This window comes from Camellia sinensis, chromosome 13 (genome assembly GCF_055761805.1).
Source record: "Camellia sinensis isolate YWXY chromosome 13, ASM5576180v1, whole genome shotgun sequence".
Lineage (NCBI taxonomy): Eukaryota > Viridiplantae > Streptophyta > Magnoliopsida > Ericales > Theaceae > Camellia > Camellia sinensis.
In genome coordinates this window covers 110989151-111061239 of record NC_138973.1, presented here as the reverse complement: position 1 = coordinate 111061239, position 72089 = coordinate 110989151, and the positions used below count along the sequence as shown (strand labels likewise).

The 72089-nt window shown below is 39.1% G+C and overlaps 2 protein-coding genes across 8 annotated transcripts; one reads left to right on the top strand and one right to left on the bottom strand.

Annotated features, from left to right (window-relative positions):
- The first annotated feature begins 9388 nt into the window (after positions 1-9388).
- LOC114259332 (E3 ubiquitin-protein ligase At1g12760) lies at positions 9389-15817 on the top strand. Of its 6 annotated transcripts, none has more exons than XM_082903178.1 (7): positions 9403-9528; positions 9904-10053; positions 10146-10264; positions 10704-11450; positions 13221-13346; positions 13428-13719; positions 15306-15817. In XM_082903178.1, the coding sequence occupies exons 4-7, from the start codon at positions 10774-10776 to the stop codon at positions 15363-15365; spliced, it is 1155 nt and encodes a 384-aa protein (XP_082759304.1). In that variant the 5' UTR covers positions 9403-9528; positions 9904-10053; positions 10146-10264; positions 10704-10773; the 3' UTR covers positions 15366-15817. The 6 variants fall into 6 exon arrangements, with proteins under 6 accessions (XP_082759303.1, XP_082759305.1, XP_082759304.1 ...); XM_082903180.1 differs by having other exon boundaries at positions 9411-9528; positions 10151-10264; XM_082903179.1 differs by lacking the exon at positions 9904-10053 and having other exon boundaries at positions 9397-9528.
- Positions 15818-59848: 44031 nt separating this feature from the next.
- Positions 59849-63673, bottom strand: LOC114293202 (E3 ubiquitin-protein ligase At1g12760-like). 2 transcript variants are annotated; one of them, XM_082903175.1, is made up of 6 exons: positions 63262-63673; positions 62839-62967; positions 62641-62703; positions 62246-62323; positions 61102-61266; positions 59849-60413 (listed from the first exon to the last, which is right to left on the bottom strand). In XM_082903175.1, the coding sequence occupies exons 3-6, from the start codon at positions 62695-62697 to the stop codon at positions 60366-60368; spliced, it is 348 nt and encodes a 115-aa protein (XP_082759301.1). In that variant the 5' UTR covers positions 62698-62703; positions 62839-62967; positions 63262-63673; the 3' UTR covers positions 59849-60365. The 2 variants fall into 2 exon arrangements, with proteins under 2 accessions (XP_082759301.1, XP_082759302.1); XM_082903176.1 differs by having other exon boundaries at positions 62887-62946.
- Between the last annotated feature and the right edge of the window lie 8416 nt (positions 63674-72089).

Here is a 72089-nt window from a genome sequence, read left to right as displayed (position 1 = left end):
CCAAACACATAATTCAAACGCTTTTCAAAACTCAATTCAAATCAATATTTTAAAATTTTTAAATATTTAAAATATTTTAATATTTAAATATGTTACGATTTTTTTAATTTTTGAATATTTTTAAATATTTTAATTTCAAAATATTACGATTTTAATTTTTTAAATTTTAAAATATTTTATAAAAATAAATTCAAACTACATTTTATAAAAATATTTTTAAATATTTTAATTTTTTTGTTATGTATTTGGTGACGATTTGAGTGTAGAGTTGTGAAAGTAGTATGTAGTTTCGAGTTATGTGTTTGGTTATGAGTTTTAAAAATAATTTCCTAATTGAGTTTTGTTTTATGTGTTTGGTTACGATTTAAGTGTAAAGTTGTTTTTAAATTTAAAATATTAACATTTTAAATTATTTAAAATTTTTGAATATTTAAATTATTTAAATTTTTACGATTTAAATTTTTTGAATATTTATTTTAATTTTTTACTTATTAAATTTTTTAGATTATTTAACTTATTTAAATATTTATGATTTAAATTTTTTGAATATTTATTTTGAAAAAAAATTATTTCCTTTGTAGTATTTTCAATTAAAAAATTGATTAATGTTATTTTCAGTTAATAATAAATTTTTTTAATTGAATTTTAAAAAGAGTTTGATTATGAGTGTTGATCAGAATTTTCAATAGTGTGAAAGTAGTGTGTTTTGTAATGAGTTATAATAATTTGAATTAAGGCCTCGTTTGGGAACCCTCCATTTTAGTCAAAAAGTCAAAAAATTACTAAATTAGCCAAAAAGCCAACAACTTATACCAAAAAGTCAAAGATTCTCTTTTCTCTCTACTTTTTGCACATCTTTTCGTAAAAAGCCAAAAAGTTATCCCAAACATACTTGTTTTTTTTAGCTCATATTTTAGCCAAATAGCCAAAAAGTTACTAAATTAACCTGTTCCCAAACGAGGCCTAAATTTTTAAAACTCTTCCCAAAACTCATAACCAAACAAATTTTCTTACTTTATATATCAAATCAAACTTTCAAAACTTAATTCCACACTCAATTTAAAACTCAATTCAACACTCTATTCAAAAAACATAACAAAATAAATTTTCTACACTCAAATCATAACTTCACAACTCACAAACTTAAAATACAACTCATATTCTCTAGTCATATTTACAAAACTCTATCAAACACAACCTAGAGTTTTATAAACGGTATAAGAAGACTTGATTGTTTCGAAAAGTCTCAAGAGCACCTAGTTATAATTAGGGATTTTTATTGATAAATCCCATTTAGAAGTGTTTTAATCCAAGAAATTCATGAAGGAATTTTTTAACCCATTTAGTCCCATGTATGTATAGTTTTATTCCATAAAATCTTTTTTTCTTGATTTACACTATTTTCTTGGACACTTATGCCCTTATATTTAATTTTGATACCCTTATAAATATTTTTTGAACGGTTAGCAATTTTATGATGTGAACATTCATATTTTAAAATTCACATTGGTAGGAATGTAAAATTGGCCCGTGGGCGGCCTGAAACTCGCCCGCGAGCCGGGGCGGGCCCGACCCGTTGACAATGTGAATATTCACATTGACATGTTAACATTTACATTAATAGGAGTGTAAAATTGGCCCGTGTCCCGTGGAGGCGCGAAACCCGCCCGCGGCCATGGACGGCCCGGGCGCGGGCCCGGTCCGGCCCGTTGACAATGTGAATATTCACATTGATTTGTTAACATTCACATTAATAAGAGTATAAAATTGGCCCGCGGCCCCGAGCGGGCCCGGCCCGGCCCATTGACAATGTGAATATTCACATTGATATATTAACATTCACATTCATAGGAGTGTAAAATTAGCCCGCGCCCCGTGGCTGCCCGAAACCCGCCCACGGCCCGTGGGCGGCCTGGGGCGGGCCCGGCCCGGCCTGTTGACAATGTGAATATTCACATTGGCATGTTAACATTCACATTGATAAGAGTATAAATTTGGCTAGTGGCCTAGGGCGGGCCCGACCTGGCCCGTTGACAATGTGAATATTCACATTGACATGTTAACATTCACATTGATAAGAGCGTAAAATTGGCCTGTAGCCCGTGGGCGGCCTGAAGCCCGACTGCAGCCTGAGGCGGGCTTGGCCCGACCGGTGACAATGTGAATATTCACATTGACATGCTAACATTAACATTGATAGGAGTGTAAAATTTGCCCGTTGCCCGAAGCTCGCCCGTGACTCGGGGTAGGCCTGGCCTGACCCGTTGACAATGTGAATATTTACATTGACATGTTAACATGCACATTGATAGGAATGTAGAATTAGCCCGCGGCCCGTGGGCTGCCCGAAGCCTGCCCGAGGCAGGCTCGTTTGGGTCCGGGCCCGAGCATGTCTGAAACCCTAGGCTAGGGCCTAGGCCATCACTTTGAAGCCCCGCCTGGCCTATCGGCCCGCTTACGGCCCATTCAAGGCTCGGTCCGAGGCCCAGCCCGCTTGAGGCATAATGTCTTTTTTTGTGAAAAATAATAAAATTTTGATAGAAAAAAATAAAAAGAATTAAAAAAAATGGCCAAGCCCGCCCAAGACTGAGGCTAGGCCCAGGCCTATCGGCCGACCCACCGGCCTGCCCAAAGTTCAAATACCCCTGTGCTAGGGCTAGGGTCTGGGCTTAATTTTTTGGCTCGTGGGCCGGCCCGGCCAGACCCGAATTTTTTCGGACATCCACGAAACTCGACATGGGCCGGGCCCCTACACATTGACGATATAAACATTCACATTGACGGTGTGAACATTTACATTAGGGGTATTTTGGTAATTATGTCATCCATAGGATTTATTGAAACATAAGAAAATAATGTGGACTACATAGAATATAAGTAGATAAAAAGGGTATTTTGGTCTTCCTACCTCAAATAGGACCTAATGGAATAGTAAAAAAGAACGTGGGCTGCCCGCGGCCCAAGGCAACCTCGTTTGGGCCGGGCACGAGCCCAGTCCGAGACCCTTGGCTAGGGTTTGGGCCATCACTTTGAAGCCCCACCTGGCCCATCGGTCCGCTTAAGGCCTATTCAAGGCTTGGTCCGATGCCCGGCCCGCCCGAGGCCTAGTGTCTTTTTTTTGTGAAAAATAATAAAATTTTGCTAGAAAAAATTAAAAAGAATTAAAAAAAAATGGCCAAGCTCGAGGTTAGGCCCAGGCCCACTGGCCCGACCCAAGGCTCGACCCACCGCCCCGCCCAAAGTCCGAATAACCCTGTGCCAGGGCTAGGGCCTAGGCCTAATTTTTTGGCCCGTGGGCCGGCCCGACCCGACTCGAATTTTTCCGGGCACCCACGAGGATCGACATGGGCCGGGCCCCTACACATTAACGATATGAACATTCACATTGACGGTGTGAACATTCACATTAAGGCTATTTTGGTAATTATGTCACCCATTGGACTTATTGAAACATAAGAAAATAATGTGAACTAAATGAAATATAAGTAGATGAAAAGAGTATTTTGATATTTTTATCTCAAATAAGACCTAATAGAATAGTAAAAAAGAATATGAATTTAATGGAATAAACCTCTTAAAAAGTGAATTTATAAAAAAAAACTCTCTTATAGTAATTATCATTATTATAATATAACGTATATAATTAAAATTTTTTAAAATATGTAAATAGGAATACATTTATGTCCAAGCCAAGTCTTCAGTGGACTGCCATTTCGTCTTCTTGGGAGTAGAAACAAGGCCATTCCGTCTTCTTGGGGGTAGAAATTCTTGTCTCTCGTCTTTTGGTGTGTCAAATTCATATTGGACAAAGACTAATGATAGAATTATCAAATAATTTTAAAAAAAAATAAAAGCTCCATTTGGTAAACCTCTCAAATTATAATTTTACCCACTGATTTGAGTGTGGTGTTTATTTTGAGTTTTTAAATCATAATTCTACACTCATTTCTCAAAACTCAATTCAAAACATAATAATTACTTTTCAAAACTCATAACTAAATATATAATTCAAAATTCAATTCAAATTAATATTTTAATTTTTTAAATATTTTAATATTTAAATATGTTACGATTTTTTTAATTTTTTGAATATTTTTAAATATTTTAACTTTTAAATATTACGATTTTAATTTTTTAAATTTTAAAATATTTTATAAAAATAAATTCAAACTCCATTTTATAAAAATATTTTTAAATATTTTAATTTTTTTGTTATGTATTTGGTTACCATTTGAGTGTAGAGTTGTGAAAGTAGTATAAAATTTCGAGTTATGTGTTTGGTTATGAGTTTTAAAAATAATTTCTTAATTGAGTTTTGTTTTATGTGTTTGGTTACGATTTGAGTGTAGAGTTGCTTTTAAATTTAAAATATTAAAATTTTAAATTATTTAAATTTTTTGAATATTTATTTTAATTTTTTATGTATTAAATTTTTTAGATTATTTAAATTATTTAAATATTTATGATTTAAATTTTTTGAATATTTATTTTGAAAAAAATTATTCCCTTTGTAGCATTTTCAATTAAAAAATTGATTAATGTTATTTTCTGTTAATAATAAATTTTTTTAATTGAATTTTAAAAAGTGTTTAGTTATGAGTGTTGATCAAAATTTTTAATAATGCGAAAGTAGTGTGTTTTGTTATGAGTTATAATAATTTGGATTAAGTTTTTAAAACTTTTTCCAAAATTCATAACCAAATAAATTTTCTTACTTCATATGTCAAATCAAACTTTCAAACCCAATTCCACACTCAATTCAAAACTCAATTCAACACTCTATTCAAAAACTATAACCAAATAAATTTTCTACACTCAAATCATAATTTCACAATTTACAAACATAAAATATAACTCATATTTTCAAATCATATTTACAAAATTTTATCAAACACAACTTAGAGTTTTATAAACGGTATAAGAAGACTTGATTGTTTCGAAAAGTCTCGAATCATCAGCACCTAGTTATAATAATTATTATTATTATAATATAACGTATATAATTAAAAATAATAATAATTATTATTATAATATAACGTATATAATTAAAAATTATTAAAATATGTAAATAAGAATACATTCAAGTCATCAGTGGACTGCCATTTCGTCTTCTTGGGGGTAGAAACAAGGCCATTCCGTCTTCTTGGGGGTAGAAATTCTTGTCTCTTGTCTTTGGTGTGCCAAATTCTTGGGCAAAGACCAATGATAGAATTATCAAATAATTTATAAAAATAAAATAAAAGCTCCGTTTTTCTTAAATTATAATTTTATTCATTGATTTGAGTGTGATATTTATTTTGAGTTTTTGAATCATAATTCTATACTTATTTTTCAAAATTCAATTCAAAACATAATCATTACTTTTCAAAACTCATAACCAAATACATAATTTAAAACTCTTTTCAAAACTCAATTCAAATTAATATTTCAATTTTTTAAATATTTTAATATTTAAATATGTTATGATTTTTTTAATTTTTTGAATATTTTTAAATATTTTAATTTTTAAATATTACGATTTTAATTTTTTAAATTTTAAAATATTTTATAAAAATAAATTCAAACTCTATTTTATAAAAATATTTTTAAATATTTTAATTTTTTTGTTATGTATTTGGTTACGATTTGAGTGTAGAGTTGTGAAAGTAATATGAAATTTCGAGTTATGTGTTTGGTTATGAATTTTAAAAATAATTTTTTAATTGAGTTTTGTTTTATGTGTTTGGTTACGATTTAAGTGTATAGTTGTTTTTAAATTTAAAATATTAAATTATTAAATTATTTAAAATTTTTGAATATTTAAATTATTTAAATTTTTTGAATATTTATTTTAATTTTTTACTTATTAAATTTTTTAGATTTTTTAGATTATTTAAATATTTATGATTTAAATTTTTTGAATATTTATTTTGAAAAAAATTATTTCCTTTGTAGTATTTTCAATTAAAAAATTGATTAATGTTATTTTCTGTTAATAATAAATTTTTTTAATTGAATTTTAAAAAGTGTTTGGTTATGAGTGTTGATCAAAATTTTTAATAATGTGAAAGTAGTGTGTTTTGTTATGAGTTATAATAATTTGAATTAAGTTTTTAAAACTCTTTCCAAAATTCATAACCAAACAAATTTTCTTACTTCATATGTCAAATCAAACTTTCAAAACCCAATTTCACACTCAATTCAACACTCTATTAAAAAATTATAACCAAATAAATTTTCTACACTCAAATCATTATTTTACAATTCATAAACTTAAAATACAACTCATATTCTCAAATTATATTTACAAAACTTTATCAAACACAACCTAGAGTTTTATAAACGGTATAAGAAGACTTGATTGTTTCGAAAAGTCTCGAGTCATCAGCACCTACTTATAATAATTATTATTAATATAATATAACGTATATAATTAAAAATTATTAAAATATGTAAATAAGAATACATTCAAGTCATCAGTGGACTGCCATTTCGTCTTCTTGGGGGTAGAAACAAGGCCATTCCGTCTTTTTGGGGGTAGAAATTCTTGTCTCTAGTCTTTGGTGTGTCAAATTCATATTGACAAAGACCAATGATAGAATTATCAAATAATTTATAAAAATAAAATAAAAGCTCCGTTTTTTTTAAATTATAATTTTATTCATTGATTTGAGTGCGATATTTATTTTGAATTTTTAAATTATAATTCTACACTCAATTTTCAAAACTCAATTCAAAGCATAATCATTACTTTTCAAAATTCATAATCAAATACATAATTTAAAATTTTTTTCAAAACTCAATTCAAATTGATATTTTAATTTTTTAAATATTTTAATATTTAAATATGTTACGATTTTTATAATTTTTTGAATATTTTTAAATATTTTAATTTTTAAATATTACGATTTTAATTTTTTAAATTTTAAAATATTTTATAAAAATAAATTCAAACACTATTTTATAAAAATATTTTTAAATATTTTAATTTTTTTGTTATGTATTTGGCTACGATTTGAGTGTAGAGTTGTGAAAGTAGTATGGAGTTTCGAGTTATGTGTTTGGTTATGAATTTTAAAAATAATTTCTTAATTGAGTTTTGTTTTATGTGTTTGGTTACGATTTAAGTGTATAGTTGTTTTTAAATTTAAAATATTAAATTATTAAATTATTTAAAATTTTTGAATATTTAAATTATTTAAATTTTTTGAATATTTATTTTAATTTTTTACTTATTAAATTTTTTAGATTTTTTAGATTATTTAAATATTTATGATTTAAATTTTTTGAATATTTATTTTGAAAAAAATTATTTCCTTTGTAGTATTTTCAATTAAAAAATTGATTAATGTTATTTTCTGTTAATAATAAATTTTTTTAATTGAATTTTAAAAAGTGTTTGGTTATGAGTGTTGATCAAAATTTTTAATAATGTGAAAGTAGTGTGTTTTGTTATGAGTTATAATAATTTGAATTAAGTTTTTAAAACTCTTTCCAAAATTCATAACCAAACAAATTTGCTTACTCATATGTCAAATCAAACTTTTAAAACCTAATTCCACACTCAATTCAAAACTCAATTCAACACTCTATTAAAAAACCATAAACAAATAAATTTTCTATACTCAAATCATAATTTCACAATTCACAAACTTAAAATACAACTCATATTCTCAAATCATATTTACAAAATTTTATCAAACACAACCTAGAGTTTTATAAACGGTATAAGAAGACTTGATTGTTTCGAAAAGTCTCGAGTCATCAGCACCTACTTATAATAATAATTATTATTATAATATAACGTATATAATTAAAAATTATTAAAATATGTAAATAAGAATACATTTATGTCCAAGTCAAGTCATCAGTGGACTGCCATTTCGTCTTCTTGGGGGTAGAAACAAGGCCATTCTGTCTTCTTGGGGGTAGAAATTCTTGTCTCTAGTCTTTGGTGTGTCATATTCATATTGGACAAAGGGTTGGTTTGAGATGTCTTAAAAAAATACATTTTTTAATTTATTGGTGAGTTTAGATTGAGTTTGATGTGATATGTTAGAGAAGTGATATAATTTAAATAAGATGATGTGACTTAAATAAGATAGTGACTTTTTGACTTATTTAATACATGCCAAACTAGCCCAAAGACTAATGATAGAATTATCAAATAATTTATAAAAATAAAATAAAAGCTCCGTTTGTCCTAAATTATAATTTTATCCATTGATTTGAGTGCGATATTCATTTTGAGTTTTTAAATTATAATTCTACATTCATTTTTCAAAATTTAATTCAAAATATAATTATTACTTTTCAAAATTCATAACCAAATACATAATTCAAAACTCAATTCAAATTAATATTTTAATTTTTTAAATATTTTAATATTTAAATATGTTACGATTTTTTTAATTTTTTAAATATTTTTAAATATTTTAATTTTTAAATATTACGATTTTAATTTTTTAAATTTTAAAATATTTTATAAAAATAAATTCAAACTCTATTTTATAAAAATATTTTTAAATATTTTAATTTTTTTCTTATTTATTTGGTTACGATTTGAGTGTAGAGTTGTGAAAGTAGTATGGAGTTTCGAGTTATGTGTTTGGTTATGAATTTTAAAAATAATTTCTTAATTGAGTTTTGTTTTATGTGTTTGGTTACGATTTAAGTGTATAGTTGTTTTTAATTTTAAAATATTAAATTATTTAAATTTTTTGAATATTTATTTTAATTTTTTACTTATTAAATTTTTAGATTATTTAAATTATTTAAATATTTATGATTTAAAATTTTTGAATATTTATTTTGAAAAAAATTTATTTCTTTTGTAGTATTTTCAATTAAAAAATTAATTAATGTTATTTTCTGTTAATAATAAATTTTTTAATTGAATTTTAAAATGAGTTTGGTTATGAATGTTGATCAGAATTTTCAATAGTACAAAAGTAGTGTGTTTAATTACGAGTTATAATAATTTGAATTAAGTTTTGAAATTTTTTTTAAAATTCATAACCAAACAAATTTTCTTATTTCACATATCAAATCAAACTTTCAAAACTCAATTCCACACTTAATTCAAAACTCTATTCAAAAATTATAACCAAACAAATTTTTTATATTCAAATTATAATTTCAAAACACATAAATTTAAAATATAACTCATATTCTTAAATTAGAATTAGAAAGTCTTACCAAACGGAGTTATAATTTTCCCTTGTAATTCTCGCATTTTCTCGGTCGTTCCCGGCAACCAAACGGGCCCACATTTTGGAAGCATTAGAAATGAAATAATAGAAGAAATATTAATGATGTGACAGTGAATCTCCGCTCACTTTGTATTTTTTTTTTTTTTTCAATATATTAGTGCTGGCGTATTTTTTAGTAGTCTAAATCTTATATATATATATATATATATATATGAACCCTCAATTTCGAACACAAGTCGGTGATAACTGGCCTTATTTTCTCCAGACAAAGACCAAGGCAAGAGGAAACATTGAAGATCGAATCGCACAAAACTTGCCATCGCCAGCTAAATTACTGGTAATTTTCTAAGTTTTAAATTCTACATTCTATTTATTCAAATTACTTTGATTTATCTTCAATTTGTCGACTTTTGGATCATGTTATTCGAATTTCATATGAATTTATAGCATACAGTTGCAGTATTAGTTGATTAATTGGTTTATTCGAGCTCTTTGGGATTAGGTGTACGAATTTTAATGACAATTTTCTAAGATTAGGGTTTTGGATTGTTCTCAGTTTAATTTATTCTCTAACCGGTTGTTTGGTAGCTGAGAAAGTTGCCATGAAAGGAAAAGTTTAAAATGGAAATTAAAGTTTGAAACTTTGATTCATGTATTAATTTAGCTCAGTCCAGTGGTAGTTTTTTTTTTTTTTTTTTTTTGTTTTTCACAGTTTGAAGAGTGAAAAAATAAAGAGAAGAAGATTGCAAGACTTTCCTTTTCACACCTTTTCTCATAGGCCACACACACAGGGCATAAGATGAATGTTCCTTGTTCGTTGGTATTATAATTGTTCTAGACTTGAGATTCAGTCAAAATTAAGGTATTGCTTCTTAGGTTTTGTTGTGCTCCTTTTTGTTTATCCCATACTTTCCTTCGCCTTTAAGCAATTGCTGGTTGAATTTTATCTGCTAGGTCAGTCATCCATTTTGGTTTCTCAATGGATCTGATTTTCGGAATGTCCTGTATATAATCTGTTCCAACTTGGAGGAGTTGATGAATTAGATATGTGGGCTTTTCTTGTCTTAATTCTGGTAAGCAATGATTAAAATTCTAGGGTGAATCTTTTATATAGTAATTAAGTGTGTAAGAGTAAGAGCATCCACTGGTGTGTGTTTTTATCCCGGCAAACATGAGATTGAACTAAAAGTATTGTTCTTTGGATTTTGCAATGAAGCATGGTTTACCATTGTATCTCAAAAACTATCTGAAAAAGATTTTGGTAATATATTTGACTTCAGATGCTATTTATTATCCAATAGAAATTGAATTTTTTCATTATTTTAGTAAGTCATCATACATTTTGCATATCTTATTATTATTATTTGGAAGATCCTAAGGAGCATTTTTTCCCTTCTATTACTAGGTTAGCTTCTTTCTCAAAAAGAATAAGGATAGTGAAATTCTTGAGACTTTGTGCTGGCTCTTGCTGTGTCATTCAATACAACTTATATATTGATGGTCTTGATGCAGAGGCAGGCCATCTCGATGTCTGTAATCATATGAACTTTTCCTATTCAATATTGGTGGAAGTTGGAACAAGATGGCAGTTTCCATGCAAGAACCAAATCGAGAGAACCAAGCTGACAGGTACCCTTTGCTCATGGAGCCGCAGGAAAATAATGAAAATCGGGTTCATTTTATTGACATAGAACGGGGTTGTGATGCTTCCTCATCAGGCTCATCTCATAATGGTTCTCCTTGTGGCTCAACCCTGCCCCGTCTTGTAGATAGACTGTCAAATAGTGTTCGGGTGGTTCCCATCACCCAATCTACTTCATCATCTGAATCAAGCTCTAGGAACTCTTCAGTTACAAGAAGAGGGGAAGGGTCTGTCTGTCTTCATTGGAGACCATTTAACACCGTCGTATGGCTTTCGGTTGAGCTAGTGTTCACTGTAGGCCAAATTATTGCAGCCATTATTGTTTTGTCTGTCTCAGGACATGAGAACCCACGAACTCCATTGTTTGCTTGGATTGTGGGTTACGCAGTTGGGTGTGCCGCAAGCCTTCCCCTCCTTTTTTGGCGTTATCTTCACCGCAACCAGGGTACTGAACAAGGGTCAACTCAATTGCGTCAAGATTCTTCCCAGGGAAACTCTACATCAGAACCTAATTCTTACATTACTATCTCATCAACTCGGGCCTCAGAAGAGGAAGATGGTCAGAATACATCTTCGGGCACTAGGATTGGTCAAATAATGGGACCTCCAAATGCTAGGTAACACTTTTGCCTATATGTTCCTTGTGAAGTTATGGTACATTGGAATTTCAATTCTACCACTCATGAAATGTATCTTTTGTTTCCTAGTTTTTGTGTCAATTTGTTTTTATTTGCATTGGTGACTTGTGTTGTTTTGTTCAGTCCATTTAGCAAAGCTTGTCTGTATTTAGAAATATTATGCATCAACACTAATTATGTTATGTTTGTTCATTAGATGTTATAGCTCTTTTGTAGTTTAATGGAACACCATAATGCTGGTTGGTAATGAGTAACATTATGAGGTTTCTTTTGTATCTTGGATTTTCTATTTGGTTTTTGTTTGTGTGTAACATTAGGTTCTCCGCTGCAGCTTAGGCATTGGCAGACAGACGGGGACCATGGCAGCCTCCAGCACACGAAATTTCTTTTAGTTTCAGTATAAGAACCCGTTCATTCTTAAGATGATGAAGCACTGGCCCCCCAATAACAAAGATAACTGGCCCCTACAAAAAAGTGTACCAATCATTCTTAATAGCTTGGGAAGAGTTTTTTGTGTTGATGTCAAGAATAACACATGCCAATCTAGCCCTTACTACTTAGTGTTTTCTTGCTTCTTTTGTTTGTTTGTTTGTTTGTTATGGTAGTAGTTGAAGTAGAGGATAATGATGAAAGGACTATACCTTCTCATTTGTTTTATGCATATGATGGAGGTAAGTTTGGTATTAACTTGAACTAACCGACTCGTGTTTGTGAGCAGCACTGAGCAAAACAAAATATTTTATTTTTTGGTATGTGTGAAAAATCTTCTATGGCCCGTAGATGGGAACAATAAACTCAACCTCTGATGTTCAAACCTTTACAAATGGCAACAGTGTTATTAGAGGTGCACCTAGGCTCATCAAGGCGCAGTTAGTGCGCTTCGGAATTTCTCAGGCCAGACAATGTAAAATAGGCCCCATAAAGGCGCATGAAGTGTGTGTAGGCTCAAGGCACACGACTTGTACACTTCGTTTAAAATGTTTGTTTGTTTCAATTACAACCTTTGATTTCACTTAATTTCAGCGTTATTATTATTTTGTTTCCAAGCGGCTACAGGGGATCAAACCCTAAACATTCATTGCAACCCAACACTTTTTGAGCCCTAATTATACAAAGGCGTTGGTTGGATAGAGCTTTCTCTTTGACTAGACTAACAATTGTTGATCTTCTTCTTCTTCATCTCCTCTATCTTCTTCTCCTTCTCTATGTTTATCTTGTTTGACACTTTGATTTTGCTGCTATTTTCAAATTTTCATGATTTATGAGTTAGATTTTGTGTTTATGTGAATCTTGAATTATTTATCTATGATAAAATATTTGTGTTTGTTAGTATTTATGTTTTAAAATATTTAATATTTTATTTTACTTATGTTGAATCTTGAATTAGTTGCTTATATTAAATTATCTAGTTTATATCCTCAACATGAGGCTTGCTTCGATGAAGCTCGTGCCTCGCCTTGCGTCTCGGCCCTAGGAAACATTGGCTCTTCAGTGTGCCTATCACTTTTAATAACGCTGAATGACAACAAGCCTGACAACATAGACCAAGCCCACCCCAACCCCAACAAAACAACCACCACCACCAAAAATAATGTAAAGGACACCCCCCATGTAACATGGTAGTTCTTGTTCTTAGATTGGTTTTAAACTGCTGGTTAGCTGTTCAATTAAGTGAGCTTTGCATTAGTTTTATCATGATTTGATATGTCAATTGTATGGTTTACCAGTGAAATGCTTTCTTCTGAGCAGGTTAAGTGCCCTGATGGACCACTTAAAGATGGCCTTGGATTGCTTCTTTGCAGTATGGTTTGTTGTTGGCAATGTATGGATCTTTGGTGGGAATTCATCTTCTTCTGATGCTCCCAATTTGTACAGGTACGTATTAATGACCTGCAAAATCATGTCTTTTGTTCTCACCCTTTTGAGTACCTGATATATTCACTGGTTTCTTTGCAGATTATGTATAGTGTTTCTTACATTTAGCTGCATTGGGTATGCTATGCCCTTCATTTTATGCTCAGTGATTTGCTGCTGTTTGCCTTGTATTATTTCATTCTTGGGTGTCCGTGATGAGATGAATCGACTGAGGGGGGCTTCTGAAGAAACTATTAATGCTCTGCCAACACACAAATTCAAGTTAAAGGATAAAGGTAGTCGCAGCAACAGTGACAGTAATCCAGGAGTTGATGAAGGTGGTTCTGTGGCCGCAGGAATGGAAAGAGAGCATGTAATCTCAGGGGAAGATGCTGTAAGTTCTAGATTTATTCAAGAGGTTTATATTCTTCAATAGTTTGGGAATCCTAACATGGATATAGTACTGCCTTGTTTTATCGTTCCCATAATTTCAGTGGCAGACGCAGAAATTTTACATAGAGGGGGCCAACTTTAATGCAATTGTGACAGTCTAATAACTGACTTTTGCCGATCAAAAATAAAAATAAAAATTAATGCATTCAAAATTGACAACAAATTTTAATTATTTTATTCTTAGCAAAGATGTCATAGTTAAGAAAACGAATGGTCTATTTTTTAAAACACATTGTTAATTTTTTTTTGAGACAATTGCGATAAATTGAATAGACTATGATTATCAAATTGACTTATTAGTTTTTTTTTGTAAATAATATAAACAAAATGTCCAACAAAATAATAAGTTCTAATTATCAAGACGAGGCCCGTGGCCATCCCCAGCCCCCCCTTCTGCCCTCCATTGCATAATTTGTTCTTGTTGATCAAAACATAGAATCGTTTTTGATTTATTCATATCCTATATGTCAAGTAAGGCACACCCTATGTTGGTGTGAAATAAACTGCACACACACAAACAACGGCAAGCAAAAACAATAACAAGCATACAACCACGACAGGTGTGTTAAAAAAAACTGGTGGAATTAGTAAACTGATCCAATCTGGTCCAAACTGCCAGTTTGGTCCAATTTTTATTAGCTTTGGTTTTGGCTCTAATTTCGAAAATGCTAGAACTGTTTGTATCAGTCAGGTTTGTAGTTTTAAGGTTTCGGTCATGGTTCTAACTAAAACGTGATATATTTGTTTAATATTTTTTATTTAAAAACAAAAGGGTAGACGCAGTTAGCAAGGTTCAAAAAATACTAATCTTGATTGTGAAATTGACAACTTTCAACCAACTCACTGTGCTAATTGTTGTTAGTTTGTTTACTATTATAATATATATATATATATATATAATATCTCAAGTTATATAAAATATCTAGAACCATAGAACTGAATTGAACCAAACCAAACCCATTTCTTTAGTTCGGTTCTACTCTGATTACACAGACTCAACAGTTTGATTATGGTTCCAATTTTTTGTGAACTGTAGGAAGCGGTTTGGTTCTTAGCTTACTTTAAAACCGGACCAATCCCATCTGTAAACACTCCTATGATGCGTAAATTTACGTTGTTCAAAAAGATTGCCTATGTCCATGGCTCACACCATTTCACTATACCAAGAGAAGAGAAGAGTTACAATGTGGCTGTTGTAAAGACAATAAAGTCAATAATATATTTGCTAGGATTTATATCAACAAATTGCCGTCATACCCTTGCTTGGATCTGCGCTTGCATGGTGAAGTACTAATCAAGCTCCACAAACCCAACATATGTTAGATGTGAATCGTAGTCATTATGTCAGTTATGCCCCACTTCTTGCGTTAATCTTCACTATTTCATGTTATTATGAGGTAGTGGAAAACATTGAGGTGTTCTTGCTACATTAGGCACCCTACTTCGTTGCTATCTCTACCTATATTGTTTTCGTTTCTTTTTCAGTGGTCTTGTTTTGGCCTATGCTGAGTGCTTTAATACTTTCAGGTGTGTCGCATTTGCTTGGCGAGAGACGCAGATAATGACGAGTTGAGAGAGTTGCCTTGATCTCATTTCTTTAATTGTGTTGCATTTGCTTGGTGTGTTGCATTTGCTTGGCGAGATACGCAGATAATTCGTAGATAAATGGCTGAAGATCAATGCATCCTGTCCCTCTGTAAATTTGAGATTGGTGACAGCAATGGAAATTCATCATCTACAGGAGAACCCAGCCAGCAAGTGTGAAGTATCAGGGGATTGAAGTTACACGGTACACTAAATGTGATCATATCGTGGGATCAACTTGCTCTTTTAGTGGGAACACTTCCTCTTAAATTGAACCTTGCCCCCCTTTTTTGCCAATGAATCCGGGTTGTACAGTTTGAGTCAAATCAATAATCTTGTGAAGCTTGTATAATATTATTTTCAATTTCAATTATTCACATCAAATTTTAAGTTGGAAGGCTGTGCATGAATATTGACTACTATTCTCTGGAATGAATGAATGAATGATTTGAACATGGATTGACCTCTGCTTTGTGGCTTTGGTTTGTTGGGGCTTGAGCACCTGTTAATGACAAACTTCTCAAAGTTCAAATAAATGTCAAAGATCTATCTGATCTTTCCCCATGTCGCATTTTGAAGCGTTAATTACTTTCCTTAGTTCATAAGAATTTCACATAATGGAAAACAAATGTGAGACACTTCCAAAATGTGAGTCACACTGGGGGTTCACGTAGATTTACTCAAACTTATGGAGAATTGTTAATTTGTGCAGTCATGCTTTGGTCCTATTTGGTGAAACTTTTTTTAAGGTAAAAGTTGATAATCATAAAGTAGAAAGTAGAAGTTAAAAGTACTCTTACCCTTTTTAATTTATTTAAGTTATTTTTACCTAATAAGCTATAAGGAGAAGCTGTCCCAAACAGTCTGACATAATCTCTCAAATTAAAATAAGTTATAATCACCTCTCAAAAGCTGTAACAAACAGTTCCTTGCCTATTTGAGATTTACTCAAAACAAACTTATGGGGAATTGTCTGTCTCTGCAGTCATGCTTTGCCTATTTGCTTCACATTCTCTTCCATAACATCCATTTTTAATTCTTGAAGCACTCTTGGTGCAGTGGCACCCATCTAGAGATATTCTTAATTTCAATCTGACATTGTTTAGATTGCTGAATTTTGTTTATAAGGCCATGTTCAATTCTTAATTTCTAACTGGTCTTTGCTTAGGCTGCCAAATTTTCTTTATGATTGTTTTTCACACCATGTTATCATATTTTCTGGCTAACTTTCTGGAAAGCTTATTTCTTGCTTTTGAGACCCTTGTTTGACAGGGGTCTGGTTGGTTATGTTTCCATTTTCTGTTTTCTATTTTCATTTTCATTTTTTTTTTTGGAAACACAGAAAATTTGTTTGGCTAACTGATACTGAAAACGGCTTTTGGGAATTGCGTTGTAGCTTATGAAAGCTTATAATACAGTAACGAAAATTCATTACAAGACAGGTGCTCTTGATCTTATTTTTGTTATTATGCTAGTGAAAAGGGAAACAAACTGGTAAAGAAAAAAGAAAAACTCGGAAACAAACTGCTAAATTTCTCTGCACCATTTTCTGCTCATACATGAGCTGAGGAGCTGTTTGCAGCTCAAATAAACATCCATGTTACTGAAACCAGACTGATCATCGGCAACAAGCTTCCACTCAACTCTGCTACATCATTGCTGCTTGGAGTGGCTTTTGAGTCCAAACTCGAACCAGTCCCAGAAGAAGAAGATGATGATGAACCAGATGAAGTAGAAGCAGAAGTTGGCAGTGAATCTGTCGTTGATGAGCTCATGCTGCTCGAATCTACACCTGCTTCTTTGAAGATCTTTGCATCAGGTGAATCTGGTGAGAGATTGAGTAAAGCTGTAAATATTAAACAAACGATTAGTGAATTTTGTCGTTAGTGAATTTTTCCTTTTCAACTTTTTTAATTAGTGAAATTTTTAAGATTTCTGTCATTTTTTTTAAAGTTTTCAATCTTGTTTAGTCTAGAAAATTCTAAACCAAATCAAGACAACACTCGCTCTCTGCACTCAAAAAAAGATACACTTTTTGAGCTTTATTTATTTATTTTTTTGAGTAAATTTTTTTCAACAAAATATTAATTATTATTTTTTGTTTCAGATCGATCTAGCCTAGTGAAGTATAAAAATTTTTGAAAAAATTCCGTAAAACAGAAAATAAGCCAACTAAAAATTTGCTAAACAAGCAATTGTCACCCCACTAGAAATTACACTTCAAAGCGACACATATTGAGATTGACACACGAAAATTCTAGACACAGGAATAAACGAGACGCATCCTTGCATCTGTGGTTGGTTCTTTGATTTATTTCTATGTCGATACACAGATCAAAAACCTAATCCCAAAGCATAAAACCATTTATTTTTGGTTTGGTATAGTTGGAGAAATTACAGGGGCAATTGGAGACTTTGGCATCAATGTTGCAAGCAGAAGGCATTTGAAGTGCCAGAGTGGTATTGACATTGAGGCCCATAGAAGGATCAGTGCTCTCCTTGATAAGAACACACAAACATTTGGGCTTGGCACTCTTCACTTTCTGGGTGTCGTTGCAGCACTGCTGTGTTGGCTTCTTGGCAGCCCCACTCACGAATGGAATGCAGGCCACCAGGTTGGCAAGCTGGTTGGCGCATTCCTTCTCATCTTCCTCCTTTGTCGCCACTGCTGCCACCACCAACATCAATGCTAAAATGGACAACATTGTGAGTTTCTTGGTCCTCCCATTTTCTCTTAGTGAGTGCTAATGTGGCGAGTGCAAGAGTTTTTATACGGTTTTGGGGGCCTCTTTGTCTGTTGTTCCTATGTGTTCTTTGTTTTAGGAGGAGAAGGGGTGCTTGTAAGGGTTATATATAGAGAGTTAGGTAAGTTAGGTATTTATCATATGATGATACAGTTTGTTCCAGTGAATGGATCGGACAGGTCCAAGCTCCTCAAGCCCACGTCCAAACGATCAAGCCCACCGGATAACCTGCAAACAAGTCCAACGGGGAATGGGATAGTCCCCCAGTGAACCCTCCGACGAGCAAGTTAGAAGGAGAAAATAGGGTGTAGAGAGAGAGATTAGAGATAAAAAGCTTAACCTTCTTCTTGTCTTCAACGTTTGCTTATATCCTTTGGTAATCATTTCGCTGTCCCTTCCGACCTGCCCTCTTCGCCGAAAGTCTATGCTGTAGCTTACCTTGTTCAGGGTAAGGGGATCCTGTTCCGACGGAGAGGTGTTGTCGTAATAAATGCTGTGATGGGCTGCATTAATAGTGATGTGCAGTGGCAATAACTTTGCAGATCTTTATCTGCTGATGTGGCTCGTCCTTCACCTGCCATGTGTCTGAATGTCATTGGCTCTTTATGCCATGTTGGATTCCAGCTGTTCTGGACCTCACCAGCTGGGTTATGTATTGGGCTCCAAGTGATGGGCTTGGGTTGTTCATAGTGGTTCATGGCCTTTATGGGCTTATACACGTCAGTAGTCCCCCATTCCCGAGTGCAGCTTTAGTTCAACGAAGGGAATATTAATGAAGAAAATGAGGGTGTTAGGGCTTGGCAGGATGGAAGTCGACCGGCAGGGGTGACCGAGAGGGTGAACCGACCGAGAGGTGGTCCGACTGTGCAGGGTGACCGAGTGGAAGGGCCGACCACGAGGAGGGCCGACCGCGAAAGGGGCCGACCACGAAGGTTGGTCGAGTGGGAGGGTCGACCACGAGGAGGGCCGACCACGAGGGGTGACCGAGTGGGACGGCCGACCACGAGAAAGGTGGCAAAGGGGGGCCGACCGCGAAGGTTGGCCGAGTGGGAGGGCCGACCGCGAAGGGGGCCGACCGTGAAGGTTGGCCGAGTGGGAGGGTCGACCACGAGGAGGGTCGACTGCGAAGGGTGAGGCGGAGGGGCGTGGGGCTCGAGAGGCGGCGTGTCACGTGGTGATTTGAAGTGGAAAAGACAAGGTAAGGGGAGGAGACAGTGGATCGTGGTCGTACACGTGGCAACATCCCGCCGGGGGGGGAGATTAGGCGTTGGATCAGAAATGAAACGATAGGTTATTATGGGTGTTGAAAAGACAGTTTTGGCGGATGATTTGAAAAGTTTTCAAACTGGCGAAAATTAATTGGGATCCTTGGAATACGGGCAAACCGTGGGCTTTTGGCATTATTCGATTCACCTACTTGTTTATGAAAAATCAAAATATTCCAAGTGTGAATTCCTTTGTTGCTCACGATACACCTCTGCAACACTTTTTCAATTTCCTTACACCTGCATCCGAAGTAGGGGTGCAACTCGGGCGGGCTCAACCCGAGCAACCCGAGCCCAGCCCGAGTTTTTTTAGGGCTTGGGCAACTATATCTTGTAATCTGGACGGGCTTGGGCAGATTTTTGATGCCCGAATTGCAATTCGGGCCGGGCTTGGGCAGAACCAATGGCCAACCCGAGCAACCCGAACCCGAATTCAATTTAATATATTATATAAATTATATAATATATAATATATAATATATATATAATTTAATAAATTATGTAATATATATAAATTAAGTAAAAGAGTTAGTCTTAATTTTTATCTTTATTTTTTTTTTTGGTTAGTCTTCTATTAAGTAAAAGAGTTAGTCTTAATTTTTATTTTTTATTTTTTTTTGGTTAGTTTTCTACCATTAGATTAGCATCTTTTATGTCTACCCTTAGATCTACCTACAGGTTTCTGAACTCGGGCAATTCGGGCAACCCGAGTTCAAAATACAAAGCTTGGGCCGGGCTTGGGCAACAATGTTCGGGTTCATGGTCGGGCTTGGGCGGGCTTGGGCAGTGCCAAATACAATTCGGGTCGGGCTTGGGCAGACCCCCAACCCGACCGAACCTGCCCGAGTTGCACCCCTAATCCGAAGCGATTCGCAGACATACCATAGAAATGGCCCAAGAAGAAGTTGCGAATGTCAGGGTGGATCCACTTGGTGATGATGATATAGTGGAGTTAGCATAGCAATAGAGGATGGAGAGGGTGGGGGAGTCGGTGGTACGATCCCATGGTTCCACCATGATAGCAGCTCCAAAGCCAATCAGCCAGGCAGAACCATATCACTGGCATACAAAGGCAGATAGATCAACGGTTACTGCAGTGGATTTGGAGGCTATGCACGAAAAATACCAGGTGCCTACTGAAGTAGAGTTATTATTGCCGATGTCGACGGAGAGGCCATCCGACGCCAAGCTAGGGGAGTTTGCCCTTTATGAGGAAGTATTGAAGGGAGGACTGAGGCTATCCCTGCCGCAAGTGGTGGTAGATGTCCTGAATCGTTTGGAGGTAGCGCCGGGCCAACTAATGCCCAATGCGTGGAAGATCTTACTGGCCTGTGCAAGTGCGTGGCCAAAGGCGAACAAAGGGGCGGCCATGACAGTAGACGAATTCTTCACATGTTACAAGGCCACAAGGCAGCAAGAGACTTGGGTCACTCTGCAGGCAGTAGCAGGGAAAGGGCTGGTGGCGGGGCTGCCGTCGTCGATCAAGGGGTGGAGACCACGGTGGTTCTATGTGTCTGCCAGTGGAGGGGTTGGAGTGCGCACCATTTGGAAAGTGCCCACCAAGTCTGTGGAGCCAAAGCTGGGAGCAGTAACAGAGGAGAGGGTGAAGAGGGTAAAGGAATGGAGGGAGAAGGAAGGGGCCAGATGGGACGAGCTCGTTCAGCCATCGGCTTTGTTTGAGGCAGGGTTGGGTCCACAGCCGAGTGGTAGGAACCTCGACCGAACGGAGTTGGAGGCAAGGAGGAAGGCTCAAGAGGCGGAGGACCAGGCCATCTTGGCCAAAGTCCAAAAATTCAAAGAGTCGCAGGCAGACCGACCGCCAAAGCCGGTTGCGAGGGAGAGGATCCGACCTCGCCCCAAACCCTTGGGAGAAAAAGACTTAAATGGATTTGTGCCACGACTGCCCCCAACAGATCCCTTGAAGGAGAGGGCTTTGAAGGAGAGGGCTTTGAAGGAGATGGAGGTGGGGGGCGTAGTGAAGAAGAAGAGGAGAGTGAGGAGAAGTGAAGAAGAGCCTGCCTTGAAGAGAAGGAGGGAAGTGAGGGCAGAAGAGACCAGTGGGGCCAAGGAGGCAAAGAGGGGGGCAGTGGAGAAGACCCCAGGAAGGGTGGTCGTCCCAGAAGTGGTGGACATCGTGTCGGAGGGGATGTAAGTCATCCCAGTAGTGGTGGGGATTGCCACAGAGGTAGCGAGGGCCGCCCCCGAAGTGTAAGTAGAAGATGGAGTAACTGGCCCTGAGCCAAGGAGAGGAGAACAGCTCCAGGGGGGTCCTGCACCCCAAGGAGGGGGAGTCAGTCTGACTACTGCGATCTACCACGCTCGTGCAGTGGCTGGGCGGCTGGAGGGAGAAGAAGGCCTAGCCAGGGCAGGGGCAGACCGCCTTGTGGGGATTGTGGAAGAGGCAGCCTTGCTCTCAGTAGCCAGATTCAATGAGGTTGAATTGCTGAGGGGGTTATGCTCCGCTCAAATGGAGGTAACCACCATAGTTCTAAATCGCGGTATCGGGTAATGTAACGGTATCGATCGCGGAGTATCGGTATCGGTAGTATCGACCGGTACGTATCGGGTATCGGGCGTTGCGGCTGTGAAATTTCAAAAGTCATTAGCAATCCATCTAAAACTCAATTCTATGTATTTTTTTTAACTCTTTTAACCTTAATTTATCACATTTTAATCAAAATGTCTATATTTTAAAATCACAAAATGTCAAAATCTGCTTATGATATATCCTTTTTAAATATATATTTTAAGGGTACCTAATATTTGGTTACATTTACCAAAACTTCTGTATAAATTTTTCTTAAAAGTTGATGTTGAAAAGAAGTCTTACTCCCGAAATGAAATTCTTTCCTATTGCACAGAAATAGTGGTAAAACTTAATGAGCTGTAGAGAAGACGATTGAATAATAATATTTAAAACAGCATCTAAAAACTTAAATTTACTTTGAATTTTCTGTTGGCCATTTTTGTAGGTCGTTATGTGGCACTGCACAGAGCTGCAATCGAAGGTGACTTCTTCACAGAGCATCACATATACTTCTTATATATATCCCCTTTGTAAAAAAACAGAGCATCACATATATATGACTTCTTCAGCCAAAATAAAAAAACAGAGCATCACATATATATGACTTCTTCAGCCAAAATAAAAAAACAGAGCTTCACATTCACATATACAAACAGAGCATCAGAGAACAAACCTTCAACAGAGCATCAGCCGTATCGGACTGTATCAGAAACAAATCGCTTACGTATCGGATTCAGGCCGATACATATCGGGAATTGGCTGCTACGGACGCGAAATTCATTCTCGCCGGTATACCGGTGAGTATCCGACTCGGTCCTCCCACTTTCCGGTACGAACCGGCCGGTACGGCACGTACCGGCCGATATTTAGAACCTTGGTAACCACCTTAGCAGGGGCTCTGCTGAAGAAGGTGGGGGCTGCAAAACTCAAGGCAGATGAGGCCAAGGCTCAACTTGCAAGGTTAAAGAAGGAGAGTGTAAACTGGGAGAGGGCCCATGCCGAGCTGCAAGTGGTCAAGTTGGAATTGGAGAACGAACGCCGCCAGGTTGTGTCGCTCGAGTTCCAGCTGGCTGGCGAGCAGAGGAAGCTGGAGAAGGCCCAAAAGCCTGCGCGGTCGTGCTCGAATGACATGAAGAGGCGATGTCCAGTAATGAAGAGCTGGTCAGACAGAAGGATGAAGCAGGCGTGAAGATTAATGGTCTGCAGAAGGAACTGGGGGGCGAGCGTGCAAGGCAGTGGAGGAGAGAGAGAGCCTTCAGAAAGAGTTGGAGGCAGAGAGAGCTAAGGTGACTACTGAAAGGGAGACCCTAAAGGAGGAGTTGGAGGCAAAGAAGGCCAAGGCAACTGCTGAAAGGGAGACCCTGAAGAAGGAGTTGGAGGAAGAGAGGGCTAAGGCAGCCTCTAAAAGGGCGACCCTGAAGAAGGATCTGGACGAAGAGAGGGCGAAGGCAGCCTCTAAAAGGGCGGCTTACCCCGATCTGTATGTTGCAGCAGTGGATCAGTTCAAGGGGTCTGCTAAATTTCAGATGGTAGTGGATGCCGCGGTCGCCAGCAGCTTGGCGAGGGAGGAGTCTGGAGGGTGCGGGCCCGTCGAAGGCGACCGCTGGGGGTAGAACTGAAGCAGAAGTTATTGAGAGCTTCCAGCAGTCAGACTTCTACAAACACGAAATGGCTGAGTTCTGGGACAGTGGCTGGAAGATGTTCAAACGTAGAGCTGAAGAACTGTTCCCAGACTTAGACCTCAGTAGTGTAACAATTGGTGAAGACGATGTGGCCCAAACCTCCCTGGATGAGGGTATGGAAGAAGAAGACCTCGTCTCTAGTGAGGAGGAATAAGTGAATTGTTTTTGTTTTGTGTTGTTTTTTTTTCTCTCTTTTTTTTTTTTTTTTTTTTTTTTTTGAATTGCTGTAATGAACTTATGTACAAAGTTGTGAATAAATAAATTTCGGTTGTGTTTTGCATTTGATTGTTTTTGCTTGTGCATCTGAAATGGATGAGAATGGTGGCTTGTGTGTGGAGCTTGTGCAGGAATCATTATGAAGTGCAAAGTGGCGTTAAACTTGTAATAAAAACTGAATTTAGGAATTCCTCAAGACGGAGTGGGATTGGAGTTGTAATAAAAACTCAATGCAGAGTAAAGTTAGGAACTCCTCAATGCATAGTGAAATTTAAAATGTAATAAAATTATAAGTTTGTGTTGGTTACACTAATTTGACTAAGCAAAGAGAGGTGTAAAGACTTGGACATGGAATTGTGACTAAGTGTGTCCACTAATTCCACAAGCATGAAGTTTGCATGGATGGCCTTGACCGAGCCCTGCACTCGTGCTCAGTTGGGGCTAAGCTATGATTCACTGACGTTGTAAGTAACTCAGTCTGAACCTGAAATTGTGGCGCTCGGTCTGGCTGAGACTTGTTATGCTTAGGCTAGCTGAGGCTTGGTCTGGCCGAGTGCTTCATGCTCAGTCTGGATGAGACTTTTAGTGCTCAGTCTGGCTGAGACTTTTAATACTCAGTCTGGCTGAGGCTTTTAGTGCTCAGTCTGGATGAGGCTTTTCATGCTCAGTCTGGCTGAGGCTTTTCATGCTCAGTCTGGCTGAGGCTTTTGACGGTCGGACTGGCCGAGGCTTCTGGTGTTTAGTCTGGCTGAGACTTTTAATGCTCAGTCTGGCTGAGGCTTTTAGTGCTCAGTCTGGCTGAGGCTTTTGACGGTCAGACTGGCCGAGGCTTCTGGTGCTCAGTCTGGCTGAGGCTTTTAGTGCTCAGTCTGGCTGAGGCTTTTGACGGTCGGACTGGCCGAGGTTTCTAGTGCTCAGTCTGGCTGAGGCTTTTAATGCTCAGTCTGGCTGAGGCTGTTAATAAGTGCTGCAAATGAGAATGTTATTGAGATAACACACAGATAGCTAAGATATAGAATTGTTGTCCTGGACAGTGTAGTCCAGTCGATCAAAGTTTACATTATGCATCAAAAAGAAAATACAACAACTGAGCAACACAACAGTAGGAACTTATTGAAAGTAGCGCTTCAAGTGTTCAGCGTTCCAGGGGTGGAGGAGGTCTCGACCTTCCATGTCTTGAAGTCGGTAGGTGCCCGGATGTGGTCGGGCTTTCACAACATAAGGTCCCTCCTATTTGGCTGCCAATTTACCCTCAATCGGATTTTTGGTGGCAAGAGTTACTTCTCTCAAGACAAGGTCCCCTACAGCGAACTCCCTTGGTCGGACTGTGCGGTTGTAGTGTGTTCTCATTTTTTGTTGGTATGAGGCCAGTCTGACAGCGGTGGTCTCTCTAAGTTCTTCAATTAGGTCCAAGTCTGCCCGACGGAGCTCTTCGGTTAGTGCTGGATCCGGATGTAAAACTCTGAGAGTAGGCAGACCGACTTCTACTGGAATAACTGCCTTAGCGCCGTATGTTAAGCGAAAAGGGGTTTCCCCAGTGGGAGTCCGAGCTGTAGTTCGGTAAGCCCAGAGTACATTCGGTAGTTCCTCAGCCCAAAGTCCCTTAGCAGCTTCTAGCTTAGTTTTGATGATCTTAAGGAGAGAATGGTTGGTGACCTCAACTTGGCCATTGGCTTGGGGATGACCGGGGGAAGAGAAACATGGTTGAATCTGGAGGTCAGCACAGAACTTCCTGTACTTGGCATTGTCAAATTGTTTGCCGTTGTCGGAGACGATGGCCTGAGGGATGCCAAACCTGCAAACGATCGACTGCCAGATGAACTTGGTTGTGTTCCGTTCGGTAATGGTGGCAAGGGGTTCTGCCTCTACCCACTTGGTGAAGTAATCAATGGCGACAATCGCGAACTTGGTCTGGCCTCGGCCGGTGGGAAGTGGACCGACCAAGTCGATCCCTCATTTGGCGAACGGATAAGGGCTGCAAAGTGTGATCAACTCTGTAGGAGGAGCATGGGCGATGTTGGCAAAACGTTGACACTTATCACATTTGAGCACGAAATCAGTCGCATCTTGATTGAGAGTTGGCCAGAAATAACCAGTATGGAGTATTTTGTGGGCTAGAGACCGGCCGCCCGAATGATTACCACAAATTCCCTCATGGATTTCCCGCATTACATAGGTTGCTTGAGCCGAATTGAGGCATCGCAGGTATGGTCGTGAAAAACCACGTTTGTACAAGACGCCACTAACCAGGATGTAATTGGACGACCGGGCCCTGACTTTGGCGGCCTGCTGTTGGTCATCTGGGAGTTCCCCCGTTGTTAAAAATAGGAAGATGTCGGACGCCCAAGGGATGGGTTCATTTTGGAGGAACTGCACTTCTTGTAGGTCGGGTGAGATGGCCGGGTGGGCTAGGTATTCGAGGCGGACCCCGTGGCTGAGGTCGGACTGGTCTGCAGAGGCCAACTGAGCCATCTCATCTGCCTTGGAGTTTTCCGCCCGAGGTATGTGCTTGATGTAGAAGGTATTGAAGAGGCGAACAAGGGGGAGTGCCATATCCCTGTAAGCCCGCATTGTGTCCTCTTTGGCATTGAATTCCCCCGTAATCTGGCCGACAATGAGCTGGGAGTCGCTGAACACCCGGATGTGGCTGACTCCAATGTCCTTGGCAAGGCGGAGTCCTGCTATCAATGCCTCATATTCGGCCTCATTGTTACTGGCATTAAACAAGAAACGAAGAGCACATTTGAAATAGCCACCCTCAGGGGTGGTGAGAATGAGGCCAGCCCCACTACCTTCCCTGCGGGATGATCCGTTGACGTTGAGAGTCCAAGAATGCGGGTCTTCTGGCTCGGTAGGGGGTGGAGGGGCAGTGGTTGGGGTAGGATTAGTGAATTCCAGGATTAAATCCGCGACAGCCTGTCCCTTAATTGCTGTTCAAGGCCGGTAGGAGATGCCAAACTGATTGAGTTCCACTGACCACTGCATGAGTCTGCCAGAAAGTTCTAGTTGTTGCATGACCTTCTTCAAGGGTTGGTCAGTGAGAACCACTATGGAATGGGCTTGGAAGTAAGGACGGAGCCGTCTCGAGGCGGTGACCAAGGCCAAGGACAATTTTTCTAACAGTGGGTAATTCTGCTCTGCTCCCCTAAGAGCCCGACTGATGTAGTAGATCGGCCGTTGGACAGAGTCGTCTTTCCTGATAAGAGCTGCACTGACTGCGGTGCTTGAGACAGCTAGGGATGGCAATTTAAACCCGGCCCGACGGGGACCCGACCCCCCGTCCTTGATAAAAGCGGGTTTTCCCCAAAAAATACCCCCGGCGGGCCGGGGATGGTATTTGAAATTAAATCCCCGAATAGTTTCGGGCTAGGGACGCGGATCACTTTCATAGCCCCGGACCTGGCCCGTCCCCGGCCCCATCCCCGGCCCCGTTTTTCCCCTGAGAACAAATTACTTTTGTACCCCTCTGTATATATATGTGTGCCTGTGTGTCTCTCAAATTGTTGCCCTCATTTTAGGGTTATAAACACACAAGACAGATACGGTGCCTCCCTCCACCGTGCTCAATCCCTCTTCTTCACAGGCACAGTGCTCTTTTCACAGAGCTGATCTGCACCGTTTCTTCGTGCTCTTCACAGTCCCCGTTTCTCTACCGCTGTCGCTCTTCCCTTTACTCTCTCTCTTACTCAATCTCTGATATCTCACCGATTTCAATCCAAATCGTGCTCTGATCTCCATTTTTCCCGACGAGAGAGAGAGAGCTTCGCGTCGTGAGAAAAATGAGGAGAGGGGAGAGAGAGAAAGAGAAGACATCCGCCATGGAGAGAAAGAGAAGAGAAGAGCTTCTGTGTGTTATATATTTAGATTTTAGCTCAGATCTGTGTGAGGTATATGATGATATGTTGTTGGATTTGTTGCTTTTGTTGATCTGTTTGTTTGATGTTGCTTGATGATGATCTATGTTGTTGATATATATATATATATTTATATATATTAGATATTAGCTTAGATCAGATCTATCCATGCTTTCTTCCATCTCTGTTCTTTTTTTTTTATCTGTTGTCGGGGATTTTTTGGGGTCGGGAAAACCCGATCCCCGTTAGGGGGCGGGGGCGGGGGGGATGATGGGTTCCTTGTCGGGGATCGGGGCCGGGGACGGGGAATTTTGAACCTTCGGAGATCGAGAACGGGGATGGTAGTCCCCGGCCCCGCCCTGCCCCTCCCTATTGCCATTTCTAGAGACGGCTAAATAGAGGAAGAGGGGCTCGCCCGTAATTGCTTGTGAAAGGAGGGGGGGATTGGCCATGCACTGCTTCAACTGCTGAAAAGCCTCTTCAGATTCAGTTGTCCATTCAAAAGTTTGCCGAAGAACTTTGAAGAATGGTAGGCATTTATCTGTTGCGCGGGAAATGAAACGGTTGAGGGCCGCAACTCGGCCAGTGAGCCTTTGAACCTCCTTAACCGTTCTGGGTGACTACATCTCAATCAAGACCTTGATCTTTTCAGGGTTAGCTTCAATGCCCTGCTGACTGACCATAAAACCCAGAAACTTCCCAGATCCTACGCCGAAGGCACACTTCTCTGGGTTGAGCTTCATTTAGTACTTGCGTAGGGTGGCGAACGTCTCTTACAGATCGGTCAGATGATTAATAGAGAGTTTGCTCTTGACTAGCATGTCGTCGACATATACTTCCATATTCCGACCTATCTAATGATGGAAAACGGCATTGACCAACCATTGGTAGGTGGCTGCAGCATTCTTCAGTCCGAATGGCATCACGCGGTAGTGGTAGGTACGTCGGTCGGTAATGAAGGATGTATGTTCCTGATCGGACGGGTGCATCAGGATTTGGTTGTACCTAGAGAAAACATCCATGAAGCTGAGCATTTGATGACCGGCCGTGGCGTCGACCAGCAGATCTATCCGGGGAAGAGGATAGCTGTCTTTGGGGCAAGCTCGGTTTAGGTCAGAGTAATCGACATAGAGTCACCATTTGCCATTGCTCTTGCAGACTAGGACCACGTTTGACAACCATTTAGGGTAATCCACGTTTTTGATGAATTGGGCCTCAAGGAGCATGTCAACCTCTGCGGCGATAAGAGTATTGCGCTTTGGATGAAAGATGCGCTGCTTCTGGCGGTAAGGTCAGAAATGGGGTTCGATGCTGAGGCGGTGAGTTATGAAAGAGGGGTTAATTCTTGGCATGTCTGAATGGGTCCAGGAAAATACATCATTGTGCTCGATCAGAAGGGCAGTAAGGTCGGCCTTAGCTTGGGGGGATAGTTGGCTTCCGATCTTGACAGTTTTTATTGGGTTGGTGGGATCGATGGGAATCTCAACGAGCTCCTCTACCGGTTCTCCTCTGACCAGCTCGTCCTCATCTCGGACGTCAAGTCCTTCAATGATCATGGCCTCCTTCAGCTTGACTTCCTTGAGTGAGGCGACATAACATTCCCTGGCTATGGTCTGCTCTTCCCTTACAGTCCTGACCCCCAGCTCGGTGGAAAACTTAATGGCAAGGTGATAAGTTGATGTGATAACTTGAAAGGCATTTAGGGCAGTGCGGCTGTACGGGGAGCAAATATTCCGGCAAGCCCGTACTCCTTTCTTCCGAGCTCCGTTTCTGTCCGATCACCTGCGAGCAAATAACGGTGAGCTACCCGGCGGTGTGTGGCCGGAAAAACCCTCCGACGATCAAGTTAGCGCACACCTTAGGATAGAGAGAGAGAGAGAGAGAGAGAGAGAGAGAGGAGTGTTAGAGTATAAGAATTTCCTTACAAAATGTTCCTGTGTCACGTATGGGGGGCGCAGACATGCCTATATACCCTTCTGCGCCCCAAATCTACTCCCACTGGTCTCTCGACACGTGGCTCTGTTATCCCATCTGTCAGCACAAATCTTGCTATACATCACCTAACCCAACTGCTAGCCCACTCTGCTGGGAGCACGGCAGCCGGGCAACATTATCTCGGCTATCAACGGCCATACTGAACATGTCGAAATGCAGTTGATATAGTTTCCTACTACCGGGCCTAATTCCAGCCGTGCTCAACTGTATTTCGGCGAAGCTGAGCTGGAGATTGGTTGTGCTGGTCAGCCAGCAACCTTCTCGGCCAAGCTCCAAGCGCCGGCCTTCCTACCGGGTTAAGGTGCGTGCATTACAGCCTTGCAACGCGTGAGCCGGGGAGCCTCATCTGGGCTGTTCCTCCACCTGTCCGCCCTTCGCGGAACCGAGATCATATAACTCGGTTCCACGTGGGCTTTGCCATTACCGAGCAATATCACGGCCTGATCTTGGAGCCCAATACCTCGGCCCAAATTTGTCCAGCTAACGTCACGGCCCAATCTCAAATCATAAATATCCCTCTCAATTGCCCCTTAATTCCGTCCGCAAAAGCGTAACTGGGATTACTTATTTCGACCGGGATAACACTTCCTCGGTCCTCAGAATGCGAAATGGCGACCGGGCTAGTTGACATTCCTGTCTGCAAACTTGCTCGGTTATACTCCTCGACTCTTCAACCTGTCTTTTCAGTTCTGATGTTGTCATAAATGGGGACACGTGGCAAGCTTCCATTGGATCTCGAGTAGCCAAACCAGCCGTCCGCCAGAATTTGAATTCTTGGCGGTTTCTCCGTCTATACATACAAGCCCCCTCTTCCTCATTTCGCTCCTACTGCCTCTCTGCAATCCGACGCTTCAGAGCTCAAGCACCTTTCTCCAAGCCTCGTCTGCCATTCTTCGTGCTCGAAGGAATAGTCCCTGCCCATCACTGGTAAGTCCTTCAACTCCTCTTTTGTTGCTATCTTCTTAAATATTTCACACATTAGGGTACTAAAACATAGTTCTTAGGACGTAGGCCATAGAAATCGTCCCAAACCTCCCACTGTTCATGGTGTTCTTCATTTTCGCTGATGAACTTCGAAGAATTGGGGCGGACCGGGCTCCAGGTCTTCGTTTGATCCAAAAAACCATCTCAACCGAGCAAATAACCGGTTAGATATAACCATAGCACGAACCGGGATAACAAAGGTCTTGGCCGCTCAACCGGGCTAAAATCTGGTCTGCTTGGGCGGCCGAGCTCCTTGTCAGCCTCTACGATCGAGGTGGTTTGGCACTCTAGACGACCGAGCTAAAGTCAATCTCGCTTTGCGCGACCGCGCTCCCTCTTACACTTGCCCTCCTTTTCCTGCAGAGTCCAAGGGGACCACTGTCCAATCCTGAGGCTCCCAAAGATCAAGCAGCCACAAATCACCTGATAGTGCCAAACCAAAGATGAGCTAATTTAGCCGGTCGTAAATGGGGAAATTCCGTTTCCTCGTAGATACTCCGGCTTCCCTAGCTGCGTTCAGGGAGGAGTACGGCATCCCGGCCGATGTCCACCTAGAGCTCGCAGAAGAAGAGACCACGCCTTGGGGCAGAACAGAACAATGCCCCTTCACCGTGCTGTCGATCGTCGAAGGAGGCCTCCGCTTCCCACTCAACCCACTTATCACTGAGGTCCTCCGTCGCACCGGGCTGGCACCCACACAAGTGTCCACCAACACTTACCGAATTATCAACGGCGTCCATGAACTGAACAATCGGCTAGGCACCAACTTAGGTCTAGCCGAGATATTGAGGCAATACACGATGGGTCACACCGGTGACGACCTAGCCTATTACTTGAAAATCAGACCGGGCAAGGAGAAAATTGTAACCGACACCCCGGATAAAGATTTGCACGACGACGATTTTTTCTGGGTGTCGGGCAATTACGAAACAGCCGAGGTACCGGGCTGGTTTATAAGCAAGAACTTCGGTTCCTCATGTAAGCCGCTCAAACTTGCTCGGTCAGCTTACCTTTTTTATTCTGCAATTAACTAGTTTTCTTGTTTCTTTTGCAGCAATCCAAGCCTTGCAAGCCAACTACCAATTTCCCAACGTAGAGGCAATTCGGACCGTGCTCCGCCATCGCCACCGAGATTGCAACGAGCTGCTCGGCTACACTTCAACCTACAGATACTCTGCTCCCCGCCGGAGTAAAGTTACAGACTTCTTCCGTGCTCCATCACCTCCTCCAGATCCAACTTTGCCAGACGTTCCACTAATCCGGTTGACAGAAGAGCAAGAGATGGCCAAACGAAGCCGAATAAAAAACCTGCTCACCGCAACGTCTGCCGAGATACCGAGCGTCGTCACCCGCTCTCCAGTCGCCTGTCAGTCAAGGGGCGCCGTGGTCACCTTGCTTCTCAAGCTTCCGGGGAGTCAAGCCAAGCAACACACCGGGCTGGCAAAAGAGCTCGCGCGGACCCGTCTGCCGAGCTGATTACCGAACTATCCACCGAGCAACCTACCGTCACAGCTGACCCAACGCCGGCATGGAGACCGCAGCTCAAGCACCGGGGAAAGGAGATCCCGGCAACGGCTTCCATCAAGGGAGACAAAGAACATCTTCTTGCCTTTGATCTCTCCAAAGCCCTTCTCCTGCCGAGCGACGTGGTTGGCAGCGACCACGTTCTTGACACCCGGCTGGTGAAATCAGCCGTGAAGTCTATGACCAGGGTAAAAGTCTCAACCTTCTACTCCAATTTTCTTAGTGTTTGCACGGTTTCTTCTTCTCTGATCAGGTTTCCTTTTTGTAGGCCATCCAAAAACAACACTTAGTCATGGAACGCATCCACTGACTTCGGCAAAAGGTAGCCGACACTGCCAGCCAAGTCCAAAGCCTCCAAGCCGAGCTTGGCTGGGCAAAAGCATCTCTCTAAATTGCCAATGCTGACAACAATAGGTTGCACGGTCAGCTTGACGAGGCCGAGAAGAAGCGCGATGAGCTCCAGGCTGAGCTGGACGCTCTGAAAAAGTCAAGGAAGAAGGACTGTCGAGATGCAAACAACGCTGGCTTCCTAGAAGCCGAGGGAAGCTACAAGAAGCTGGTTTTCGCCACCCAAGACATCTACTTCAAAGCGGGTTGGAAGTCTGCCTGCGAGCATCTCGGTCAGGGACCTGATACTGACGTCTTTGCCACCCCGCCGCTTGCTTCCCTGCCGGCCTACCTCGTGCCATATGCCAATGACGTCTTCAGTGCATTGCAGGCTGAGGCCGAGGAAGGGCTTGAAGAGGAAGAGGCCGGGAAAGATACTGACGGAGAGGAGCAACCAGAACAGGAGCAGCCCGGCCGAACTGAGCCCGGTGTTGAAGACCGATCTCCAGTAGTGAACTTGGAGACAACTCCGGATGATGAATTCACCAATCTCTCCCCCTTAGCTTAGTTTTTTCTTTTTTCTGTCTGCAAATGTAACCGGGCTAAGTTCCCCACCTTTTGTATTAACTTTTTATCAATGAAAAGCTTTAATTTTATCAAGTGTTTGCACGGTTTTCTCGACTCTATTTTCAGCAAAACATCTCGGTTTAAATTACGAAGTTGCACAAATCATCAACTAGCTGGACCGGAGTTAACATCTCGGTAAATTTAGTAAAATTGAGGTTTTTCAACCGGGATAAACATCTCGGTGGGAACAACAGTTGAACAAATCACGAATTCTTTCAACATCTTGTATAACCGGAATACACCATCTCAGTTTTAATTCTGAGAATTGAACAAACCACCAATTCCTTCAACCGGAGTAACTCATCTCGGTTGGAATCTCTGAGTTGGACAAACCACCAACTCCTTCAACCGGAGTAATTCATCTCGGTTGGGATCTCTGAGTTGGACAAACCACCAACTCCTTCAGCCGGAGTAACTCATCTCGGTTGGGATCTCTGAGTTGAACAAACCACCAACTCCTTCAACCGGAATAACTCATCTCGGTTGGAATCTCTGAGTTGAACAAACCACCAACTCCTTCAACCGGAATAACTCATCTCAGTTGGAATCTCTGAGTTGAACAAACCACCAACTCCTTCAACCAGAATAACTCATCTCGGTTGAGAATTTCAAGTAATCAAAGCAATCAGTCAAAATGCTCAGTCAAAGAAGACACTTCTATATATTGACAAAAAGAATTACATTCTGAAGTGTAAGGCAAAAAATTCCTTTGCACAAAAAAGAAAACAAAAGCTAGAAATAGTACAGTTTGAGGTTGGCCGCATTCCATGGCCGGGGTATTCCTCTACCATCGAGATCCTCCAAGTGGTATGCCCCATTGCCCGCCAGACCGGTTATCTTGTAGGGTCCTTCCCAATTTGCCCCTAGTTTGCCTTCACCTGGCACCAGGGTGTTGCCCATAACTTTCCTCAAAACCCAATCACCTACTTTGAATGGTCTGGGGTGCACCGTTTTATTGTACTTCCTTGAGAGCTCTTGTTGGTAGGCAGCGATGTGGATGAGCGCCTTTTCCCGGCATTCTTCAACCAGATCCATTTCAAGAGCAATGGCCTCTGCGTTTAGCTCGGGTTCGAAACTTTCACTTCTAAGAGTGGGCATGCCTACTTCCAAAGGTATGACTGCCTCCATGCCATAAGCCAAAGCGAATGGAGTTTCCCCGGTAAAATGCCGCGGGATAGTTCGGTATGCCCAAAGGACGCTGGGAAGTTCCTCGGCCCACTTTCCCTTGGCCTTCTCAAGTCTCTTCTTCAGTCCGTCAAGAATAGTCTTGTTTGACGCCTCGGCTTGACCGTTGGACTGCGGGTAAGCCGGAGTGGAGTTGTAGAATTCAATCTTCAAATCTTCACAAAACCCTCTGAATAGGCGACCGTCAAACTAGGTGCCGTTGTCAGAGATCAAAATTTTAGGGACGCTGAACCGTGTTACTACATTCTGCCAGACAAACCACTTCACGTCTTTCTCCTTGATTGTTGCCAAAGGCTCGGCTTCAACCCACTTGGTGAAGTAGTCGGTTGCCGCGATGAAGAACTTCCGGTTGCCTGGAGCTGTCGGGAGCGGCCCCACTATGTCTAATCCCCACATTGTAAAAGACCAAGGGCTGGTTAGGGGAAGAAGTTCTCTGGCCGGCTGATGGATCTGGTGCGCAAACTTCTGGCACTTTTCGCACTTGCGAACATATTTCTGTGCGTCGGCTTGCATGCACGACCACCAATAGCCTTGCGAAATAGCGCGGTAGGCCAAGGACCTGCCCCCTATGTGACTACCATAGAGGCCTTCGTGAATTTCGTACAAGAAGGCCTCCACGCCACTCGGATGCACGCACTTCAGATAAGGACCGGTGAAGGACTTTTTATACAACGCTCCAGATGGAGAGAGCCAAAACTGCTCTGATTTCACCCAGACTTTGTGCGCTTCTTTCTTGTCTGCTGGCAGAGTCCGATCTCTGAGAAACAGGGTTATAAGGTCCATCCAGGAAGGACCTAGCGCGGCGCAGAATTCATCCGTCTGCCCGGCTCCCTCTATGCTTGGCCGTGGAAGGAATTCAATTAACAAGGAGTTAGGAGATGTACAATCAATCATGGAAGCGAGGCCGGCCAGCTCATCAGCTCGGTTGTTCTCTTCGCGGCTAATCTGTTGAACTCTGATTGCCTGAAATTGCTTGATGTGTTCCCTGACCAAAGCTTGGTACTTTGCCATTCTGTCATCCTTTGCTTCATAAATCCCAGCGACTTGGTTAACCACAAGCTGGGAATCACTGTACACCATTAGCTCGGAAGCTTGCATCTGAAGCGCGCTTTTGAGACCGGCCAAAAGCGCCTCGTACTCAGTTTCGTTGTTGGATGCTGGAAAGCCAAGGGTGATAGAGTGTTCAATTGTCAACCCGTCTGGGGATATCAAAACTATACCTAGCCCGGCGCCGTGACGGTTCGAGGCTTTATCAACAAAAAGTTTCCACATCTCCCCCACAAAGAGCTTTCAGCATTCTGAGGGGTCCTGAGAGGCTTGAAGGTTGATGAGATCACGACTGCTCGGCTGTGCGGTTTCAAGTTCTGTGTTGATTGGTTCCAATTCAGTCACCCTTGATGATTCGGCACCGGACTCAGCAAGTTGATCTGCAATGCTCAAGTCCGTAGGCGAATCACCAGGTTGCGGTATTATGCCGGCCGTAGGTTCTGAGCTGTGTGGTTCCATTTCTTCCCCCCTTGGTGATGCGGGATCGGACAGAGCTGGTTGGCCGGTGATATTCAACTCCGTCATTGCATTACCAGGTGGTAAAACCGTACAAACTGAGGGTGCTTCAGTGGTGCGCGCAAACTCCGCGTCGCTACCTCCACCAACTGGTTGTGTCTCGGATGGTCTTGCGTGCACCTCATCATCTGCCGCAGTAATATCGACCGGGCATACCGGATGAGTTCCAGGTGAGAATTCGGCGACGAAATCGGCCAAAGTCTGGGCTTTGATGGCAGTGCGCGGCTGGAACTTCACATCAAACTGTCCCAACTCGACTGCCCACTTAAGAATCCGACCGGAGAAGTCTGCCCGCTCGAATAAAGCTTTGAGGGGGAATTCGGTCAAGACGATGACGGTATGTGCATGGAAATAGTGCGCCAACTTTCTTGAAGCCATCATTAATGCCAAAGTAAGCTTCTCCAACGGCAAGTATCTCAACTCTGCCGGTAGCAAAGTTTTGCTGACATAGAAGATGGGGAGGTGCTTGATTCCTTCAGCCTGGACAAGTACTGCACTGACTGCATGCTGTGATACGGCCAAATAAAGATAGAGCTCTTCTCCAGGATCCGGTGTGACCAACAGTGGCGCTGAAGACAGATACTCCTTGAGCTCGGCCAAGGCTCGGTCACACTCTTCATCCCAGGAGAACTTTGATTTTAAGGACTGAAAGAAAGGGCGGCAGCGATCTGATGACCGGCTTATAAATCGATTAAGCGCGGCGGCCATTCCGGCCAGATGCTGCATGTCTTTTGCCGAGCTAGGCTGTTTTAACTCTTGCACGGCTTGGATTTATGTAGGGTCTGCTTCGATACCTCGGTTCGTGACTAAGAATCCCAAAAATTTTCCGGATCCTACGCCGAAGGCACACTTAGACGTATTCAGGCGTAGCTTGTGCTTTTTGAGAATGGCGAACATCTCGGCCAAGTCGGACAAATGATCTGCCTGATGTCGGCTTTTAACCACCATATCATCAATGTAGGCTTCCATTGTTCGGCCCAGTAAAGGAGCAAACATCTTGGTCACCATCCTCTGAAAAGTTGCCCCGGCGTTCTTCAAATCAAAAGGCATGACTCGGTAGCAGAAGAGTCCCCTTGGTGTAGTAAACGAGGTGATTTCTCGGTCGGGGCCATGCATGGCAATCTAATGATAGCCGCGGTAGGCAACCAAGAAACTTAGCCTGTTATGTCCAGCCGTCAAATCCACAAGCTGGTCAATTCTAGGCAAAGGAAAGCTATCTTTCGGACAAGCTCGGTTGACGGTCTTGTAATCAACGCAAACCCGCCACTTCCCATTCTTCTTCGGTACCACCACTGTATTTGAGATCCACCGAGGATTGTGTACTTCTTGAATTGCTCGTGTCTCTAGCAAATTCTTGACTTCTTCCGCAACTACCTCGGCGTGATACAGCGCCGATCTCCTTGTTCGCTGAATGACTGGCTTGGCTCCGGGGAAGACATTGAGATGATGGCAAATAAAACTAGGATCGAGGCCGGGCATGTCGTAAGGCGACCATGCAAAAACTTCGATGTTGGCCATCAAAAACTCAACCATCTCGGTCCGTTCTGTGGCTGTAAGGCTTGAGCCGAGCAAGAAGAACTTGTCCGGCTGCTCTGTATCAATTCGCACCTCCACCAATTCCTCGACAGCTTTGTCTTCGGCCTTGGTGCCCACATCATCCAAGACACCCTGGTCCTCCGGTCCCTCAATCATTTGAACAAATCCTTTGGCAGCCCGGCTCCCGTTGACCACCACGAAGCACTGCTTTGACATGACCTGATCGCCCCAAATCTCTTCAATTGCCCCTATAGCCGAGGGAAATCTCATTACTTGGTGGAAAGTCGATGCCACGGCTTGTATAGCGTGAAGCCACCCCCTCCCAAGGATCAAATTGTAAGTAGATGACACCTATAATACCCAGAACTCCACCTGTTTGACCACGGATCCTGCTTTGACCGGCAGGATAATCTTTCCCAAAGGCCACTCCGGTTGTGAATTGAAACCAACCAACGGCGATGTCGCCGGGGCCAAATCCGTATCTCGGAGCTTGAGCTGTTGGAAAGAGTCGTAGTACATGATCTCGACCGAGCTTCCCTGATCGATCAAGATCCGTTTCACTTCAAAATCTTTGACGCGGAGTGTGACTACTAAGGCGTCATTGTGCGGTGTCTGAATGCGCTCCAAGTCCCTTGAGGAGAAACTGATCACATCTTTCGCTTCCGTCTTCCCCCTCTTGAGCGCAGGCTGAACTGACAAAACTTCCCTCATGTGCTCTGCCTTCTTGATCATACCACGGAGCTCGCAAACGCGCGCCGGTTCCACTATGCCGTGGATGACATTCACAACCCCTTGAGGAGGTGCATCCCTGTCGTCCGGTCCCCGCGGATCAACCGGAACTTGATTTGCCTTAATGCCCCCATCAATGTAAAGATCCAGGTGCCCGGCCGTAACTAGCTCTTCCAAGTGTTGCCTCAATGGCAAACAATCCTCAGGCCGGTGGCCTCGCTCCCGATGAAACGTGCAACGATACCGCGGATTGTAGCCCTTTTGTCCATCGCCCAACTTAGCAGGAAACCAGACATACTCCTCGTCTCAGATTTCACTAAGTATGCGATAGATCGGAATCTTGAAGACCGTGGTTATGCTAGTCCTTGCCTTCAACCTTCTGTTTGCATCCGCTACGTCATCTCGGGGGTAGTCATCCCGGTCATTCCGACGTCCTCTACCCCAGTTTTTGCGATTCGAGCCACGGTTCGATTCCTCGGCTCTGTCACTTGAGCGGCTGGACTCTTTCCTAACTGCGTGCACTTTGCCTGCTGTTTTCTTGTCTGTTGCTATCGGAGTTGCCTTCACGGTAGATGCTGACGCGTCATCCTCGACTCGGATGTGCTCATTGATGCGCTGCATAAGCTGGCCCATGGACGTCGGTTGGTGCATAGTAAGCGAGTCCCGCAGTCTATATCCGACCGGGAGACCACGCTTGTATTGAGTGATTGCAAGGTTGACCGGGCAATCTAAGATCTCGTTGAAGGTCTCCCAATATCGAGAGTTGTATGCCTTTAATGTGTCGCTTGGTTCCATCTTGACACTCAGTAGATGATCGACTTCCTTTGGTGTTTTTGTGTTGGTTTTGAAGCGCGTGACAAAGGCTTCGGCCAGCTGATGCCACCTCTCAATACTCCCCTCCGGCAGCCTTTCAAACCACTTCAAGACCAGTTCGCCCACACTTGACAGAAAGATGAGGCACATAAGAGCGTCATTCCGCCTATGTCCGGCCATGACCTGTCGGAAGTGACTTACATGCATGTAGGGATCGGTTTTCCCGTCGTAAAGCGTGAACTTTGGCTGGTGAAAGCCTACCGGAAGCGGTGTAGTTTCTATTTCCAGGGAGAAAGGGGTGGCACTCAACCTGGCCAAATCTGAATCCACTAGGAGTGGCGCTGCTTGGCGGGGTGGAGGCATTCCGACCTCCTCGCTGGCGTGAACCCCGTAGGATAGCCGCTGGAACGCCGGTATCCTCTGAGCTTCGCGCCGGCGAGCCCGCTCCTTCAAGATCGCCCGCAAATCCTCTGAATGAGCGGAGTAAGAGTACCTCGACGTCGTCACCGGACGTGAGGGCTGGTAGGTGCTGTCTTGCGCGCTAGACTTCTCTGCATGCATGTCGGAATCACCAACCTGGTAACTTCTGGTAATAGAAATGGACGGAGTGTGTCGCTGACTCTGTCCGCCTGAACGGCGGGATGGGGTGCGCTCACTGTGGTCACCCACTCCAGCTACACCTTTCCCTTTGACATGCCGCTTGAGCTCCTCTATCTCCGCTACCATTCGCCGGATGACAGTGTCTTGGTCCCTCAACTTGTGTTCCAGACGTCGGGTATGTGATTCTCTCCGCCGTCGATGACCGTCCGGACTTCGTGAATGACCATAACTTCTTTCGCGCTTATCCCGCGCGTCTCCTGACTGTCCTCCGGTGGGCGTCTCGAAGTCCGCCATTGGATGGATAGCGGGAGGTCCCTCTCTTCTTCGGGTATACTTCGGTGTGGTTCCGTCTATGGCAGACAACGGAAACTCGTCGTTGTTCGCCATGGACGGCGATCAGACTAGCCTGGAAGACAAGGTTTTGTCTGTCAAGCGTTCCCACAGACGGTGCCAATTGTACGGGAAGCAAATATTCCGGCAAGCCCGTACTCCTTTCTTCCGAGCTCCGTTTCTGTCCGATCACCTGCGAGCAAATAACGGTGAGCTACCCGGCGGTGTGCGGCCAGAAAAACCCTCCGACGATCAAGTTAGCGCACACCTTAGGATAGAGAGAGAGAGAGAGAGAGGAGTGTTAGAGTGTAAGAATTTCCTTACAAAATGTTCCTGTGTCACGTATGGGGGGTGCAGACATGCCTATATACCCTTCTGCGCCCCAAATCTACTCCCACTGGTCTCTCGACACGTGGCTCTGTTATCCCATCTGTCAGCACAAATCTTGCTATACATCACCTAACCCAACTGCTAGCCCACTCTGCTGGGAGCACGGCAGCCGGGCAACATTATCTCGGCTATCAACGGCCATACTGAACATGCCGAAATGCAGTTGATATAGTTTCCTACTACTGGGCCTAATTCCAGCCGTGCTCAACTGTATTCCGGCGAAGCTGAGCTAGAGATTGGTTGTGCCGGTCAGCCAACAACCTTCTCGGCCAAGCTCCAAGCGCCGGCCTTCCTACCGGGTTAAGGTGCGTGCATTACAGCCTTGCAACGCGTGAGCCGGGGAGCCTCATCTGGGCTGTTCCTCCACCTGTCCGCCCTTCGCGGAACCGAGATCATATAGCTCTGTTCCACGTAGGCTTTGCCATTACCGAACAATATCACGGCCTGATGTTGGAGCCCAATACCTCGGCCCAAATTTGTCCGGCTAACGTCACGGCCCAATCTCAAATCATAAATCTCCCTCTCAGCGGCCAAGGATGATGTTGTAGGTGGATGGGCAGTCGACAACAAGGAAGGTGAGCAACTTTGTAGTCTGCCGTAGATACTAGCTGATTGTGATGGGGAGATCGATGGAGCCGATAGAGGTCACCCGGTCGCCAGTGAAACCGGCCAAAGGGGTTTGGAGAGGAGACAGACTTTCCTCTCCAATTTTGAGCTGGCGAAAGCAGCTGAGAAAGATGATATCCGAAGAGCTGCCGCTGTCAATGAGAACTCGTCTGACCTTATAGTTGGACAGGAGGGCGGATATGACGAGAGGGTCATAATGTGGATAACGGATGCCTATACAGTCGGCGTCCGTGAAGGTGATAGGCTCGGTCCACTGCTTGGGCAGTTTGGAGGGGCGGTCGACCGTGGCAACTGCTTTGTTTGAGCCCAGCCTTATCTTTCTGAGTTCTGCCCTTTGAGCCGAGGGGGATGGTCCGCCACAAGCAAGGCCGCCTGAAATGACTCTGATCTCTCCCACGAGGGGAGGGGGGTTGCCTGGCGGCCGAGGTTGCTGTGGAGGGCGATCATGGCCTTGGTTAGGTTGGGCTGGCTACCGGGGGGGCTAAGCCGGCGGTTGTCTCTGGGGGGTTCAGTTCTTTGCCTCTGCTGAGGGCGGGTGTCCGTGAACCGGCTAAGACATCCCTGACGTATTAGGGTCTCGACCTGATCCTTAAGGTTAACGCACTCATCGGTGTTATGGCCATGGTCTTGGTGAAAACGACAATATTTGGATTGGTCTTTCCGATTGGAAAGGGTTAGTGAAGGTTGGGGCCATTTGAGGGGGTAGTCCCGTTGGATCTGGTTGAGGACTTGTTCCATGGGGCAATTAAGAGGTGTGTACTGCTCGAACCGACCGGGCGGTCGAGCTAGTGCCGACCGGTCTGTTCGGGGGGGTCGGTCGGTATAGTGCGGTGCTTGGCTATTATACTGAGTGTTTCTGGGTTCTGAGTCTTTTCTCTTTTTTCTGGGGGTCGGGTTTTTGGTTATTGGATCTGTTCGGGCGGCTAGGGAATCCTCAGCATTCATGTATTTTTGGGCTTTGGAGAGTGGGGCTGCCATAGAGGTCGGGGGATTTTTAGAGAGGGAGAACAGGAAGTCAGACGACCGCAGACCGGCCATGAAAGCAGTGAGGATTACCTTGTCATCATTTTTCGCTACTTGCAGGGCCTCAGTGTTGAAGCGGGTAACGAAACTGCGTAGCGACTCCCCTCGGTTTGTCCAATGTTGAGAAGTTTGGTTACCGGTCGCCACTGGCGCTGGGCTCCAATAAAATGGCTGAGGAAGGAGTCGCTGAGATGTTGGAAAGTGGAAACGGAGTCTGCTGGTAATTGGCTAAACCACAGCCGAGTTGACCCCTTTAGTGTCACAGGAAAAGCTCGACACATGATCTCGTCAGGGAATGCATGGAGGATCATGAGGGTTCTGTAGGTCTCCAGATGGTCGATTGGGTCCGTCGTACCGTCGAAAGAGTCGATGGTGGGCATCTTGAACTTGGAGGGTAGAGGTTTGTCGCGGATAGAGGCGACAAATGGTGAGTTTGCTGTGGTAGAGGGTTTATGTTGGATGTTCTGCATGACCCTTTGTAGTTGGAGCTTCATGGCTCGGAGTTCCGCGTCCCAGAGAGGGATGTGGTCACCTCCGGAGGGCAACGGGGGCTGAACGCTGCTAGCCTCTCCCTCAATGATTGGTGGCGGGATCGATGGTTGTAGGCCCCGGGGTGGTAGGTTTATACCTGGAGGAGGGGGTTGCAAGCCTTCTCTGTTAGGCGGATTAGGCTGCGGAATAGTATGGCTTGGGGCTTGTTCGTAGTTGGAGGGAATATCGGGAGGTGGTGGAGGGGGCATAGGAAGGTTTCTTTGGAGTAGGGCATTGATCAGGGCTTGGTTTTGCTCGGCCATGCGCTTAATGCTATTAGTAAGCTCGATGAAATATTGTGGTGGGTTGTTTGGATTGGGGGGGTCGGCTTGGTGGTCGGCAGCATTTTGGTGAGAAGCCATGGATCTAGTCGTGACCATACACATCGATGGGTAGCGAGAAAGGGGTATTGGAACAGGGTCTTCGGCGATAGTGAACACAACTGGCGCGAGGAGCAAAGCGTTCCCACAGACGGCGCCAATTGATGATACAGTTTGTTCCAGTGAATGGATCGGACAGGTCCAAGCTCCTCAAGCCCACGTCCAAACGATCAAGCCCACCGAATAACCTGCAAACAAGTCCAACGGGGAACGGGGTAGTTCCCCAGTGAACCCTCCGACGAGCAAGTTAGAAGGAGAAAATAGGGTGTAGAGAGAGAGATTAGAGATAGAAAGCTTAACCTTCTTCTTGTCTTCAACGTTTGCTTATATCCTTTGGTAATCATTTCGCTGTCCCTTCCGACCTGCCCTCCTCGCCGAAAGTCTATGCTGTAGCTTACCTTGTTCAGGGTAAGGGGATCCTGTTCCGACGGAGAGGTGTTGTCGTAATAAATGCTGTGATGGGCTGCATTAATGGTGATGTGCAGTGGCAATAACTTTGCAGATCTTTGTCTGCTGATGTGGCTCGTCCTTCACCTGCCATGTGTCTGAATGTCATTGGCTCTTTATGCCATGTTGGATTCCAACTGTTCTGGACCTCACCAGCTGGGTTATGTATTGGGCTCCAAGTGATGGGCTTGGGTTGTTCATTGTGGTTCATGGCCTTTATGGGCTTATACACGTCACCATATAACTAATAAAATCCATAAATTTATCTGTTCTTAGTCATAGTGTGACATGCAAACGCTATCCCAATCTCACATAGAGTGTAATAGACTATCTTGATCGGCCTAGAGAAGAAATGTGAATCAAGAAACACTTTTAAGATTTGAAATGCAAAATATGAATAAAAGATGTATGATTGATGATTTTTTTCCCCTAACAAAAAAAACCTCTAAGAATATTGTACTTAGTAGCAATTATTACTAGAATCAGTGCTACTAGGTGCACATAATTGTTCAAAAAGAAAATAAAATGTGTGGTTTAGATACATTTGAAGTGTAGTGGGGATCACACCTTAAATCAATCTGGACCATCCATTCACCTTTATGTGAAAAAATTGTGTTTCAAATTTGTAGATCTAGCATTTTCCTAGTGAGTAAACCACGTGATTGAAAGGTTAGGAAAGGTTTTATAGACAAATTTAGTCCAACCATTGGCTTACATGTTTTGTCACACATTGCCTCAATCAGGAGTTAGGCTACATTTTGTAGTGATGTGTTATTGAATTTTCTTATATACTAGAATGTCTAATTTGAGATAACTCTCATGATATTTATAAATAAGTTTTCATTTATTAACAAAAAAAATAAAATAAAATTGTTGTAGGGTTCTTGATTGAGGATTTCACAGAGGAGTGACATTGAATGCAATAAGAAGACAATGGGATAGGTACTTCATTTACTACATAGCAAGAACTTTGAGAAATGCAATTCCACCTTCCAAGGGAGACTGAATTCAATTTCTCTAGGGTTTTTTTTTCTTCCCAAGGGCATTCCCTCCACCATTATTTTTTCTGAGGAGCTCATCATCTTACATATGATTTGCATTATTGCTTGCATGCATGAGTGGTCTCCATTTTACCATCTGTTGAGCCACTTCCAAGTTCACTATCATGGACAAGGATCATATGCAATTGTTTTCTTTTAAATTACACATCTTAAAGCAACATAGTTTTGCTTCAACTTTAAAAGTAAACCGTTGAATTATCACATCAAGGTCATTTCAGAGAGATCCATGACCGAATTATCATCGTGATGAGCATGAAGGCTTTCATTACTTGCAGAAACTTTAAAATTTCAATGGATGGATCTTATCTGTGATGGGCAAAAGTCGAATGTGTCGTGTACTTATACATAACCTTGACAAACAAAGTTAACTAAACAGAGAGAAGCACTAATTTAGTAAAAGCATACATGCCACACCTAATATTCTTTTGCCCATTTATACATTTCAGTAGATGATTTCTAAAATTTCTAGAACAGAACTATTTCCTTTTTAGTACCTTAGATAGTGATTGATTACTAATTGTCCCCCAAATCTCTGTGTGTCTGTAATGTATTACTAATTGCACAATTGTGCCTTAAAGATTCTTGCATCCAGCTCACTCCATAGTATAACTTGGTGACAGAGATTCATCAAAATCTTAGCCAAGAAGCACACCTCTTCTCCGAAATGAAAACCGAAGGAAGCTTAAGAAAAAAATTCAAAACCTCGAACTTGCTAGAACAATGTGATGTGGGCTAATTTCAAATGTTGGTTTTGTTTATGAGTTTGAAAAGTCATGGTTATGTTTTGGTTATGTTGTGTCAGTGTGCTCTTCTCCGGGTTGAGAGGACTTGGTCTCGTGGGCTTGTGAGTGGAATTTTTTCTAACTAGGTTAAGTCAAGCTTCTTTATTGGACATGATGATTTAATTGGATTCATCATACTTTGATATATGCATGTATTCTGAATCCATGCTATTTTAGGACAAATTTACAAAGTAAAACCCAACATTTTTGTTTACTTATTTCTATAACCCATGTTTTGTTTTTCTAATTAGGTCAAGTCAAGCTCCTTTATTGGACATGATGATTTGATTGGGTTCATCATACTTGATATATACATGTATTCTGAATCCATGCTATTTTAGAACAAATTTATAAAGTAGAACCCAACAAATTTTTTACTAATTTCTGTAACCCATGTTTTGTGAAGTAAGTTCAAAACAATTTGCATTTCAGAAATAAATTTTGTAATTAATCAAGTTTAAAGCAAAATCACACAAACAATGGAGTGAGTTTTTCTGCTCTTACTAAGGTGTAGCCCTGCCCGAGGACATTATGGAGATGGAAAAGGTTTAGTGATCTTCATGAAATTGCCATTTCTTTATCAGCCAAGGCAAAGCAATATGGATATGATTAATGGAAATATTTTTCTTCATTTTACTTAAAAATGCTACCCAAAACAAAACTATATTTTGCTGGTGGATTAATGAAGATTACAAACCAATAATCCCAGATAACTAGCCCAAAATAACATAAAAATACCCACACAGAAAAAAAAATAAAATAAGTCTTTTCTTTCACAATTACACAGGCATAGACCCAAGTGGAACAAAAAACTCTTGCACTACTTGCACACAACTCTAATCCGAAGCAAAACATGCAATTATGTGAGCAATGATACATCCTCTAAAAATAGAGCTCTAAATAGAGCTCTATACACTTGGCAATGAAAAAACAAAAACCAAAAAACAAGACACAAATATCACTATCACTGTAGGGCCCACCACTATTAGAACTCATTAGAGTTCCTTTATTAGAGCTCTCAATCATTTTTGATTCACATAACCACAACATCAAATAGTGTTTAGCCCCACTCTTTTGCACTCATAAGAAATAAATGAAATGAAAATCGATAATTTAATGAAAGGACAAAAAAACTAGAGTTGATTAACATCCACAAAATTATACATCACCAGAACTGTCCACTGGATGAAAAGAAAAGAAAAGAAAAAGAAACGGAAAAATATTGAAGAGATCCAACAACCCTATTCTTTCAAATCCATAACTCTTTTTGTTCACCTCAAGTAAAACCCAAAAAAAGAACTATTGAAGAGATTCTAATGTTTATTTTGCATTTACCAAATGAACAAAAGGATACATGCCCATACCCAACTCCACAAAATGTCCGAAATGTCCTTACCGGACCAGCTGCTGGTTGTAGTGGTCCTTCACCTTTTTCTTTGCAGCGGCAAGCTTTGCATTCCTTGCAGCAGCCTCATTTGCAGCAGCTCTTGCAGCAGCATCCATTTCCTTGCTCGATTTTTTCTTCTTCATGGATGCCACTTTCTTTATCTTCTCTTTCACATCGACAGACGTATCTTCAGCTTTCTCAGTTCCGGCTGCCTCATCGGTTCCATTTGTGGTGTCCGCACCATTGGGTTCATCCTGCTGTTCTAGAGCCTCCTTTCAAGACTTATCCTTCTTTTTCTTCTTTTTTGCGCTTTTGTTCTCCCCTGGAGCATTTTCTTCTTCTACACCTCTCCATTGGGATTCTCTAGCTTGTTCTCTTCTGCACCACTTGCAAATGTGAGCGAGAGGGCAATGACTTTTTATGATGCAATTAACACATAAATCAAGTCAATTTATGAATCGGATGTCGATAAGGCCTTTAATTCGCAAATCGAAACGAAAACATGAACAGATCTTTTTATATAAAACAGATATAAACACAAATAAGGCAACATATGATACAAAATTTCACTTTAATTACTTATTAGGCATAATTAAGCATGGATTAACGTTAATCATGGATCTCGGTTGTTGCAAAACTCATTCTAGTAAATTTTAAGGTGAAGCCCCAATCAACATTACAAAGAAAAAAAGAAGAGAAAATACAAACAAAAGAAGAGAAATCATCTGAAGCGTTGGTGCTCCTTCCTAAGTAAAAACAGAAAAGAAAAACAAAAGAAAAGAGAACGAAAAAGAAAAAAAATTGGAAAAGAAAAAAACAGAGGGATATTTTCTCGATTTTTGGTAGCAGCCTGGCGGCGAAGATACAAATCGTATCATTTGTAGACAACTTTGTCGCTTGACTCTACTGTCAGCTGCCTCACCACAACATCACTCTCGGGAGGCCTTTGAAGACTCTGCCTCGGCATTGGCAGAGCTTTTGAAATAAATTACTTCCCGTCGGCCGTCAAATGCAGAGTATAAAGGAACTCCGAATCGAGCCATGGAGTTGGCCCGTCGTTTTAACTCTTTGTTACACTTTTTCAGTGCATTAATCTCTGCTTGAGCATCCTTGTACATACTTTGGAGTAGAGAGAGTTAGGCGTTTAATCTGTGTACTTCACTTGTCTTGTTCTGCAGCTGGTGGAACAAGTTGTAGACTGTGGTCACCGTCTCCACATAGGACTTCAATGTGAAATTGGTGGCATCGATATCAAACTGCGATGCCATTGTTTGCTCAACTGACAGCGCGGGAAAGTTGAGAACATGGGTAAGGGCAGGGGCACTCTTTTGAGGCTCAAAGGAGCTGACCTCAGCATTTTCCATTGGGGAAGTGTTAAGGTCTGGGAAAAGGGAAAAATGACAGCGAGAAGAGGCCATATCAGAGGAGAGTAATGCCTCCAAAGAGAGAATTGACAGAGTAATGACAAGGGAAGTTTGCAGCTTTCTGCCTTGCTCTCTCGTAGGCATTGGTTTAAGAAGAAGTTGGAGAATAAGAAGAGGCCAAGAGAATAGAGGTTGTTGAGGCAATCTGTGACAAACGAGGCCGATCCAACTGTTGTCGGTCAGGCATGCCGTGATTGTTGAAATCGTGTGCCAGACACAGTGCTTGACAAAAGACGAATGGGGTAGAGAGAGAGAGAGAGAGAGAGAGAGAGAGAGAGAGAGAGAAAAACAATGCCAGAGTGTATATTTGTATATACATGTCTGTGTATCCATATCTGTATGTCTATGTCCATATACGTTTATGCATATATTATGTCCGTATATGTGTATGAATATATATATATATATATATCTGTATGTATATATTTCATATGTATGCATATGTATGTAATACGTATTTTTTATTTTTGTATCTGTATATGTATATATGGTATGTATATAGATTTTCAAAGAAAATCTGAAAAAGAAATTTTCAGAAAATCAAAAAGAATTTACAAAAAAATAAAATAAAATTTGAGAACAGCAAAATCTTTTTTTGTATATTCATCTGTCGTGCATCCATCATATTTTTGTTGTGCATTCATCACATTGCATATTGTATGTCTCACATTGTCCCTTTGTGTTTTTTTTTGCATTCACCATTACACTTGCACTGTCTGTTACATTTATCGTGTATGGTTACAATCCATTCACATCAACATTTGATACAACCTTTTTGATCAGTTATTGTTGGCCCCTTTTTTTGGGTTATAGGTTCAAATCACTTGGTTTATGCTGCCCCTTTTTAGGATGACGATACTATCCCTTTCTCGGGTTGTTGACAGTTCAAACCACCATTGGTTAATACCTCAATTTTCTTGGGTTGTAGGTTCAAACTATTCATCAATTACATTTTCTTCTTTCATGTGGGTGTGTTTGGATTGTGTCCCTTTGTTTTGCTTCATTTGCATGAGGCTTGCCTCACCACCTATCATATATTACATATTGCATTGCACACAAAAAAAGAAAAGAAAAAAAATTCAACTTTCAATTGCATTAGCTTATCATTTGCATGGTTACACTGTTGCATCACTTGGCTATAATTTATTCACATCAACATTTGATTACAACATTTTTCATCAGTTATTGTTTGCCCCCTTTTTGGGTTGTAGGTTCAAACCACTTGGTTTATGCTGGCCCCTTTTCAGGATGACGATACTATCCCTTTCTCGGGTTGTTAATAGTTCAAACCACCATTGGCTAATACCTCCATTTTCTTGGGTTGTTAGTTGAGACTATCCATCGATTAATACCTCCCCTGTTTAGGTTATAGGTTAAAACTATTCATCGGTTACATTTCGTTCTCTTATGTGAATGTGTTTGAATTGTATCCCTTGTTATGTTTCATATTACCTGTTGCATTGCATCATAGATCGTGAATTTTTAAAACAAAAATGGCTTCATGAAGCATGTAAGTCCAACTTTCAATTGTATTTCAAGCATGTCATTTGCATTTTGCCCTTGAACTACGCTGGTTTGATTTTGTGCAAGGAGAACTACGCTGGTTTGATTTCGTGCATTTTGTCATTTGCATTTTGTCCTTGTCCTTGAACTTCGGGTTTAACCAATTGCATCTGTATCTTGTTTGTTTGCCCAAGTCTTACAGCCTTGTCAAAAGAGTCGTCTTCGGGCTTTGACATCATTCACGTCAAGAAATGACTTCGAGTTCTGTCAAAAAGGGACAATTGTAGGCATCCTATTTTGACTGGCTCTAAGACTTGGGCACTTTCTTTTGATTACTCGATAATGAAAATAAGAATGTTTTTCTCATAAAATTCTCAATAAGAAAGATGAAATTTGTGCTTCATTTCCAAACGTAAGCCTGTTTTGGCCAAGTGTTCAAATCCCGTTCAAAACTTTATTTCTGCGCATTGTTCCGAATATTTTCGTAGTATTCGGAGGCTTGCTTTTAAACTTCAAAATGAAACATTTTCTTAGGAAATTGAGCAAAGAACAGTGTGAAAATAGGAGAAAATGATGAGGATGCTATTGAAAAATCATGTTTCATGCAAAACAGTCAGCTAGAGCCTATATTCGTCGGCCAGCCAAATTAATCGGCCGGCCGGCCAAGCCAAGTTTTTGGCCGACCGGCTAATTTGCCTAGGAGCAAGGTAGTTTCGGTAGAATTCTTATTGAATGCATGTGGGTCAAACCATTTCAGATCTTTTCTTGTTATATTCATGTACGAGGTACACACCCACCCTCTCCATTATCATCCTATGGCCTCCATTGTCAAAAGGGAGTTTGTCATCTTCCTAAAAGTGGGCATCCAATGCAATCACCCATATCATCCCGTCAAACTTGTCTCCCACCTTCTTGACTTTGCATTCACTAATTGTTTATATGGAGAGGATCAGAATGTATGTATCAAGAGAAGAAGGAAATTGAATTGAGAGAGTGAATTGAAAGTTAGAGAGAGAAAGAGAAAAATCTTGAACATTTAGTTATAAGCTTAGAGACACACTGATATACCATATTTCAATATATCAAACCAAGCCCATAAATTTTGTTATAGTCATATTCTTGAGCCTTGATCAAAAAGAGAGTGAGTGTTGTTAAAATTGAGAGAAAAACAAAGTGTTGGAATAACTCTCCCCACACAAACAGTTAAATAGCCCAAAACACCATTCAAACTAGAATTTCAAATTTTTTGCTTGAGAATTGAGAACACACTTCCAAAATTTGAGGGTGATTAAAAGGAAGTTTAGAAATCAAATTCTTCCTTGAAAGATAAATTTTGCACACTTATCATTTTTTTTTAAAACTTTTCTTGCATTTTATTTCTTATATTGTTTTTCTTGCTTCAATTTCATGTTATAAATCTATTGTAAGCTAACTGGAAGTGGTTAGTTGAGCCACTTGCATATTTTCTGTTTGTTTTTCTAGTGTTCAAACAAAACAAAGTTTTCAATTGGCCATTTTTTTGGCCGGCCGGCCGGCCAACTTTTTGGACAGCCGCTCATTTTTTTAGCTAGCCAACCACTTTCTCCTGGACAGAACCCAGCAGCCTCTTGGTGTCGAGCGGAACAGTCTCTAACGGTCTCTGAAGCCCTCTGCAGCTTCTGTTTTTATTTTTTTTTAAATAGAGAGTGTTTGTGAGGATTTAATTTTGTTGTAATATTTTTCCTCTCCTCCCTTATTCGGATTTGTAATATTTCAAACCGATGTAATAATTCTCCATCCCCGCTTCTTTTTATTTCATTCTTTCATTTGCTCTCCATATTCTGTAAATATGTAGTATCTCATGCTTGTCATCATGTCCATGCTTTGCATCCGTGCTTTATGCCTTAAGATCCGGCTAAATTTACATCTGTGGATTTAATCATTCATTATGTGATTTTGTGCGCTGCCTCATGTTTTGAGATGATTCACATATCATATATTAGAAACCTGATATGTAGTTGCATTTCATGAGTGAATTGCATTAGGATCTTGTATATAGGATCATGCATGTTTACTAATTTTGTTTTTGTGCCTATTTGCAGAGTGCAAGTAAATATGTAAGTCTTTGTGCTTTAATATCCTGTCTGTGTGTGATTTTCTTACTATATTTAGCATCTTAACCATGTGGCTATGTGCTTATTTGATATAACTCTATGCATACCAGTGGATGAAGGTTGTGCTATTTAATTTGGAATAAAATTGATCTTCATGATTGCACTATTCAAAATATTTTCAAGATAATGAAATCAATATGTTCCAAAATCGACGACACAGTCTATATTTGTTTACTTCACATAGTAAATTTTAGGATAATTAAATAACCGGAATATGAACATATAAAGTTAATAAAAATCATATCATGGCTTAGTAGAGGCCATTCTTTTGATCGGGTGAGCGGGAGTTCTCAATAAATGACCTTCCACCTTCATACCTGAGGTTCTGAGCCAAGCATTCTTGGTTACGACAAACATTAACCTTGGCATGAGTCACGAGTTTCCTAATTTTCCCAAAATTAAGTGGCGACTCTGAGATCTAATGACGCAGTCCATTCCTAGCAAAGATTTTTTTTCCAATAAAATGAATTTCTATAAAAGTTTTCAAATCTAGACTCTCATCTATGTTTCATATTGCACTCGTGAGACTAGATCGAAGAAATAGAGGGTTCGAATTGTTTAACCGCATGAGTACCCCTGGGCATATTATAACTACCCACATTGATAACAGGTAGGCGGCTGACCTCTCCTTTGAGTATGGCTTTGAGGATGAGCTGAAGATGGTGCAGACTGTTGCTCTCTTTCCCTCTGCGGGCAAATTGAAGATTTGTGGCCTAACTGACCACATTTGAAGGAAGTGAACCTTCCTTGGTTACCACTGCCCGAACCCAAACTTGGTACCGGAAAGGTGGCTCTAGACTGCGTAACCTGAAACTGTTGTGGGGTGGAACCATTTGCCCTTTGTTGTCCCTAGTGTCCCCTAAAAATCCTGAGATCTCTACCTGGAGATAGATTGGAGCTGGTCTTAATACACACTTTTTTAATAAGTTGTAATACATTTTTGTATTGGTTTTATTTTGTTTTTGTAATCTTTTTGCTTATTTTAATAAGTAAAATTGTAAGCAATTTGACATTATTCTAACCATTTCGGATAGTTAATTATATGAGCTGTTGTTAGCATCACTTGTCAATAATACTTTTTAGACTAATTTTGTTGCTAATGATCAGGCTCTCCAACTATTCTCCTATTAATTTTTATTTTTTGTTATTTTAATAGTCAATCATTTTTGCTCCATTTATCCTCTACGCAGCCATCGAAAAAAAAAAAGGTGTCTTGTGTCATATTATAAATCAGTTCTCAATAACTTCAACATCTGATGTGGGATGCCAGCAATTTTACCTCAGTAGTTTGTCTATCTGGGTTCCAAGCTCAAAATGCAAGTTCAAGCTTAAAAAATGTGTTGTGCCATTATATAAATTTATTCTAGAACACGACCCTTGCTCGAATGCCATGTGTACCCTATCTTTTATCTAAAAATATTATCTGTTATCACTCAACCGAACGACTATCTTCACGAGTTTGTTTTTTTAGGCTTCAAGTTTCAAGATATGAGTGTCATGTGCATCCTATAAGTTCATTTTGGACATTACTTGCATCTGTCAATAACAGCCCAAGGCACCTTTGGGTGATGATCTATAATAGACCTATTTAGTGAAATTTATTATAAGTTCAAATTAATAACGAGAAAGTAGAATCTAAAATACACCTCCTCCTACCAACTTTTAAATAATCAATTTTTTAAAGTTATTTAAACTATTTCTACCTTTAACAAATTATAAGTAGAAAATACATTAAATAGTCTGACCCAAATTCTCAAAATAAAATTGAAAAAATCTATATAAACAATTCTAATAAACTGTACTAAACAGTGACAATAACATTCCCAATGGCTCTAGATGATGACATTAATCTGTCTTCAAATGTTATCAAAGGCCGTAAGAAGGACAGGGTGTTGTGTATAATTTAGGAGTATTTTAAGAAGTGGGTTAAAAGTCTCTCACAAAAAAAAAGTTAAAAAGTCAAAAAAAAAATAAAAAATTAACTTTTAATTATCTTTCCAAAACACCCCTAAACAATCTTTGATGGAAGAGATCTTCCAATATTATACGCAATTCTATCACAATGTCTTTCTATTAGCTAGCCAAAAGAAAGCTATTCTCTCTCTCTCTGCCAATAAAAAAATTTAACTTTCCCATCACCAACAATAATGTATTTGATTAAATGCTGACTTAGATCTCTATGCTTTATCAAATTTTCTAGAAGTTCAAGAAGATTCAGAGTGGGTTCTATGCCTTTTTGTTTACTTAAATAAATAAATAATAATAATAATAATAATGATAATTCACTTTTGGATACTACTTAAACTAGAAGATCCTAAAAAAAAAAAAAAAAAAAAAAAAGAAGACACAAATTGCTAAAAAAATCATTAAAAACAAACAAATTTAAAAAAAAAAAAAAAAGACTTTTTAACCTGTTGCTAAACAGAGCCTCATTGTCCGTCTTATTGCGCTTTTATATCTTGTATGCTTAATTTTGCATTCTTTTATGTTTTTTTTTTCTTTTTTCTTTTATTTTTAAGTTCTTATACCTTTCTTCAAATATATATAAGATTAAATATATTTTAGTCCCTATAATATGTGTTTTGTGTCATTTTCGTTTAATATTTTAATTATAACTATTTCGTCCCAAAACATAAGTATTCATTACATCTCATGAAAAAAAAAAAAAAAATCCTTTACAAATTGACATTCTATTGTTACAAAAATAAAAATTTACGGGTGAGATAAAACAATAGATGGAACCAAACAGCTATTTATATGTACAATTGATCGGATTAAGCCTTCGTTTGAGATGTAGATTAGTTTTTTGGCTTTTTAGTTTTTTGGTTATTTTAGTCTCGGATTAAAAAGTCTCGTTTGGGATAGGTTTTTTGACTTTTGTGAGAGAAAAAAATGAAATAATTATGATTTGAATGTGACATTTTGTCTTATTAATTTTTTAACTTATTTTGTCTTTTTTAACTAAAATAACCAAAAAAAATTATGCCAAACTTAGCCTTAAATATCCCCTTCAACAAATAATAATTCATGGAAAGATCTCGGCGACCCATCAAAACACTAAAGTCAAAATCTTGAAATGTTAATAATCCTATTTAAGGATAAAAAATATATAATTAACTTTTTTTTGTGGGATAAATTATAAATGTATCCTTGAAGTTAACTTAAAATACAGATTGATTCATGTGATTCTAGAAATTACAAATATCCATTTGTTAAAATTTGTCATTTAACAAAATTGACATAAAAATAAAAATGTAATTCCTAACTATCTTACCTATACAACAATGAAATACTAAAACTATTAATTGAGTTAATAGTTGAATAATGAAATGGTTTATTTTTTAAAATTTTTAAGAGACGGGATATAATTAGTCACAAAAAATAATTAATATTTTAAACAAATTTAAAGGGTGTATTTTAATTACCCTTGTTTTTTTTATTGAAATATACTTCTTTGCTTAAAAACTCATAATTGTAATGTAAAATACTAACTACTTATATATATATATACACACACACACAAATTTCTTCCCAATTTTTTTTTTTCACCTCATTTTTTGCACACAAATTTCTTCTCAAATATTTTTTTTTTCACTTCACAAACAATGCCTAAATAAATATCTTCTTCAACAATTAGTCATGAAAAGAATATCAAAACCCACCAAAACACGAAAGTCAAAATATTGTAAGGATTAAAACATATAATTAACTTCTTTTCTTATATTGAAATATAATTTTTTGCTTAAAAAACTCATAATTCTAATGTTGAATAGGAACTACTTATATACACACAAATATAGATTTAAAAAAATAAGCAAGAGACAAGCATTTTAGGACAGGTAATGGTCTCATTAATTCTAACAGTTACGTGCTCCAAATTATGTGATGGTTGTAATTTGACAGGTGAACAAAACCTACATCTCATTCAATCTTATCCTTTTCAATTTCTAGAAAACGTGTTTTATTTATTTTTTTATTTTTTTGTGTGGCTAGAAATTTAGAGTTGGACTTCTATTTGAAGATGTATTAAAAAGATTAATGTGGGTAGGTTATGGTTTGGTGAACCATACAAAATGATGAGGGTAATGATGTTTAATCATATAGATATACACATCATATGTATGCCTATCCCGCCACCTTAATTTTGGTTAATGTTATTGAGCCGACATTTCAGTTTTCAAGCCAGAGAAGGCAGCTTTCAAGGCCCCTTGGCCGATCCGGTGGTGTTGTTGGATGTTGATTTGGTATAGTTTTTTTTAAATTAAAAGTCGATAATCAAAAAATATAAGTTAATTTTTTTTTTCAGTTTTTAAATGATTAATTTTCTTTAGTTTATTTATGCTATTTTTGTTTAATACACTATAAGTAAAAATTGTACTAAATAGTCTTATACAGACTTTCAAATTAAATTAATTTATAATAAACTCTTTTAATTTGTAATAAACAACGCCATTGATTAGCTGTTGGCACACGCAACGCGTTGTAATTCAATTAAGTAAAAATAAAATAAATTATTTAATATATATTATGTGCTACTCAAGTGATAAGAGTTTTCTCTCCACATAAAGAAGGCTTCAGAACACTATCACTGTTGTTCGCTTTATGATTTCAACTACTCCTTTCAAAAAAAACATTGAATAGAATATACATACAAAAAATAAAGTTGATCGGATTTGATAGTTCATTCATCAAATCACATTTATAAATAAAAATTTGAATAGTAAATGTGATTTAAGTATAAAATTTAGGATAAATTACAAATACATCCCTTGAGATTTGCTTAAAATACGGATTGTCTCTTGTAGTTTTGAAAATTACAAATATCCCCTTCTCAGAAATTTTATTTAACAGAATTAATACAAAAAAAATAAAATTTCTTACTATGCTTCCATACAACAATAAAATTCCTTGAATTATTCATTGAAACATATTTTTGGCATCATTAAAAATAACTGACTTGATGATTTATTAATAAAAATAGTCATTTGTTATGCAATTAAAAATTTCAAAGGACGAGATGTAATTTCTAGAATCACAGGAGCAATCCATATTTTGAGAAAATCTCAGAGAGTATATTTGTAATTTATTCTAAAATTTAATACAAATATAGTTAGATGAATGAATTATCAATATCCAATCAACTTGATTTTTTTACAGATATATTTGACTTAATGTTTCTTAAAAAATGAACAATTCAAATTACCAAATATATGACTGAAAAAGCCTATAAAGTGCACAACAATTAGGCCAAGTTTGGGAAGACTAAAAAAGTGCACTTTTTGTCTTTTTGGACTAAAAAATTGAGGTTGAAAATATGGATGTTTGGGTTAATTTTTTGACTTTTTATTGAAAAATGTGTAATAAAAAATTGTAAAAATTGATTTGTAGGGAAAAATTTGAATTGGGAGTTGTGCAGCCGTAATTGTTGACTTTTGGTGAATAGTGTTAACTTTTTAACTTTTTGAGTAACTTTTTGACTTTTTGACTTATTTTGAAGTCCCCAAACTTGGCCTTACTGTTGCGCTTTATTGTGCATTACGCAAAGCAATGACCCCAACTCTCTTAACATGAGCAACTCTTTATCAAGGACGTGATATCTGAATATAAGTCTTATCAAATCAGAGTGATTTAAATTTAATCTGATCCAAACCCAACAACAATTGATTAGAGATCACATATGAAATAATGTGTCGTGGATTAGAGATCTTCTGTTCTTAAAATTGTTGTTCTCGGCCACTAGTGCATCCTCAACCAAATAATGCGGTAAGAATCAAGGGGAAAAAAATAAAATAAAAGAAAAAACAAACTCAAGGTACAATTCTGTGGCTTCTATTTGCCCAAACAAGCATTTTATTACATTCATTATTTTTCAATTTTCATTTTATACTTACCATCTTATCCCTATCTAAATTACTAAAAATGTACTCAAAGCCTAATTTCTCCTTCCGCCCACCCATTATTTCTTCTTCTTCTTCCTTTAAACCCTAGATCTCTCCACCTCTCTCTCTCTCTCTCTCTCACACACACACACGTACACATACACATACACAGGCGGTGGAAGGCTAGAAAAGGGGATGCTAATGAAGGGAAAGGCTAGGAGGGGAGGGGGATTGCAAGGTAGTGGTTAGGAGGGTGAGGGACGCAAAGACTAGTGGTTATAGATAGTAGATGTGGATGTGGATGTGGATGTAGTGGTTGAATGGTTGGGGTGGGTATGGATAGGGAAACAAATTAACAGAGTCGAGTTTTTGTGTTCGAACTTGCTTATAAAGAATTAGTCAAGCTCGAGCTTGAACCTAGCTAAAGTTGAGTTTAAAGCTCGACTCGTCAAATATTTGAAAATTTTGAGCTTAGCTTGAGCAAACTCAATTACATAAACAAACCAAACTCGAGCTTAAAAAAAATTAAACTAAAATTAATTTACTTATTAAGATAAAAAAATAAAAATAAAAATAAAAATAGAAGATTAAGTTCAAAATATACAAAAATGCTATCAAGTATTAAAATTTACACAAATATCATACATAAATAAAAAATAATATAAATTAATAAAAATTTATTTGATATATTATTAAAAATAAATATTAATTTATTTTCTTTATGTTCACGAGCCTTATATATTGAACCAAGTTTAGGGTTACTCGAGCTCGGCTCGATTAATAAACTAGTTTAAAAATCGAACTCGTTTATTTAACATATGAGCGATCTCAAACGAGTTTTAAACAAGTCGAGCTTAAACTATTCATTTGCATATGGAATTAGAATTTGAAAGGTTTGAGAGGTGCACAGAGAGGTCAAGAATGATAGTATGATTGAAATTATTAGGTATAATGTTATAAAATAAAATAAGCTTTTTTTTTAAAAAGGAATACAATAGAAAGGACCCGTGCACTAGTCATGTGAGTCACTTGTGTGAGGCAATTGAAGGCAAATAACATCCACAAATTAGGAGTGAGTTTTGGGTATACAAAACTTTTTCACGAATTGGAGAAGTTTGGGTAACCTGTCTACTTAATTGACAAACTAATGAGGACTCATAAATGGTGTGGGTCATCTATGTAATCGGTGGTATTAATGTTTATCACCAAGGGGCATCTTAGTTAATAAAGAAATTTGCTCATTTCTTTATTGATCAGGATTCGAATTTCTTATTATTCAAGTGAAAATTCGACGATGACTTTCCCATTTGACTTATAAAAGTAGATCTTAAGGGCCCTGTCTTGCTTGTTCTTAGCATAATAAAATAAAATAAATCTAAGCCTTTTCATACTAATTTTATAATCGAGGAATTTGAATATATATACATATATGTATTCAAAATGAACCATGCATGAAAGCATTGCATAATCATGCGGAGCATCCCAAGATGTAGTTGTAGTAGTAGTAGTGGTATGCCAGCTGGTTCTTTTTATATTGCTGGTGATTTGAGACTCCAAATTCTACACTTTTCCTTTCAATATTTGTTTATTAATTATGAAATAAGGAAAATTTACTTATAAATTCTATTTTTAAGAATAGTGATCTGTTTAGTCTCAAAAGTTTTTTTATAAATCAATTAATTCTATTGATTTTAGAAATGGAGATTTAATATATTATTTAGAAATTAGATTTATACCCTTGTTTTTATTATGTTTTCTTTTTCTTTTTTTCTTTTTTCCCTTTCCTTTTATGCTAGAAAGGTAGGTGCACAATTTATGGCAATCAAATTTGGGATTAATTTTTATATGGAAATCTTTTTTATTTGGAATATCTTGAAAGGTGAGATTTTTCAAATATTTCAAAAGTACCACAAATGATTTAAAATATGGAATTATTCAAACATTTCAAAAAAAAAATAATACAAAAACTCATTTGTAAGTTTTGGGCAAGCGTATAATTTAAACTATAACACTCTAATTTAACACTCTAACGTAAGACTTAAAAAAAAACTCCCACTACAGGAAAATCGCGAATTAGTGGCGTTTTTAAAACGCCGCAAAAAGCCAGGAAAACGCCACAAAAAGATAAAGCGACGTTTAAAAAATTCGTCGCTGATACAACTGCCGTCGTATCTTTATGGCGTTTTAAAAACGCCACTATAGAGCTTATACGACGTTTTTTAAAACGTCACTAATTCTTAGCTATTTCCGTCAGAGTAGTTAACTATGATGTAATCATGACGACATTTTGAAAACGTCGCCTTTCCCTTTTTTTTTAAAAAAAAAAATCAAAATTAATGATATTTATGATATTCTCTTTAGTACCTAACCACTATGTGTGAGCTAGCGAGAAAAAAGATTAAAAATAAATTAGATGCATATTTATGATATTCTCTCTAGTTGAGTTTTAAGTCATGGATCCATTACAATCAGAATTATGAGAGTAATTACAATTTTCCAAAACATTTTTTATGTTGTAACATTTGAGTTCCAGATATTATAGATTGCACAATAAACAAAAGCTACATCAACAGCTAACACAACAGTGGTCTGTTAAAAAAAAAAAAAAATCCATATACATTAAACAAACATAAACAAGGGAAAACAGCACGATGTACTCGTAAACAACACTTCAGCCGGAGCAAATCTTGAGAAGAAAAAGGTTACCGTATTGACAGATTCACGAAATACACATAACAAGATCCAAAGTTATCAATCCATTGAAGAACTAGCTTTTTTCCTACACTTCCTCGCTACGACTTTGATTGCTGTTCTTCAGTATATTGAACTTGCAGAGAGGACATGTAGCATTGATGTAAAACCACTTGTCTGTGCAGGAGCAGTGAAAATGATGGCGTCAAGGGAATTCATGCAGTTCAGTTCCGTCTTCCGTCTTCATAGGGACAAAGGCAAATGCAACATTCCTGTGATTCATGAGTCGTGTCAAAGGTTAACCGTTGACTTAGTTCATGGAAAGCTATAAGCTATAAAGAAATCTAGCATTAAGTAATTGAACACACCTATTAACGAGCTTCTTTTTATGGGTTTTGTAAACATGTTGGGGGCACTTATTAAAAAGCTTAAAAAGATTGTATATTCTGCATAAAAGTGTGCGTTTAATAGAAAATGTACAATACTTTTAAGCCATCTTAACACGTGCCATAAAGACACATGCTAACAAACAACTTCTTTTTATACATAGCATGCAAATGAAATATAAATGACCCGACAATAAACAGGTCCCAAATTCAGAAATGTTTATTATTTATTTTCAGTGTAATTGAAGATACCAAGGAACAACACAATTTTACAATGATAATTTGCGCCTCTTTTTTTCTTTTTCTTTTTCAGAAGCAATAAAAGAGCCAACAAAAAAAAAAAAAAAAATCCCATAATGATAAGGGCTATTAGTCATCACACTATATCTACACTATCAAATTAGTGCAGAATCAATCTTCATGTCTGAGGATTGAATGCAAGTCATAACCTTCATGAAAATGATGTAGTTGTAAAAGGGAATGTGGCAAGTTCTTAAGCATGTTTTTTCAGAACTTTCTTAATTTTCATTTTAGAGTTCATGAAAGAATGTCTTGATTGAATTAGGAAACTTACAGCATTTTCTGGGGAAAGAACATGTTCAATTGGTGAATCAGTATCACATTCTGTAATTATTCCTCCAAAAGATTCTTGAATCTCCCTATTTTGTTTCTCAAAGTCACCAATCCTCCGGAATTTGTATTTGGGCAGTCGTTCAATGTCTTCCTTCGTTGCTCCTTCCTGTTTTCATACAGAAGTTAATGCCAAGTCAAAGAAGAATCATTCAACATTCAGAGTAAAGGTGATGTCAAATAACCAAACAGACATTTGGTAAAGCAATTCTAAGTGCAGACTAGATAGTTGACCATGAACCCTTTTAACTTAGAGAGAGAGAGAGAGAGAGAGAGAATTAACAACCCAAACTCAGATCTCAGTTCTGATCCAGTGCTCCTAGCATGATATCTCCTCTTTAGGAACATAGTACACGGTAGTCAGTGCACTAGTATCTCGAACAAGCTCCACCACTATAGTCATAGAAAGAAATTTCTACACTCTGTCCTGTGTCATTAATGTTACATTTTCTCGCAGACAATGTGCCAATAAATTCCATGATGTCACTCACCCAAAGACATAAGGTGTATTCAAATTGCAAACAAAGTAAGAAGTTTCTGTCCAAACTCAGATAACTATTTTGCAGTTGAAAAATCTAGGATTAGAAATATAATATATTAAGTCTTTCATGGAAATAAACACAAAACCAAAGAGACACTTTTGTAAATTACCTGATTTGCTACTGCATATAATATTGCAATTATACATGTCATTTTAATAAACGAAATTTTTAATTCTTACGAAATTTTTATCAGAATTATGTAACATTTATAGTTATGTAATTAAATGTCATTTTAATAAACGATTTAAAATAATAAATCTTGCCATAGGCACATTATTTTATATATAAATTCAAAAGTAAATAAACTGGTTAAACAAATCTAAAATTATTTTATATATAATTATTTTTGCATTAGGCACATTACTTTATCTAAAATTGAGGAGACTATTCAAAACTAAATAAACTGGTTAAACAAAGGTAAATATCTAGAAACAATCCACCTTAACTGTTATTAAAAGTATATACGAGGGGTGAAAAAGGACCAAAACACCAAAATAGGAGACAAAGTATTCATCAAGCACATCAAACTATAGTATCAGGACATACCTGAGTCATCATTTCTGGCCGAATTGACTGTTGAAGCACGCAGAGAGCACCATTCTTACCATGACCAGAATAGCACACCTGAAAAGTACACCCAAATGAAAACAACAAAGGCTACCATTTTTTTTTTCTTGATAAGTAAGAAAGGTTGCCATATTACAAATGTACAAAGCAATAAACCATTAGAATTGTATGATTTGCTACTTTAGGAATGTCAGTCCAATATGGATTAATAAGAAGCAAAAAATAATAATTTAAGAAAAGAGTTTCAAATAATAGCATTTAACAGCAACTGTACTCAATAACATGTATAACCAGACAGCAGAAGCATGATCAAATATATATTAGAATCATCTACAAAGGCACCCGAGGGAAAAGGATTACCGAAAAAGACTTACCTCCCTCGCTGCATCAATAGTTTTGCAAACAAATGTTGAACCAAATACACATTCCATAGCACTCTACAACACATATAAACTCTCTTTAAAAACAAAATATAACTAACCCAAGCCAAAGTTCTTTTATCCAACCAAAGACAAAAACGCACGAATGTGAATAAGATTTTGGCCCATCCATTGCTGATGAACATGACTTACAATGATATAACATTAAGAAACATTCCAGCACACACAATTGAATTATACCTTTAGTTCCTAATCGTATCCAACCAGAGACAAAGGCACTTCTGCATTCCCCTTGCCAACCTGAAAATGTAGGATAATAACCTTCTGACAAACACAAACAAATACGGGAGATACAAAAATATAATGAAAGCCAAATACAGAGACAAACCAATCTGACATAAGACCAAAAATAGATTGAAAAAATTGAAAATAGTTAGATTGAAAAACAAAAAGATCAAAGTCAATGAGATTCTATTGAAAAGAGAGTGGACCAAAAATAGGAAGTGAAAAGATTAAAAAGAGTAAAATTCGAATGAAGAGAGGCCAGATCGAAGATCTGATGGAGCAATAGAGAGAGAGAGGACTTGAGGGATAGTAGCGACGGAAGGACCAAACCTGAGGAGGAGCTTCAACAGGTAGAGCGCATCCAATGCCATCGCGCTTGAGCTTTTCTTGGAACAGAAAAGCCTATCATTTCATTAGTTGGTTTCCTCTTGCTCCGACTGGATCAGTCTCAATCACGATGATCTTGATCCTTCTTCATTCCTCAGTCTCGTAAACCTGCCGATTTGTGCTACTCAACCGAACCATCTCCCTCTACAAAATCATCAGAATCAGAATCAAGAAAACCAAAAAACCATCAAGAAATTTCAACAAAATCGATGCAAGAATCGATGGATTTAGAATTAGATCTGAACCCTGGTGAATCTCTCAAGGAGCATGAGTAGATAGAGAAAACCTTAGATCTAGGACGGAGATAGAAAACGATAGAGAAAATGGCTAGAGAAAACAAAATGACGGAAAGAGAAATGGGGGCAGAGGGAGACGGAGCACCGTTATAAAGTGAAACAAATGTGTCTTCAATTTCATTTTAGCTCTTGCACAGCGTTTTTCAGAAAAACGTTGTCTAAAAAACATGGTTATAGGTCAATTTTGTTGTAGTGTCCTTATTATACTTTTGTCAAATGTAACATTCAAAGAAAAAAAAACTCCTTATTGTAACACTCAAATGTAAGATTTCAAAAAAACTCCTTAGTATACTTTTTGTAAACGTAACACTAAAACCTTAAAAAAAAAACTTATTAGTTTACTTTTTCCAAACGTAACACTCCAAAAAAACTCCTTAATATACTTTTCCAAACGTAACATTCAAATGTAACTCTCTAAAAAAACTCTTTAGTGTACTTTTTCCAAACGTAATACTCAAATATAACACTCCAAAAAAAACTCCTTAATATAACATTCCAATGTAAGACTTCAAAAAAAATTCTTAGTATACTTTTCCCAAACGTAACATTTAAAAAAAAAAAAAAAAAGTTACTTAGTGTTACACTCCAACGTAACACTAAAAAAAACTCCTTACTTTACTTTTTTCAAACATAATACTCTAAAAAAAGGATGTAGGATTCTTCAAACCATTCGAAAATGAGTACAAAAATTCCATAGTAAATTTTGGACAAATGTATAATTTCAAACTGAGAGTGTTAACTTTAGAAAAGTATACTAAGGAGTTTTTTAGTGTTTTTGTATGTTACATTGAAGTGTTACGTTTGATATTTGTTGGCACCATAAATTTACAATTTTATTATTTGTTATTTATATAATTGCGGGACATGTGACACCCTCCTATTCATTTGGAGGTTATGAGAAGTTATGAAATGTAGAAAAATGATGGAGAACATGGAGCATGAAGTAGAGGTTGAAGAAAATTATGAAAGATCATGAAGTATGAAATGGAAGAGATGGAAGAGTGAGTAGTTTTAGGTAGTTTTTTCGTACAAATGTTTGCCTATAAATAGCTATTCATGATTACATTGTAAAATGATCCAGAACTCAAATCAAAGACAATTGATTTTTATTTTTGTTGTCATTTATATTTCCTGCACTTTATTTTACACACTTCCTTTTCGAAGCATTTATTTTCAGCACTTCCTTTTCGAAACATTTTATGCACTTTCTTTTCAAAGCATAGAAGTAGAGGTAAGTAATTGTTACTTTGATTGTTCACTTAATCATCCCGATTATTCACTTAATCATCTTTCTCCGTCTTCCTTCTTCTGTTAATTTTTCTTTTATTTACGCTTGGCAATTTTGAAGTCCTCTTTATTGAGGCAAAAGAACCGTCAACACAATCACTTGATAATTGGCTTGAATTTAATATGTAAGGATTTTTCAATCCTTGTTGGCACGCTCACATTTATGGTATTTTCCTTCGTAAGAAAAATAAACCAACAATTTTGGCACGCCCAGTGGGACGTCAAGGTGTAAGAAATAAAAAATAAATTGGATTCGTCCTTTCTAAATAGCCTAAATGAAATATTGTGGTGTAAACAAAAAAAATTTGAATCTTCAAAAGAAATTCATTTTCTTGATGATACAAACTTCCATCCATTACAATATTGTTTGGTAGAAGAAAAAATACACCATTTAATTGGAGCAATTCATCAACTTTATATGAAAATTTGCCAATGGAGACATGAGTTATCAACCCTTCTTGTCAAGTCTTCAATGACTGAATTTCGTGGGGTCTTAAAAAATGTTTTCAAGTCATTTGTGACTAAAATTAGTGAAAATATAATTTCATCAATGGTTCGGGGAGTTCAAGAGTCCATTTTTAAAGAGTCAAATTATGAAATTAACATAACGAAAGAGCATGTTCTTGAGCCAAATTTGGCTACGAATGATGTTCCATGCATGGCTCGAGGGGTCCAAAAACTAATTTTTAGAGAGTCAAGTCATAAAAATAACATACCTATGGGGGATTTTCATAAGCCATTAATGGCTAACATAGAAAAACAGTCCACTTTGCCAAATAATTATGAAAATCAATTTGGCGAAATTTATGTTTTCAAACCAAACATGGTCAAGAATAATTGAAAAGCCACTGTTCATGAATTCAAAATTTTTGACATTTTTCAAAGTGTCAAAAAGTATGCATTTTCATGGTCACATTATACCATAACTTTGGTTGTTCAAAATTTATTTTGGGCTTGTGGATCACATCAAACGTTGACTTTGATGGAATGGCTAACAAATAATATTTCGTTATTGCAATATATATATGGTTATTAGCTGATCTATAAAATCATCACCATTTGGTTTTGTGGTTCCTTCGAAATATGTCCTAAGACACTTTGAAGCATGTTATTAAGAACACGTGAGGGTTGTTAAACCTCTTTTCAAAGGATAAATGGTTCTGTTGGGTAGACACCCCATTTTTGACCGTCCTTGAGACTTGGACGTCACCGTTTGAACACTCGGTGATCACCCATGTTTGTGTTCGTCTTAAGTTCCCGGAGGTCTCAGCTACGCGCCTTGCCTTAGGACCTCTCGACTCGACTGTTTTGTGTTTGGTTTTGCACCAAACACTTGTGTTTTGCTTTCTGAGAGCAGGGAATGGCTTGTTGGCCATCCCCACACCTCACCGGCCATGGCTTGAGGCCACCGGCCTTGTTTCCTTGCCACCAGCCATTGGTGATGGCCGATCGGCACTTTGTGTGGTCGGTCGACCATTTATTTGGCCGATGGTCTTCTTTTCTGGCCGGTACCACCTTTTTGCCTTTTTCAGGCATAGTGCATGCCAGCTGTGCCAGCTGGAGTGCACGGACTTGTCCTCTATACAGCTATATGGAGGAACTTGCACCTTTTGCACCCTTTTGGTCTAACTTCTTGAGGAAGCTTGGACCTTTGTCTTAGCTTCCTCAAGAAGCTTGAACCCTGTCTCAGCTTCCTCAGGAAGCCTTGGCCCATTTGTCTTGGCTTCTTTGAGAAGCCTTGATCCCTTTAGATTAGCTTCTCTAAGAAGCTTAGCACCATTGCCTTGTCTATATAAGGAGACCCTCCCTCTCCTTTAAGGAGGTTCAGCAAAAACCAGACCTAATTACATATATCTCTAATATATATCACCTTCTCTCTCTATATCTCCCTCTCTCTCTCTCTCTTGATTTGAGTGTGTTTGAGGGCCTAAAAGTGTAATTTGTTCTTAGTTTTGCACTAGAACACATAGTATTACACCATTCTTCGACTTTGGAGGTGTTGAGGGTCTGTCCTTCAAGTGTTGAGCTGGTTTTTATCAGAAGAAAGCAGCTGGAGTGCTGTTCTTGAAGGGGTCTACAAGGGTAAGAACTTCACCTTTAGATACCCCATTTTTGCATAGTCTTTTTGCCTACCTTGTATCTGTTTTTGAGCTTAGTGTATAACACTAAAAGTCTTGTTTTTACCTGCTTAAAATAGTTATTTTAGGTTGCCTTGAGCTTTGGGGTTGTTTGACCCCCCTTAGGCCTTGTTTGGCCCACATTTTGTGCTATTTTGGTGAGCTCCGGGACCACCTTGTTTAGGCCTCTTCACCGCTGAAATCCCTCAAGATTTCAGTGGTGGGGATGGTGCTTTAAGGTCCTAAGAAGGAGAGGGCCACCCCCTCTCCTTGTTGCCTTCGATATGTGTCATTATAGCCTCATGTGTGAGCATCATTTTTAAGTGCATGTTGACCATGTATTAAGTGTTATTTGGTAGTATTTTGCCATATATTACCTTTTTTTTTTTACTTGGTTTAGATACACCATGCTTGCCTTGCATACATGTCTTGTAATGCCATGATTCGCCTTCACATGTGTCTAGCATTTAGCCTATTATGCTTACTTGTTTTGGCCTAGCTTTGTGAAGCTTTTGTGCTTGTTTTAGCATGCTTAAGTTCTGCTTTTGGTTGTTTTGGTCGACCATGACTTGCTTAGTATAGCCACCTTGCATTTTGGCTTGTTAGCCTTGAGTGTGTGAGTGTGGAGCATGCTTTACTTGCTTTGTTTTAGTGGTTTGGAACCATTTTCCATGCCATTTCAGTCCTCAGGGTATGCTTGTACGCTTGCATTTGATGCCCCTTTAATGTGTTAAGAGGTTGGTGTTTCATGCCCCATGTTTATGCTATTGTGTATGCCTCTAGGATTAGGTCATTTAAATGCCATCTAAGTGGTTTTTGGGGCTACTTTTGCATGATTTAGGACTGTTTTGATTCATTTTGGTCATTTGCTTCATATGTCATATGGCCATGGTTTAAGTCCTTGGGTTTGGTTGCATGTCTTGCTTGCATTGGCAATTTGATTTGGCATCATCTTCCACATGTTTTCCAAGTTTATCATGCATACCATATGCCCATGTTGTTCCTCTTTTAAGTGTGCTTAAAAGTTGTCTCTATGTGCCTAAGTGTTGGTTCATTTGCATGCATGTGTGCATGTGCATTTGTCCTTCATTTCCCTGGCATGTTGGCCACTGTTTTGGGACTAGTTGAGAGTTGCCCAAATTAGTTTAAGACTATTCTAGCATGTTGTTGCATGCTTGCCCTATGTGTTGTTGCATATTTGGCCTTGTTCCATGCTTGTTACATTGCATTTTGCATGTTTGATACATTGCACCTTTGCATGCTTAGGTTGTAATGCATTTGGCATGAATTGTACTTAACATGTTGTCCATGTTGCATCTTGCATGCTTGCATGGTTAAGATTACACTTTGCATGTTTGCTAACTTGCATACTTGCCCTCATGTTCATGTTGCATACTTAGCCTCCATTCCTAAGTTGCATTGCATAGAGCATGCATGCTTTGCCTCTTGAATTGAGTATGATAGAGGTTGGGCTTTATGTGTTTATTTGGTTTGTATCTCATTTGAAATCAAAATGCACAACTTGGTTTCTTGGGCCATCACGCATTGAAATGCGCGATTGGTGGTCCAAGAATCGAGTACCATCCCCCTTTGAGTCATGAACATGATAAGGAGTGTGGTTGGTGCACACATTGCTTGAAATGCATTGTCATGCCATGTTTTGCCCTCTACTGTTGTCAAAACAGGCCTCTGTAGGAAGCTTTGGCCGGCCGGCCATCTATACTGCCGACCGACCAAATATGGATGGCCGAGAGCTCAACAAATGGTCGATGACCATCCTGCTATGGTTGGTGATGATTTTTCTTAGCCGGTGGTGATCCACAATGTCCATGGAGCATACCTTGGGAGTTGTGCAATTTCCAAAGGAGCAGAGCAGGGAAAACAGAGGCAAACTTATGCATGGCAACGGATTTCTGAGCAAACCCGAGTACGTGCGCTTTGGACCCTCTTCCCGAGGCCTTTTACTGCTTTTCTTAGCTTAATTGATTTGTTAATTAGTTAAGTGGTTTGTAATAATTAATTAGCGTGTAGGTTAATTAATTTGTATATTCTTTTGGTTCCTCCGAGCGAGGGCGAATTTGTAATAAGTGTGGGTGCGTGTGTGCATGTCTTCCAATCCCCACTTCTTTCTCCCTTTTATTTACCTGCTTTGATGGTTAGTATTAGGGCATATTTAAATTAGCATACCTTATGCTATGCATGCGTGCATTCATTCATCAGTATCGCATGCACCGGGCTCGGCGCATCATGCTAACGGCATAGTATTTCAAATCTAACTTGAATACATGTTACTTGTTGCATTCCACATGCCATCCTAGGATTAGCCAAGCCTATTCTAGTTACATTTTGTATGCGATGCATTAGCCACTTAACATGGACTTGGATCATGCATTTGATTGCTAACATGTTGTTTGTTTTGGCTCGGAGTACGCTGTAAGTATTTATGCTTTAGCATCTCGCATGAGTGTGAATATTAACATAACAGCATGCTTACAATGAGGCTAATTGCTTATATGATATATCTACCTGAATGCCTGTGGGTGAAGGTTGGATTACTCAAGTTGGGACAACTCGTTGAAATCTGTATTTTAGCCTACTTGCGAGTAGCAAATGCCAAACCATTTTCTGAACAAACGGATATGCAATGCTTCGTTCCAAATTAGGCGATCTAGTCTATACTTTTGTGTTGTACACATCACATAGTAAAGATTAGGCTAATAACCGGAATAAGAATGTATAATGTTTTCAAAACTAGATATCATGTTTAGTAGATGCCGATCTTTGATCGGGCGAGCGGGGGTGCTCATAGCTGACCTTCCCTTATCGTACCCAAGTTCCCGAGCCGAGGCAACTTTGGTGATGACGGACACGTGGCCTTAGGCAAACGAGTCAGGGTTTCCTAAATTCTCCCAAAATAAAATATTTAGGTGGCAACTCTGTATCTGACAAAGCAGTCCATGTTTGGCACTTCTTTACAAAAATCTATTTTCCAAAACGATTTGCCGGATTTGAACTCTTTGGTTCAGATTAAGAACCGTGACAATTTGAGTCCGAACTGTAGCAAGCCTAAATGAACAGAATGGGGGATCTCCTCCCGAGACGTTCAGGGACGTCTACATGTTGTTATATGTATTCATTGAAATATCATTTTATAGCCACTAATGGCTAGTTAAAATGCCAAACTAATTTTATAGTAATCCAACCCTTTGGATTTGGTTCAAAAAGATATCGTGAGCACTTTCAAAGGACGACTTTGATCCTTTAGTAACATATGTGACTTTCGAATGGTGGTTTTGTCATCAATAAACACCTTCGAAATGTAACATGGGACAAGAAAGCTTTCGAAATGTGTGCATTCCTTCAAATATATGTAAAATGGCATTTTTTGTCAAATAATGTCTATTTTTAGCATGATAATTAGTGACTTTTATTGATAAACATTTTTGTAGCCATTTGTTACATGAAAATTTAACTAGTATTCTACAAAAGTTGGTTCGAAGAACAATGGTTTTGGTTTCGGAGAATTAATAATTGGTTCGAAACACAAAATTAATATTTTCATTAACTCTATGTGAACCAGAACATACAAAATTTGAATAACTACAATGTTTGCGAAAAATTACTTTGAAAGCCCCCTTTGCTATAATTTTGTAAGCTTCCAAGCACTCCATCTTGCATCAACAACAGTTTCGAAGAAACAATAATAGTGGTTGTGAACCTTCGAAGCTTTGCCGAGTATTTCCAAGGATGTAATTCGTTCTTTGTCGACACCTTCAACCTTCGAAGGATGATTTTGGTCCTCTATACCACATTCGAAGCTTGTTATTAGTCTATAAAGCAGCTTGTTATGGTGAATCATGAAAATATGAGATTCTAAATGATTCTAAGTGCAAGCAACATCAACCTACTTCAAAAGGCTTCAAGTTTTCTAAGTATTCAAAATACGAATAAAACAAAATTGTTTAATTTCCTTCAAAGGATTGATGCTGATTCAAAGTACATATGTAATATCCCTTCAAGACATATATATAATTCCAGACATCTAGTCATAATTTCATACTCATTCGAAGCACTTTATTGGTGCTATTATATCATTCGAAGCATTTTGTTGATATTATTCGAAGTACTTTATTGCTTAGATTAGTCATGTTCTTGGCTCGGCCCTTCAAAAATTCAAATAAACATCATTTTTAATGGCCGCAGGAGGTAATGTTGGCACCATAAATTTGTAATTTTAATATTTATTATTTATATAATTGCAGGACATGTCGCACCCTCCTACTCATTTGGAGGTTATGAGAAGTTATGAAATGTAGAAAGATGATGGAGAACAAAGTGGAGAACATGGAGCATGAAGTGGAGGTTAAAGGAAATTATGAAAAATCATAGAGTATGAAATGAAGGAGATGGAAGAGTGGGTAGTTTTAGGTAGTTTTTTCCTACAAATGTTTGCCTATAAATGGTCATCCATGGTTACATTGTAAATGGAGCCAGAACTAAAATCAAAGACAATTGATTTCTATTTTTTTTGTCATTTATATTTCTTGCATTTATTTTACGCATTTCATTTTTGAAACATTTATTTTCAGCACTTCCTTTTTGAAGCATTTTATGCACTTCCTTTTCAAAGCATAGGAGTAGACGTAAGTAATTGTTACTTTGATTGTTCACTCAATCACCCAATTGTTCACTCAATCATCTTTCTCCATCTCCCTCATTCTTCTGTTAATTTTTCTTTTCTCTACACTTGGCAATTTTGAAGTTCTCTTCATTGAAGCAAAAGAACTGTCAACATAATCGCTTGATAATTAGCTTAAATTAATCTATAAAGATTTTTCAATCCTTATTGGCACACTCGCATTTATGATATTTTCCTTCGTAAGAAAAATAAGCCGATTGTGGAGATGTGGTTTGGAAATACTCTTCTGATCCTGAGGGATGCTCTTGATCCTCAAATAGACACCTGAAAGGAAATGAACACTCCGGTCGGGGATACCGGAATTAGCACTCCGACGGACAAGTCAGTCTCTACTCTCTCTGGGTTATTTGTATTTCAAGTTAAGCATATTAA

Coding starts and splice junctions, on each gene's coding strand:
- LOC114293202 (XM_082903175.1), bottom strand. CDS start 62,697: ATGGAATGTGTATTTGGTTCAACATTTGTTTGCAAAACTATTGATGCA. Junction 62,324..62,640: donor CTATTGATGCAGCGAGGGAG/GTAAGTCTTTTT, acceptor TGTACTTTTCAG/GTGTGCTATTCTGGTCATGG. Junction 60,414..61,101: donor TTCTTTCCCCAGAAAATGCT/GTAAGTTTCCTA, acceptor CATGAATCACAG/GAATGTTGCATTTGCCTTTG.
- LOC114259332 (XM_082903177.1), top strand. CDS start 10,774: ATGGCAGTTTCCATGCAAGAACCAAATCGAGAGAACCAAGCTGACAGG. Junction 13,347..13,427: donor GATGCTCCCAATTTGTACAG/GTACGTATTAAT, acceptor GTTTCTTTGCAG/ATTATGTATAGTGTTTCTTA. Junction 13,720..15,305: donor TAATCTCAGGGGAAGATGCT/GTAAGTTCTAGA, acceptor TAATACTTTCAG/GTGTGTCGCATTTGCTTGGC.